At 41.4% G+C, this 72,089-nt stretch overlaps 1 protein-coding gene across 3 annotated transcripts; it reads right to left on the bottom strand.

Moving 5' to 3' along the window:
* Window positions 1-19,077: 19,077 nt before the first annotated feature.
* pcgf5b (polycomb group ring finger 5b) lies at window positions 19,078-68,217 on the bottom strand. 3 transcript variants are annotated; one of them, XM_063003840.1, is made up of 9 exons: window positions 68,172-68,217; window positions 60,988-61,314; window positions 45,682-45,778; window positions 42,959-43,014; window positions 38,787-38,846; window positions 33,212-33,366; window positions 32,921-33,019; window positions 29,873-29,962; window positions 19,078-19,475 (listed from the first exon to the last, which is right to left on the bottom strand). In XM_063003840.1, the coding sequence occupies exons 2-9, from the start codon at window positions 61,094-61,096 to the stop codon at window positions 19,428-19,430; spliced, it is 714 nt and encodes a 237-aa protein (XP_062859910.1). In that variant the 5' UTR covers window positions 61,097-61,314; window positions 68,172-68,217; the 3' UTR covers window positions 19,078-19,427. The 3 variants fall into 3 exon arrangements, with proteins under 3 accessions (XP_062859910.1, XP_062859909.1, XP_062859911.1); XM_063003839.1 differs by lacking the exon at window positions 68,172-68,217 and adding an exon at window positions 67,928-68,018; XM_063003841.1 differs by lacking the exon at window positions 68,172-68,217 and adding an exon at window positions 67,928-68,018 and having other exon boundaries at window positions 33,221-33,366.
* Window positions 68,218-72,089: the final 3,872 nt, after the last annotated feature.

The following is a 72,089-nucleotide window of genomic DNA, read 5'->3' as shown; positions in this document are numbered from 1 at the left end:
GTCAGAAATATTGTAAAACTTGTTTGTGTGCCGATGTATTCTGATATAAACTATATTACGATTACGCCCCTGTCCCACCTTTTTACAACTCCTCCCCTGTGTTTCCCCCTCACACCGTATCTTGCGTTCTCATTGGCTGTTCCACATAGCACTCATTGCCAGTTGAGCAACTCAGATCCAGATATTTGACATGCTAGACATCTCTCTTCAGTCGCCCAGCGCTCGGCGAGTGCTCGAAAAGCTGCTCGGATCGAGTTGTTGAGTAGTTCCCACATGGCGATTGAGAGCAGAGTTTTGATCGCCGAGCGAACGCCAAGTTGCTCCCGAGCCAGCAAATCTAACATTTTCGACATTTAGCAGACGCCTTTATCCAAAGCGACTTACATTACAGTTACAGTATACAGTCTGAGCAAAGGGGTAGGGCCTTGCTTAAGGGCCCAACAGCAGCTACCTGGCAGTGGTGGGGCTTGAACCAGCGACCTTCTGGTTACTAGTCCAGTACCTTAACCACTAGGCTACGGATTGCTTAGCTATATTGATTTATTTACCCTGTGTTACCTGTCTGCCTTTGATCTGCCTATGATCCTTTCTATGGACCTGAACTGTAAATATAAAAACAGTACTGCTGCTTTAAAAATCAAAACATTTTACTGCAACTTCTTTGTCTGAGCATTTGCTCTTTTACTCCATCAAGAACGTTGTGTACTGCCCCCTGTGTTCAGGTCCATAAATTATCATGTGTCCAGCTGAAGCTCGAGCTGTTTTTCACTCTTAACATTTTAGGCAAAAGGTCACTTAACATCATACAGCAAGTACAAGATAACATAAAGCTGCTGTCGGGGGGGGGGGGGGGGGGCAATTGAACCTCATCTTCAATTTAAAGGTTCCTAGAAAAAACACAGCTTGAGAGCAAGTATAGGCTTCTACAACCAAAAAAGTTGGGACAGTATGGAAAATGCAAATAAAATAAAAATGCAGTGTTCCTTACATTTACTTTGACTTTTATTTGATTGCAGACAGGATGAACCTGAGATATTTCATGTTTTATCTGCTCAACTTCATTTCATTTATTAATAAACATCCATTCCTGCATTTCAGGCCTGCAACACATTTCAAAAAAAGTTGGGACGGGGGCAATTTAGTGCTAGTAATGAGGTGAAAAAACTAAGTAATGATGCGATTTTAAACCGGTGATGTCAACAGGTGATTGTAATCATGGTTTGGTACAAAAGCAGCATCCAGTCTTTGAGTCTTTGATGAGCAAAGATGATCAGAGGATCTCCAGTTTGTCCACAAATGTGTGAGAAAATGGTTGAAATGTTTAAAATCAAAGAAAGACTGGAAGGGATTTGCATATTTCTCCCTCTACAGTGCATAATATCATTAAACCATTCAAGGAATCGAGAGGAATCCGTGTGTAAAGGCCAAGGGCGCAAGCTTAAGCTGAACACCTGTGATCTTCGATCCCTCAGACGGTGCTGCATCAAGAACCATTACTCAACAATAGCTGATATAACCACATGGGTGAGGGATTACTTTGGCAAACCTTTATCAAGCACTACAATACAGAGTTACATGCACAAATGCCACTTAAAACTTGACTGTGCAAAAAAGAGGCCTTATGTTAATCATGTCCTGAAGTGGCGTCGACTTCTCTGGGCTCTGAGGCATCTAGGATGGACCATCACACAGTGGAAACGTGTATTGTGGTCAGATGAATCAGCATTCCAGGTTTTTTTTTGGAAAAAATGGACAGTGTGTGCTCCGGACCAAAGATGAAAAGGACCATCCAGACCAGGGGTCATCAAACTACGGCCCGATGCTTTTATCTGACCGGCCCCTTTAACCACTGTAGCAATACATGTTGTCTGGCCCCTGTTCATCTTTAAACTCACAGTATTATAGCGGAAAAAAAATAACAGAAAAAACAAAAATTGGCCACCTGGAGTCTCCGTAGATTATACGGCAGCGATCCAATGGGTGGCACTCCAAGCATGGTGGGTTCGGCGAGAGGAGTGATTGTGCGTTAAATGCAGTTAAATGGAATTTCATTATGAAAATCGTTGTGTCCTACAGTGGTGTATTAATATGGGATGATGTGAGGTGGACACAGGTGCGCTTATATCGGGGATTTTACAGCGGCTTCGAACGCGGCTCAGCCAATAAAATTTTAGGGCAGGAACTATCCATTTTACACATTATTTTATACAACCCCATCAACGTATAATATGCCAATAACAATACGATTTTTTTCATGGGAACGGATTAATCATTTTCCCTTTATTTCTAATGGGAAGAATTTGTTTGGTATACGTCCTGTTTGGTATGAATCCAAGGATCTGGAACGTTTAAACACCTTAAATCTCCAACTAGATTCAGACTCATTCATCAACACTTATTACCTATTATGACTGGCAGTAACAAATATGGAACCTGATGCTTACTGTCTCGTCAGGCAAAAGCAGACTCACAGTTCACACTGATTTTTGGGGAAACACTGTATGAGTTGGGATAATGGAAATGATTAAAATAAATAAAATGTCTGCATTATCATTATGAAGTAAAATTATACTACAGTTATACACAGCAGACAATACATCCAGTATACATAGTAAATAGCTTTTTTGGGGTGTGTTTACTATTTCATCTGCGGTCCGGCCCCCCCGAAACACTGAAGAACAGTAATCCGGCCCTTAAGTTAAAAAGTTTGAGGACCCCTGATCCAGACTGTTATCAGGAACAAGTCCAAAAGCCAGGGTCTGTCATGGTATGGGGTCGTGTCAGTGCCCTTGGCAAAGGTCATTTACACTTCTGTGATGGCAGCATTAATGCATAAAAGTACATTGAGATCTTAGAGCAACATGTGCTGCCTTCAAGACGTCGTCTTTTCCAGGGACGTCCAGCATTTTTCAACAAGACAATGCAAAACCACATGCTGCACACATTACAAAGGCATGGCTGAGGAAGAAGAGGGTACCTGCTTGCAGTCCTGACCTGTCCCCAATAGAGAATGTGTGAAGAATTTTGAAAGGAAAAATGTGACAAGAAGAATGGGACAAAATAAAAGCTGAAACACTAAATCACTTGGTCTCCTCGGTGTTAAAACTTCTTTTAAGTGTGGTGAAAAGGAATGGCAACATTACAAAGTGGTAAATGCTTTACTGTCCCAACTTATTTTGGAATGTGTTGCAGGTCTGAAATGCAGGAATGGATGTTTATTAATAAATGAAATGAAGTTGAGCAGATAAAACATGAAATATCTCAGGTTCATCCTGTCTGACATCAAATACAATTTAAAGTAAATGTAAGAAACTCTGTGGTTTTTTTATTATTTGCATTTTCCATACTGTCCCAACTTTTTCTGATTTGGGGTTGTAGAATTCAACACGAATAACGTGCATCAATATTTACAAAGGGAACGAGAACTGGAATGTGTTGTATCTGAGCATAGCTACACAGCTGAAGAAAGTGTTTTCTGCTTTTATAAATTTAATTTAATGTAATTTTTATAGCCTGCACAGACACGTTGTTTCTCACGTATCAGATGAGCATTTTCATGCTCTTTATTTGAACTCTCAGTCCCTCTATAAATAACCTGCTGGCTCTTAACGTCACATCAGCTGACACACGGTCTCATAGCAACTAAAAGCTGTTATGAAGCTTTTCCTATCGCTGAGCAACCCTATTTAATATTAAATCTGATAAAAGTAAAAGTACGACCTCTGGTATTAAACCTTGGATGAGTTTTTCCTCCACAAAGCTCACAGCCCTGATCAGTCACAACTTGTTCTGCCAAAGGATCAAGTTAATCCTGATTCCCTCAGCTCAGCGTTTTGTGTGTGATTATACTATTATAATTCTACATTCACACAAATAATTGTGATTCATATTTAAGAGATAAGGCCTAACAAAGGATTAGTCCACACAGATAAAGTTTAAAATGAGGATTTTTTTGGGGGGCAGTGGTAGCTCAGCAGTTAAAGTACAGGACTAGTAACTAGAAGGTCACTGGTTCAAGCCCCACATCTGCCAGGCTGCCACCGTTGGGCCCTCAAGCAAGACCCTTAACCCTGAATTGCTTGCAATATACACTGATCAGCCATAACATTAAAACCACCTCCTTGTTTCTACACTCACTGTCCATTTTATCAGCTCCACTTACCATATAGAAGCACTTTGTAGTTCTACAATTACTGACTGTAGTCCATCTCTTTCTCTGCATGCTTTGTTAGCCCCCTTTCATGCTGTTCTTCAATGGTCAGGACCCCCACAGGACCACCACAGAGCAGGTATTATTTAGATGGTAGATCATTCTCAGCACTGCAGTGACACTGACATGGTGGTGGTGTGTTAGTGTGTGTTGTGCTGGTATGAGTGGATCAGACACAGCAACGCTGCTGGAGTTTTTAAATACCGTGTCCACTCACTGTCCACTCTATTAGACACTCCTAGCTAGTTGGTCCACCTTGTAGATGTAGAGTCAGAGACGATCCCTTATCTATTGCTGCTGTTTGAGTTGGTCATCTTCTAGAACTTCATCAGTGGTCACAGGACGCTGCCCACGGGGCGCTGTTGGCTGGATATATTTTTGGTTGGTGGACTATTCTCAGTCCAGCAGTGACAGTGAGGTGTTTAAAAACTCCAGCAGCATTGCTGAGTGCTGAGAATGATCCACCACCCAAATAATACCTGCTCTTTGGTGGTCCTGTGGAGAGTCCTGACCATTGAAGAACAGCATGAAAGGGGGCTAACAAAGCATGCAGAGAAACAGATGGACTACAGTCAGTAATTGTAAAATTATTAAGTGCTTCTATATGGAAAGTGGAGCTGATAAAATGAACAGTGAGTGTAGAAACAAGGAGGTGGTTTTAATGTTATGGCTGATCGGTGTATACAGTCTCAGTTGTAAGTCGCTTTGGGTAAAGGCGTCTGCTAAATGCTGAAAATGTAAATGTAACCTGAATGTACGAGGGTTCTTTAAAATGTTTCTTTCTATTTATTAAGAATTTCAAAAACAAATTAAATTACTTTTCTACATCGTCACCTTCCGATGTATTTTACCCAGCGTTGAAATGAAAATCTTCTTCCCCTTAAAGCTTCTTTAAGTGTCCAAAAAGGTGGAAATCAGATGGAGCTAAATCCGGACTATAAGCGCCTCTCTCAGTATCTCAGACACGACCAGTTACTACTCCTCCCACCCTCACCACTTCCAACCAAAATATAAAAGTGTGGAAACTTTTTTAGTCCTTACTGCTACATAAAAATTTCATTTATTTATTGCCTGTTTTACCACCACTTTATCCTGTTCAGGGTTGCGGTGGGTCTGATTCATTAGGAAAATAGCAGGAAACACACACACAGGATCACATTTTTTAGCTCCAATTGGCCTCTTTGCAATTGGTATGAGTACAAATAAATTTCAACTGATTTGGCTTATATCAAGCTGACATATTGACACTACAACTTTAACATTTTTATTTAGTATAATTGCACTTACTTAGCTACCCTGTTAGTACTGCATGGAGGAGGATGTTGGGACATTTTCAAATTGCATAGTTAAGAATATTATTTATTTAAATACACCTACAAGGTAATGATGTAGAGCACATGGGTCAAACTCGAGGCCCGCGTGCCAAATTCGGCCCACCACGTCATTTTATGTGGCCCGCGAGAGATTAAAAGACGTATGATTGTCTTAAAATACACATAAAATACTTAAAATACTTACATAAACTGCATCTCCCACAATGCATGCCGATTTTGTGATTCACAAGGTGCCAGCATTTAACTGAAACGGTTTTCCAACAAGTGATGTTGAGAAATATTTACAAATAATCCCAAAATGTACAAGAAGAGGTAATTTAGTGAAAGATGGGAAAGTGAAAACAAGTTTGTGCTTCAAGGAGAACCGGTACGTTCGTGTCTGTGGTAAAGAAGTACAATAATATACAGTAAATATATGAATATATAAATATACAGAATAAATTTGGCATTTTGACACCAAACACAGAATTTAGCCACCAAGAAAAACAACAAATTGTCCAGGACTTAAAAGACAATCACACGCAGCAGGATACGTTACAATCGGCCCTTTGAGGGTCACCATAATGCAGATGTGGCCCTCAGTGAAAATGAGTTTGACACCCCTGATGTAGAGAAATCTGTAGGCCATTAATGGCTCTTATGGGCCCACTGTTTTGGTTATGTGTTTTGGATACCTGTTAGAATTGTTGTCCTGTTGTGCTTGCCGGCTTGGTCCCTCACAACAGGTACATTAAAAAAAAAAAAAACACTTAATGTACCCTGAAATCAAAATCTAAGAAGAGAAGGTGAACATCACCCGTCAACATAAAAAAAAAAAGTACTCAGAAGGAATGAAAGCATGGCAGGTCAAAATAATTCAATGCATTCTTCAGGTTCCAGTGATGGGCATAAACATAAACCATCTGTTTCATATCATTTGTTCATACATTTCCTCACTTAAAACAGACGCCGTGAGTGTGAGGTGTCACCAATCACCCTTGAGGTTAATCAGATCATGTGCAAAATTTCACACCTTCTCTAACCGAGTGAAATACTGACTTATGTCTGGGCTGCTGTTGGTTTGAAGATGTTGCTGGCATGAACTTTGCTGTTTGTTGGGAAATACACAGATCAGGCATTATATTATGAGCACTGACAGGTGAAGTGAATAACACTGATTATCTCTTCATCACGGCACCTGTTAGTGGGGGGGATATATTAGGCAGCAGGTGAACATTTTATCCTCAAAGTTGATGTTAGAAGCAGGAAAAATGGGTGAGCAAAAGGGGGACCAACACAATATTAGGTTGCAGGAGTAGTGCTGTAATTGACCTTTTACTGTTCACAAGTTATTCCATTTACTAACCTTTAAAAAAAATCACCACAGAAACAAATTTTTAGCAGATTTGTGTTCTTTGACTGTTGTTTTCCTAAACTTGAGAAATGAAATGTTCACTATAGAAGCACTTCTGTAAGTCGCTCTGGATAAGAGCGTCTGCTAAATGCTGAAAATGTAAATGTAAATGTAAAATCAGAGGCCATAAACTCTGACTAGAAACAGAATAATTTGATCAAAAAAGGATATTATAGGACAGAAAGTAGGAAAGTGAGCTTTGCAATTCAGGGCAGACAAATTTAATGCTATATATCTTAGCCCTTTGTGGTCTGTTGCTTTGTCAGTGAGCTGTTGTTGCTTCTAGACATTTTCACTCATTAATAACAACACAAATTACTGGAGTAGTTTTGGAGGGTCAGAAATCAGACATACGGACTTGCTGAGAAGTTGGTCTTCAGTAATGATGATATGTTAGACATCACTGAGCTCTTCAGTAATTGATTAGTACCATTAGCTTTTGTCTGTAAAGACTGCATGGCTTGATGTGATGTTTAAGTTAGGTACTTTATTTTAGCTTAGGATTTTGTACAGTTCACACTACACAACTGGAACTCTTGTAATTGGGAGTCTTTCAAGTCGGTGTGGCTTTCACACTACACGACTGATCGGCGATAGGGGGTTTCACACTACACCATCTATCACCAACTGGAATCACAGGCGAGCTTTTCTGGTCTCACAAACGACTTTTTGTCAGGAAAACAAATGTGAGAAGTGATGAGGGGATCTAAATGGATTTGGCTACGTGAACAGCAGGGATTGTTCTAAAGTGAGTTGGAGGTTAATAAATATTTTTTGCAATGCAGCATTGGTGTTATGTTTTGTAGAGAACGATAAGGTCAGAAATACTGTAAAACTTGTGTGTGTCGATGTATTCTGATATAAAGTATATTACGCTCCTGTCCCACTTTTTAACAACTCCTCCCCTGCGTTTCTCCTCACACCGTATCTTGCGTTGTCATTGGCTGTTCGACACAGCACTCATTGGCAGTCGGCCGACTCATATCCAGATATTTGACAAGCTAGATATCTCTCCTCAGTCACCAAGCTCGGATCGAGTTGTTGAACAGTTCACACATAGCGATTGAGAGCAGAGTTGCGATCGCCGAGCAAACGCCGAGTTGCTCCCCAGCCGGCAAATCTAGTGCCGACCAGTCAGCGAGCGAAAATCAGGGCAAAAATCGTGTAGTGTGAACTAGGCATTACACAGCGTTTTAAAGACCCCACTCACATAGTCCGGTCATCCCGTCCTAGCAGAAAAGTGTCTGCTGCAGGCACTGCCAATTATGCCCACTAGATGGTGCCCAGCCAACACTTGAGTTTTGGAATTTAGAATCTCGGCGCTGGTGTGCTAGCAGAAAATCCCGCTGCGCCACCTGAGCGCCTGGTCTGGGTCCTTTCTGTGTGAGGTTTGCATGTTCTCCTTCATGTCTGTTTATGCCCAGTTTCTTCTAGGAGCTTCAGTTTCCTTCCACAGTACAAATACGTGATGTTGAACTTGAACTGATGGATCTTGGGTAACCTGTCCTGTCATGAATGGAACCAAAGTGTAAAATATGACCCTAAAATCCTAATAAATAACTAACTTGGGATTTTTTTTCTCGATTTTATCCATTCAGAAATACAAAATGGTGAAATCACTGCAGGAATCTGCTAACTGTCCCTTCAGGCACCATGCCTGCTTATTCTTTTTACAATATAAAGAGTTCTTTGATAAACTGCTCCCCAGCCTGCTCAGTTTTGGCTGGTGTGTGTGTGTGTGTGTGTGTGTGTACTTTTCTTTTCTTTTTTTTGGACAGTCAGTCCTCCCAGTCTGAGAGGCTGAAAGCACTGTAACCTCTTTAACTGTGAGCAATACCACTGACTTTTGCAATGTATAATGCTTCACAGACTCACTTGTTTTTAAGTTTTTGTCCTTTATTTAATCTGTGGTTTTACTTATTGTCCATTTTCTTGTGGATTTTGAATGTTATGCTTTTGAAAATTAGCTTTCAAACAATCCTCTGTGTGAACTCACATTTACAGACGATTTTCTGCATCCAGTGTAGTCCCTCATTCCTTGGACAGCACTAACAGCCTTATTAAGTGTTGATTCATTCATGTGTACTGGAAAGCAAGTACAAAATTGCATTGTGGGTTTGATTTTCAGTCAAAGTGTCAGAGGAAAAAAAAAAATGTAGAAATGATAAAAATTCCAAAACTACTATATTATACATTTACGTTACATTCACATTTTACTTGATATGTCCTTTAACAAGGTGGCACGGTGGGTAGCACTGTCGCCTCACAGTGAGAAGGTCCTGGGTTCTGGGTTTCTGTGTGGAGTTTGCATGTTCTCCCAGTGTCTGCGTGTGTTTCTTCCAGGAGCTCCGGTTTCCTCCCACAGTTCAAAAACATGCAGTCAGGTTAATTGGAGACACTGAATTGCCTTATAGGTGAATGGGTGTGTGTATGTATGTGTATGTTTGTCTGCCCTGCGATGGACTCCAGCACCCCCGCGACCCTAATTGGATAAGAAAGTGAATGAATAAATGAACTTTAGTAACAGCACTGATTGCTACAGCATGTATGTACTATGGTTAAAAAATGCTGTTATTTTGCCTCTTCATGGTTCTGCACGATTGAAGAAGCCGAGTTGAAAATTTGACACAGTTCGAACAGTTCGATCAAACATCCAAATGAAAGCAGCTGAGAAAATAAAGAGTGTAATTAGAGCAATTTGAGTCAAAGTCCTGTGGTAGCTGACCTTTCTGAGCCCCATCGGAATACTGATGTTCTACTAATGTTCATTAAATAGAAAAAAGTAGCTAAAAGACTTTTGAAGAAAACCTGCAGGATAGTTTTAGTCTTTATTTGTCCAGACGGAAAATAAATTTGGCAGGTCAAGAGACGATTTGCAGCAGTGAAAGTTAGAGTGTCTTTGGAAAAAGTGACTGTGCCGTGGAAATGTGGAAATCCGGAGATGTAGAGATTGGCTCAGCGATTCTGAGGGTGGAGAGTCCAGAGTTTCTGAGTATCTTACAGAGCAGCGTTCTAGTGCAGGATTAACTTTTAGACAAAGTAAGGCTGGGCCCAGATTGTGAGAGCATTATTTTTGTGTGCTGTGTGACCTTCCCAAGAATGGAAGCAGACGCAGAGCTATAGCCCTCCTCATTCCCACTCTCATCACTGTGTGTGTGTGTGTGTGTCTGTGTGTCTGTGTGAACTGGCTTTGCAAAAGAACATTTTTTGGCAGCCGTCCCTGCCACACTTAAAGTCGAGGCAGCAGAAGGACTTGAAGTTCAGCCTGAGCAGAGAAGAAATTCAACCCTTGGCAAAAAAAGTCCAGATGAAATCACAGAGAAAGTATGAGTTCTGAACCGAGCCTAAAGATTTAGATTCTGAATGTGGATTATGTAGCTATGGCTGTCTGATAATATTGCTTAATACATTTATACTAGTCAGGTCAAGTCAAATGTATTTATATAGCACTTTTTACAATGAACATTGTCTCGAAGCAACTTTACAGAATCCAGGACCAACAGACCAAAAACCCCTATTGAGCAAACCAAGGGCGACAGAGGCAAGAAAAAACTCCCTTAAAATTACAGGAAGAAACCTTGAGAGGAACCAGACTCAGCAGGGACCTCCGTCTTCCTTGAGTGGCCTGGAGGAAATAAACAGGATTTAAACTAATCATACAAACACAAAATTAAATTGAACTGAAAGTTATAACTAGCAAAAAATCAATCAATAAATAAATAACTGGACTAATTAGTAATAATACTAGCACAGGGTACCAAAGTCTCAATTTACCTAACAAACCCCATTTTTAATGGTTTACAGCTCTTAAATGTTTACATATAGTAAGTAATTTGTTGAAGTTCACTTTTAGCTCATCCAATTACCTGAATGCATTAAGCTTCCTCTCTACTGATGCCGATCCCGCCCTGATTGAGGAGAACGAGACTGACACATGCCCCCTCCGACACTTGTGCAGTAGCCGACTGCATCTTTTCACCTGCACCAGGCGCGTTCATATGTAGATCAGCTTTGTGTACGGAGAGTCACACCCTGATCAATGCATTATTCCTCGACTCTGTGCAGCACCATCAATGAGCCAGCAAAGGTCGTAATTGCCTCAGTTATGAGGTCCCTATCCGGCTCCTACCCTGTATGAACAACAGCCAAACGGTGTTAATGTATCGTTGCCCAGGCCAGCCGGATGGCAGAGCTGAGTTTTGAACTGACAACTTCAAAATGTCAGCTCTGGTATGCTAGTGTGTTTTACCGCTGTGCCACCTGAGCGCCTAGAACAGGCATGTCCAAAGTCCGGCCCGTGGGCCGATCACGGCCCGAGGTCGGATTTTATATGGCCTGCGTCTTCTGTCTTGAATTGCATTACTTGTGGCCCGCCAGCACAGTCAAACAGAAAAAAAAAAAATTATACTAATTCAAGATGCTATTCCCCTTTTTACCAGATGGTAGCAGCAACACTGTGTAAGTACGCATTCATGAGAAGCAGCAAAACTGTGAATGAGATGTACTCATATATGATGTGATAAAAGCAACACAGGCTGTACGAACGATTAACTTGGACAAAATTTAACGTGACGTATTGTACTAAAACAACGAGCTAACAGTTTGAGTGGTGGAGAGAACTTATGCCCAGTAAAAATTTGGAGAAACTCAAGAGTTCCTGTGTTTTACTTTTAGTACATAAAGCCACGTTAAGCTTTATTTTTGTGAATGCGCCCCGTCTTTTATTTTACAGAGTTTCTGAAAGTTTTAAAGAGCTTGTTCCGTATGTTCTGATGTATTTATCTGAATGCTTACATGTGGTTGTTAAATAACAGCGTATTATATATTTTATTGTTTAAAATAATGTCATCAGGAACTGCTGGCCCCCAGGCACTTTCACATTATCAAATCTGGCCCTACTAGGAAAATGTTTGGACACCACTGGCCTAGAAGTTCACATTTTTAAACCAAGATAAACAAAATGTGTGCTGCAGTCTGTCGATTCTCCCTTAAAATAGTTTATGGGAATAATGAACATTGTGTCTCACATAAAAAAAAAAAAATATTTTCTTTATGCATTTTCTCCCCTTTTTCTCGCATTCAATTGCCTGATTGCGTCATGCTTCCTCTCCACCAATGCCGATCCCCGCTCTGATTGAGGAGAATGAAGCTAACCCACGCCCCCTCCGACACGTGGGCAGCAGCCGTATGCATTTTGTCACCTACACTTTGACGAGTGCAGTGCGGATCAGCACTGTGTATGGAGAGACACACCCTTGCAGCACTCTTTTCTCATCTCTGTGCAGGCGCCATCAATCAGCCAGCAGAGGTCGTAATTGCATTAGTTATGAGAGAGACCCCATCCGGCTTTAATATCCCATCCCATCTGAACAACAGGCCAATCGTTGTTCATGTGGCTACTTAGCCCAGCTGGATGGCAGAGCTGAGACTCGATACGATGTCGAGATCCCAGCTCTGGCGTTCAGCGTGTGTTTTTACCGCTGCGCCACCTGAGCGGCACATTTAGTGTACTTTCAGCTGTAACTTAATGTGTTAAGACTTTATATTATTATAAAGATCAGACCGCAAAAAAAGAAAGAAGATAATAAGAAACGTTCAGGCTTTTTCATTAATTCATGTATTTTTTAATGTTTCTACTCAAAGAGTTTAAAATTCAAATCACGTCACAGAAGAAAAATTCTTCATCTACTCGTGTGTACGTATTTAACAATGATTCACAGTTAAGAGTAAATTTGCATACAATATGTACATTTTCCTACAGGAATGATCTCAGGCACATTTACATTGAAAAATAGAATCAATTATTCTAAGCAGCATTTTAAGTTTGCTTAACATACAACAATATCTTCAAAAATATCTACAAGTGCTTCCTGTTACAAAAATACAAGAGTTCATCCCAGAACAAGGACATTTCAAGGATTAGGACAATTACTCAGGTACCACTTCAAACCATGAACAGAATTTGTAAAAGGTTTTTTTGCTTGCAAGCATCATCATAAACATGATAAAAACACGTCAAAAACACGATTCCTGGTTCGTTATACAGTGTATCACAAAAGTGAGTACACCCCTCACATTTCTGCAAATATTTTATTATATCTTTTCATGGGACAACACTATAGAAATAAAACTTGGATATAACTTAGAGTAGTCAGTGTACAACTTGTATAGCAGTGTAGATTTACTGTCTTCTGAAAATAACTCAACACACAGCCATTAATGTCTAAATAGCTGGCAACATAAGTGAGTACACCCCACAGTGAACATGTCCAAATTGTGCCCAAAGTGTCAATATTTTGTGTGACCACCATTATTATCCAGCACTGCCTTAACCCTCCTGGGCATGGAATTCACCAGAGCTGCACAGGTTGCTACTGGAATCCTCTTCCACTCCTCCATGATGACATCACGGAGCTGGTGGATGTTAGACACCTTGAACTCCTCCACCTTCCACTTGAGGATGCGCCACAGGTGCTCAATTGGGTTTAGTCCATCACCTTTACCTTCAGCTTCCTCAGCAAGGCAGTTGTCATCTTGGAGGTTGTGTTTGGGGTCGTTATCCTGTTGGAAAACTGCCATGAGGCCCAGTTTTCGAAGGGAGGGGATCATGCTCTGTTTCAGAATGTCACAGTACATGTTGGAATTCATGTTTCCCTCAATGAACCGCAGCTCCCCAGTGCCAGCAACACTCATGCAGCCCAAGACCATGATGCTACCACCACCATGCTTGACTGTAGGCAAGATACAGTTGTCTTGGTACTTCTCACCAGGGCGCCGCCACACATGCTGGACACCATCTGAGCCAAACAAGTTTATCTTGGTCTCGTCAGACCACAGGGCATTCCAGTAATCCATGTTCTTGGACTGCTTGTCTTCAGCAAACTGTTTGCGGGCTTTCTTGTGCTTCAGCTTCCTTCTGGGATGACGACCATGCAGACCGAGTTGATGCAGTGTGCGGCGTATGGTCTGAGCACTGACAGGCTGACCTCCCACGTCTTCAACCTCTGCAGCAATGCTGGCAGCACTCATGTGTCTATTTTTTAAAGCCAACCTCTGGATATGACGCCGAACACGTGGACTCAACTTCTTTGGTCGACCCTGGCGAAGCCTGTTCCGAGTGGAACCTGTCCTGGAAAACCGCTGTATGACCTTGGCCACCATGCTGTAGCTCAGTTTCAGGGTGTTAGCAATCTTCTTATAGCCCAGGCCATCTTTGTGGAGAGCAACAATTCTATTTCTCACATCCTCAGAGAGTTATTTGCCATGAGGTGCCATGTTGAATATCCAGTGGCCAGTATGAGAGAATTGTACCCAAAACACCAAATTTAACAGCCCTGCTCCCCATTTACACCTGGGACCTTGACACATGACACCAGGGAGGGACAACGACACATTTGGGCACAATTTGGACATGTTCACTGTGGGGTGTACTCACTTATGTTACCAGCTATTTAGACATTAATGGCTGTTTGTTGAGTTATTTTCAGAAGACAGTAAATCTACACTGCTATACAAGCTGTACACTGACTACTCTAAGTTATATCCAAGTTTCATGTCTATAGTGTTGTCCCATGAAAAGATATAATGAAATATTTGCAGAAATGTGAGGGGTGTACTCACTTTTGTGATACACTGTAGCTTCAGAACCACATTTCTATTTAAATAAACCAATTAAAACTGGTTTAAAGGAAATGTGGCAAAGTATAACATCCTAAACTAATCTATTAAAAACTGACCAGTGACTTTGAGTCTGAATATTAAAAACAAAATAATTGGCAAAATTGTACTCCTGTTCCGGGAGGTTTAGTATAAAAACAAACAAACAAACAAACACACTGGTGTCAGGCCAGTACCAGGAAATATATACACTCATCAGCCATAACATTAAAACCACCTCCTTGTTTCTACACTCACTGTCCATTTTATCAGCTCCACTTACCATATAGAAGCACTTTGTAGTTCTACAATTACTGACTGTAGTCCATCTGTTTCTCTACGTACATGCTTTGTTAGCCCCCTTTCACCCTCTTCTTCAATGGTCAGGACCCCCACAGGACCACCACAGAGCAGGTATTATTTGGGTGGTGGATCATTCTCAGCACTGCGGTGACACTGACATGGTGGTGGTGTGTTAGTGTGTGTTGTGCTGGTATGAGTGGATCAGACACAGCTCACTGTCACTGATGGACTGAGAATAGTCCACCAACCAAAAATATCCAGCCAACAGCGCCCCGTGGACAGCGTCCTGTGACCACTGATGAAGGTCTAGAAGATGACCAACTCAAACAGCAGAAATAGATGAGCGATCGTCTCTGACTTTACATCTACAAGGTGGACCAACTAGGTAGGAGTGTCTAATAGAGTGGACAGTGAGTGGACACGGTATTTAAACTCCAGCAGCGCTGCTGTGTCTGATCCCCTCATACCAGCACAACACACACTAACACACCACCACCATGTCAGTGTCACTGCAGTGCTGGGAATGATCCACCACCTAAATAATACCTGCTCTGTGGTGGTCCTGACCGTTGAAGAACAGGGTGAAAGCAGGCTAAAAAAGTATGTAGAGAAACAGATGGACTACAGTCAGTAATTGTAGAACTACAAAGAGCTCCTATATGATAAGTGGAGCTGATAAAATAGACAGTAAGTGTAGAAACAAGAAGGTGGTTTTAATGTTATGGCTGATCAGTGTAAATATATAACTTGGCTGTGAAGTCTGGCTTTTATTGGAACACTAAATTAAGGGTATACATTTGTTTGCTAACAGTTAGCTCATTAAAAAATCACTGCTGTTACTTTCAACCCAAGCTGGCACAACATGGCCAAAATAAAGTCATAATGCCTGCTTTGCTTCGAGCATTTCAAACAGAAACCATTATTTCCCCTTTAATAATTTAGTCATCTATGATTTTTTGCTATTAGCGTGTTACTTGCTGTTTTATTATTTTTTTTTTTTGCTGATTTGTGGAAGCTTGGTGTCTTTGGTGTAACGTAAAAGGTCCGATAACACAACAGGATCATCTAAACAGCTACACACTATCAATCCCTGTACACAACAGATAGAAAACTGTGAAATAAACTGGTGAGCCAACATAAAGTCCTTCATTTAATACTTTGGCCGATGTGAGATGCTGTATGTCAGTTAGATAGAACGCCTTCCTTATAAAGACTTCAGTAACAACACTTTTAATCTGTAAAGTTTCACTGATTGATTACTCATTTCAGAATCTCCATCGTGATCTGACATACAGCACGAGTAAAAGATGCTTAAAGAAAACTTTCCAGAAGGTACGTTTAGTACACGTACATCCACGTAAACTCTCCCATGTAGACAGTGAGTGAGACGAGCAGAAGAGTGAAATCTGACTTCCTCTTCTGGTATCTTTTTTCATTCAGAATTAAATGCAGTAGTTGCACGGCGCTGATACTCACATACAAAAAGCAGCTCTCCAAGTAATTCTACCAAACATACACTGTGAGACAAACAAGAAACCTCTGTATGTGTGTCCTTAACTTTGGCAAATGTTGATCAGTTTTTAAAATTCTTGCACTGTTGCATTCGGGGTGGCAAAGTGGCTCGGTGGGTAGAACTGTCACCTCACAGAAAAAAGGTTCTGGGTTCAATCCCCAGGTGGGGTGGTCTGGGTCCTTTCTGTGTGGAGTTTGCATGTTCTCCCTGTGTCTGCGTGCGTTTCCTCTGGAAGCGGTTAAGTGAGTGAGTGTTCATTATTGTGATCATTATTAAGCTTGTAGCTACAATACCTTGTAAAATGATCATTTTCGCAATTATGTTTTCATATTAAACTTAAACTGCGAACAATAAAATTTCCGTTTATGACCAAATTCAACATCAATGAACTGTTTTTTGCAATGGCAAGTTACAATGTTTGTATGAAAGAATTTAGATCGTTGATAAACATTTGCCAAAGTTGTAGTCAAAGGTACAACGTCCTCCTTTTGACTATTAAGTGCTAGCTGGCATGGTAAATTGCAAGTAAATTTTAGACTGTTAACTACAGTGCTGTTATTTAAAATAGCACATGGTGGTTACACCGATTAGGCATAACATTATGACCACCTTCCTAATATTGTGTTGGTCCCCCATTTGCTGCCAAAACAGCCCGGCAACTGTGACGCACTGTGTATTCTGACACCTGTCCATCAGAACCAGCATTAACTTCTTTAGCAATTTGAGCTACAGTAGCTCATCTGTTGGATCGGACCACACGGTCCAGCCTTCGCTCCACACGTGCAACGATGAGCCTTGGTCGCCCATGACCCTGTCACCGGTTTACCACTGTTCCTTCCTTGGACCACTTTTGATAGATACTGACCACTGCAGCTCTTATCCCCACAAGAGCTGCAGTTTTGGAGACCCAGTCGTCTAGCCATCAATTTGGCCCTTGACAAACTCACTCAAATCCTCACGCCTGTCCATTTTTTCTGCTTCTAACACATTAACTTTTAGGAGCAGCAATGTTCACTAACAGGTGCCGTGATGAAGAGATAATCAGTGTTATTCACTTCACCTGTCAGTGATTATAATGTTATGCCTGGTTGGTGTATATGCAACTCAGGATGCAGCTAAAATGCTGGATGTGGATATTTTTAAGCAATTCTAACTTTCATTCTGGAAAAGAAAGTCAGTCAAGCACCTTAAATGTTTATTTTTCTATACATTTTACTACTATTGAAAAAGTCACTAAGAATATGATGATGTAAGTTAAGACACTAATCATACTCATTTGTCTGTAACAAAACCGAATTAAAACTAAATAAAATTTTAGTTTATGATCAACATCGATTGACTGGTACAAACAAATGTTTGTGTGAGAGAATTTTGAAAATTGATTTAGTTTTAGTCAGAGGTACAGACGTCCTGTTTTGACTCACAGCGCACATCACAAACAGACTAAACTCACTCAGACTGTATTCATCAGCAAAAATTAAGCATGACGTGTGTTATTCTAGCACTTCAGTATTATTTTTATTAAGTAATATTAATTTAAAAAATGATTTTATTTTTATAGCATTTAATTTATGTAAATCCTTGTGCATTTTGTATATGTTGCATAAATGGGAAGAGAACTCACTGATCCTTCAGACAAAAAATGTGTTTTAACTTTGTACTTATAATATAAAGAATATTAATAATCATAAACATGTTTAAAAAAGAAACTACACTAGGTATTTGACATCTCCAGCTCACAAGTTTGATTCTCAGCTCTGCTACCGGCAGGCTGGGCGCCTATACGGACAATTATTGGTTCGTCCGAGGGTGAAAATGCCGGAGGAGGTTCCTCATAACTGCTGTATTATGACTCATATCTGCTGGCCGATTGATGCCGCCTGCACAGAGATGAGGGATAATGAAGATCAGTGTGTGACTCTACGTGTGCAAAATGGATCTTCATATGAACCCGCCTGCAGGTGAAAAGAAGAGGCTGGATACTGCACACGTGTCAGAGGGGGCGTGTGGTAGTCACGGCTCTGAGCTGTGACTATCAACTAAAGTTGGAGATGTCATATACCTAGCATAGTTTTTTATGCTTATTTATGCATGTTTATGCTTATTTATATTTTACAGTACATTTATATTTTAAGTACAAAGTTAAAACACAATTTTTATCTAAATGTGATTGGGTAATTGGCTATGTCTGGGGGGAGAGCTGGCTAAAGCCCTATGATAGATTGCCACCCTGTTTAGGATGTTCCTAACTTGTGCCCACTGTTTCCTGGTGGACTTGCCGCGACCCTGACCAGGATAAAGCAGCTAATAAAAAGGAAATAAAATAAAAAAATAATTTTTGTACTACAATTTTGTTTTAATAAAAATGTAATTTTTTGTTGTTGTAATGGAATTCAAGTCACATGCAGCACCTTCACCTTCATTTAATTATTTTGGCTGCATCTTTGGGGTAATTGTCATGTTATTAAACATCCACCTTCATTCAAGTTTGGTTTCCAGGTTGGTGTATTCAGATTTGTCACAATGCTTAGCTGGATTATGACGTAGGTAGCTTATTTTCATGATAATGGATTAAGTTTGGTACTAATAAGGTGCCATTGTGTATTTTTTACTGGTCATGAGTCCAAGCTGCTGGGCTCAGAAAAGTCATCATCTCTAAAAACAAAGGTGTGTAGAAGGCACTACTATATTTACTGATCGAAGAAAAGAACTAAACACACTTGTGAAATAATTATCTTATGGCCTGTGAGTTCGCTCGAGTCCGTAATGACACTGCTGCCTCTGTCCACACACGACACACGTTCTGCAGGCGTCCAGCTAGCAAACTCGAGTGAAATTAAAAAAGCATTCACATGTTACAGTCCCCGCTGTGATGAAAAAAAGATTAAATAAAGAAGTCAGTAAAAACAAGAACCCGAAAAAGACGGCGTGGTTAAAGAAGTCCCGTGCAGCATGTCCGTTTATTCCTCTGTCTTGTTACAGGCTGGAAAAGTGCAGGAGCTTTGAGCCTCGACCTGTTTATCCAAAGTCGATACGGGGTCGATATTCCAGGACCATTGGGTAGGCCTGACGGGAGGGACAGAACACAGTTTAGTGATAATGACATCACTCTACAATTAAATCAGTCACACATGCTGTTCTGTTTTCTTTAAAACTATAAGAGATTTCAAGAACTTTATGCTGCAGAAACATTTTTATTTACATTTTCGGCATTTAGCAGACGCTCTGATCCAGAGTGACTTACAGAAGAGCTTCTATAGTGAACATTACCTTACTCTAGTTTAAATAAACAACAGTCCAAGAACACAAATCTGCTGAAACCCTGTTAAAACCAAAGTTTTTTTTGTTGCAAGAAATAAATAAGAGAGTTAGAAAGTAAGTACATGTCAGCTTAAGTGTTTAGTAAAGAGGTGATGAAGGTTTTTAATCGTCTTTTGAAGACAGCGAGAGACTCAGATGTTCAGACAGACAAGGGAAGCTCGTTTCACCACTTGGGTGCCAGTACAGAGAAGAGCCTTGATGCTCGTCTTCCTGGTGTTCTGGGCAGAGGATCAAGTCGAGTAAGACTAGTGGCTCGAGGTTGCGTGGTACAGAGCGGAGTTTTATAAGTTCTCTGAGGCTGGCCCATTTTTGGTTTTGTAGGTGAGCATCAGTGTTTTAAACTGAGGAGGACGCAGCAGTGGGGTAATGTGGCAGCATTTAGGTTGGTTAAAAACCAGGCAAGCAGCTGCATTTGGAATCGGTTGCAGGGGTTAAATAGTGGACATGGGAGCACCTGCCAGGAGGGAGTTGCAGTAGTCCAATCGTAAGATTACAAGTGACTGGACACTTTATGAGTGGCTTCCATAAAGATAAATAGACCAATCTTCCTGATGTTGTAGAGGAGGAACCGGCACGATCTTGTCATGTTGGCTACATGAGGAGAGAAGGTCGACTGGTTATCCAGGACAACACCAAGGTTTCGTACATAAGATGGTCTGATCTGGGAGTCATCAAGAGAGAAAACCCCACCCTATTGTGAGCAACATACCTGCAGCTCTGACCTGCGCTAACTTTACCTACATAAAATGGCTATTCAGAAATACTCACTCACTTACTCACTGTCTTAACTGCTTATCCAAATTAGTGTCACGCTGGAGGTTTGCTGGAGCCTTTCCCAGCTTTTCAATGGGTGTAACACCCTGGACGGGGCGCCAGTCTATCGCAGGGCAGACACACACACATACACACACCCATTCACCTACAGGGCAATTCAGTGTCTTCAGTTAACCTGACTGCATGTTTTTGGACTGTGGGAGGAAACCGGAGCTCCCAGAGGAAACCGGAGCTCCCAGAGGAAACCCTCGCAGACACAGGGAGAACATGCAAACTCCGCACAGAAAGGACCCGGACCACCCCGCCTGGGAATCGAACCCAGGACCTTCTTGCTGGATACTTTACTGAATAAATTATTGAGAACTTAATACTGTAATGTGATGCATCAGTGTTGAAATCCCACATGTGAACAATGCAGGCAGGTTTATTACCCCACTGGCCCTCAGTGATTTGCCTCCCAGTTTCAGGCCGCTACATGCAGGTACTCAGAATTCCTGTAGCTAGTTAGTCTGCCTGTTAGCTGTGTGCTAATTTTACCTTGTATGTAAATGAGTATGTAAATACCTGGAATGCAAAACTAAGTAAAAAATTCAAACCTTAAGCAAACGTCTTTGTAAAACGTGAAAACTTCAGCTGATTGGCTTATTTCATATTTCTTTTATGGTTCTTTTAACAGAAATATTAGAACCCTCCATTAAACATTTAACAATCCTGAACCTATCAAAGGTACTTAATAAGATTCACACAGCTTATGGTGCCTGTGAAGCTGTCGCACACACACACACACACACACACACACACACACACACACACACTAATATAATAGGTTCAGACCTGGCAGAGAACTATTTTTAGAAAGAGCAGAAGTTTTCAGAATGTGTTACCACAAAAGGGGGAAATGAGGAATGAGTCCACACTGACCCACTTCTGTTCTTTCTAGCCTAATGAGAATTCTAGTTGAATTTCAGGTAGCTGCGCTCAGCTCGGCTCCCTCGACACAGCTCTGTACGTTCAGATGACAGCTTTGTGATCCGAGTGCTTATTATGCAAAACAATTGTACCACATTTTATATAATAAGGATAATCTAGGGCAGATGGAAGACCTTACGCTGATGTAATGTATACAGATACACATGTACAGTAACACTTCGGGTGTGTTCGAGAACCTAGTGAGCTGCCTTGCTGTCTTACACACACGTCACACATCTTCATAGGCAGCTGCCTAAGTAAAGAGGATTCTAATAAATCATTGGCTTATAAGGCAGCTTTTTCAAATGCAGTACTTAGACAGCGGTAACAACAGGTTTCGCTTACTAAGCTAACACAGTTAGCATCATGTCATTCAAACCAATGGGATGGGGTGGCACAACAAGCTAGCATGTCAACTAACATATCCCTTTGTGTACCGAAAACGGTTAAATTCGCTGACAAACCCGAACTTATAAATACACTTGTACACATTTATACAAATTAAAAATCAATAGAATTTATTTACGTTTGAAAATAACCCTGTTCATTTCTCTGCACCGTCCACCATGTTTTTTTTTTTCTGTGAGAAAAGTTGCCTTCAGTGCTAAGGCAGCATCGGATGCTCCCTCGTTCTTGACTCAAAATACAGTTGAGATTTTAAGGTACCTTACTAGTGAGGATTTTAAGGCATCTAGGATTTTGAACAGCCTCCATCTGAGGAGTGAGTGTAGGATGACGTAAAATGCTGTCTATGTAGAGAGCTCCCTCCCTAGTGAATCCTAGCTTGTCTGGAAGCTAAAGTCAGAGCACAGGGGTACAGCACCCCTGGAGATAAGAGGGTTAAAGCTTTTGCTCAGCGTCCAGGTGGCGCAGTGGGATATTCCGCTTGCACACCAGCACCAAGTTTCTGAACTCCTCGGTTCAAAACTTGGTGTTGCCTCCGGTCGGCTGGGCGCCATTTAGTGCCTGCAGCAGATACTAATTGGCCACCGTATCTCCAGGGTGGGGGCCGGACTATGTGTGGGTGGGTGGGTCTTCATACGCTGTGTAAGGACCCTAATTGGCAGAAGAGACACCTGTGCAGAGGCAAGAAGAGGAGGGCTGTGCACGTGTCGGAAGAGGCGTGTACAGTGACGTGCTCTCCTCGGATACAATCTGGTATCTCTGGTAGAAGCGGAAGACAAAATTGAGTGTGCTAAATCGGGAGGAAAATGGGGAGAAAATGCATTAAACAAAAAAGCCTTTGCTCAAGGGTCCAACAGTAGCTGCGTGGCAGGATTTTAACCCATAACTTTCTTTTTGGTAACCCAGTAGGCTACATCTGTCCCATCTAAACTGTGTTCAATAGAGATTAATAAAAATGCACTGTATAAACCTGCTGTATATTTGGAGTAACAAAACAACCAGATCAGTGTAAATCTACTCTACAGGTCTCATTTTAACGCTGATGAAATGTGTAGACTGCAGATTCTAATTTGACCAGTTTTATGTACAATACCAAGTACATTAGAGCAATGAATAGAGCAATAAATTATTTTAGTGTTTAACAAGAAGAACGTGAGAATGTATTTTAGCTAAATATTCCCTTAAACCTGCTTATTTAACATAAAGCATAAAGAACATAAAGAACATAACATAAGCCATTATGTCCCACATTACTGTGCAATAAAATATTTAGGGGTTTATCCAGCCCCTCTTTCATGTACAACAAAAAATGGGGTGGCACAATGGCTAAGTGGGTAGCACTGTTGCCTCACAGCAAGAAGGTCCTGGGTTCGATCCCCAGGTGGGGCGGTCCGGAACCTTTCTGTGTGGAGTTTGAATGTTCTCCTCGTGTCTGTGTGGGTTTCCTCCGGGTGTTCCGGTTTCCTCCCACAGTCCAAAGACATGCAAGTGAGGTGAATTGGAGATACTAAATTGTCTATGACTGTGTTCGATATAACCTTGTGAACTGATGAATCTTGTGTAATGAGTAACTACCGTTCCTGTCATGAATGTAACCAAAGTATAAAACATGACATTAAGATCCTAATAAAACTGTACAGGCACTCAGGTGGTGCAGCGGCAAAACATCAGTTTCATATAAGATATAATTTCACAGACCGGCGGGGGTGGGAGGATTTAATAATGTTGCTTACAAATTATGTAAACAATTTTTTGCTGCAACAAGGCGCTGCTCCCACCTAGGGGTGACAGTAAGACAATAACACCCGAAATAGAAGCAGTGAAAACTACTTTACTAGCGATCTTTAATTATTCATTCTTTCTGTGCGGCCCGGTAATAAGGGACCACTGCGCTAGCACACCAGAGCTGGGTTTTTAAACCTGTCGTTTCAAATCTCAGCTCTGCCATCCGGCTGGGCTGGGCGCCTACATGAACAACGATTGGCTGTTGTTCATACAGGGTGGGAAGCCGGACCAGGGACTCCTCATAACTGATGCAATTACGACCTCTGCTGGCTGACCGATGGAGCCTGCGCAGAGTTTGGGAATAATGCCGATCAGGGTGTGGCTCTCTGTACACAAAGCTGATCTGCATATGAACTCGCCTCGTGCAGGTGAAAAGATGTAGTTGGTACTGCACACGTGTCGGAGGGGGCGTGTGTCAGTTGCGGCGCTCCTCAGTCAGCAGCGGAGGGCTGTATCGGTAGAGGAGAAGCGTAACGCAATCAGGGTGATTAGATACGACTAGATTGGGAAGAAAATTGGGGGGGGGGGATTGCACAAAAAAAAAAATCCTAATAAAACAAACAACACAAATGTTATTTTTTTGTTTTTTAATATATATTTTTGTTTATGCATTTTCTCCCCGTTTTCTCCCCTTTAGCGTGTCCAATTGCCCGATTGCGTCATGCTTCCTCTCCACCAATGCCAATCCCTGCTTTGATTGAGGAGAACAAAGCTAACCCACGCGCCCTCCGACACGTGGGCAGCATGCCATATGCATCTTATCACCTACACTTTGACGAGTGCAGTGCAGCTCAGCACTGTGTACAAAGAGACACACCCTGACAGCACTCTTTTCCCGTCTCTGTGCAGGCGCCATCAATCAGCCAGCAGAGGTCGTAATTGCATTAGTTATGAGAGAGTCCCTATCCGGCTTAGTCCCGCCCATATCTGAACAGGCCAATCGTTGTTCATGTGGCTGCTCAGCCTAGCCGGCAGGCAGAGCTGAGACTCGATACAATGTATTCGAGATCCAGGGGTTCGAATTCCACACTGGATACCAACGGGAGCAGCCAAAAGGAATCGTTTATTCAAAATTCATATTTTTTCTTTATGCTAATTAATTCCAGGCAACACGGTGGCTTAGTGGGTAGCACTGTCGCCTCACCGCAAGAAGGTCCTGGGTTCGATCCCCAGGCGGGGTGGTCCGGATCCTTTCTGTGCGGAGTTTGCATGTACTCCCCGTGTCTGTGTGGGTTTCCTCCGGGAGCTCCGGTTTCCTCCCACAGTCCAAAAACATGCAGTCAGGTTAATTAGAGACACTGAAATGCCCTATAGGTGAATGTGTGTGTGTGTCTGCCCTGCAATGGACTGGCGCCCCGTCCAGGGTGTTACTGTGTGCCTTGCGCCCATTGAAAAGCTGTGATAGGCTCCAGCACCCCCCTCCCCCCCGCAACCCTAACTGGATAATCGGTTAAGACAGTAAGTAATTAATTCCAAATATTCAAGACCAAAGATTCTGGAGCTGAGCAAATTCAATCAATGTTTGTTTATAAGCATGCTGGGTTACTCGCTGTTATTCATCTGTTTAATAGGGTATTTAAATCATTAATCAACTGGCTGCAATATTTATTTAGAGAGTTAAGCTGTAATTAGAATCTACCGTCTGTCCATCTGCACATTCGTCCAATTATATAATGTTTTCTATTTCATAAATACATTCTAGTTCTCTGGTCAATATTATTATTTATTACTTTTCCAAATGTTTAAGATTAATACAACGAGTTAATTAGCCTGGGGAGATCAATAAAGTCTTTATCTTATTTACAGCAGTAAACATAAGGTCAATTGAATTAAGCAAACAATTGTACTATGGGCACAACTTATGCCAAGTTCACACTACACGACTGATCGGTGATAGGGGGCTTCACACTACACAATCTATCACCAACTGGAATAGCAGGCGAGCTTCTCTGGTCTCCCAAACTACGTTTTGTCATGAAAACAAACGCAAGAAGTGACGAGGGGCTTAATGATAATACGTCCAAAAATGCACATCAACAAATAGCGAGCAATCAAAGTTGTTAATGCGCTGATGTGCAGCGTAAAATCAAGTAGGAAAAATAAATGAATCTGAGTTGGATTTGGTTTGGATTGTTCTATAGTGAGTTCTAGGTTAATAAATATGTTTTGCAATGCAGCGTTGGTGTTATGTCAGAAATACTGTAAAACTTGTGTGTGTGCCGATGTATTCTGATATAAACTATATTATGCCCCTGTCCCACCTTTTCACAACGCCTCCCCTGCGTTTCCCCTCACACCGTATCTTGCGTTTTCATTGGCTGTTCGACATAGCACTCACTGCCAGTCGGGCAACTCAGGTCCAGATATCTGACATGCTAGAAATCTCGCTTCGGTTGCCGAGCGCTCGGCAAGCCGCTCAGATCGAGTTGTTGGGTAGTTCACACATTTGAGTTTCGATCGTCGAGCGAATGCCGAGTTGTTCCCGAGCCGACAAATCTAGCGCCGACCAGACGGTGAGCGAAAATCAGGGCAAAAATCGTGTAGTGTGAACTAGGCATTAGATTCCCTAAAATGCAAGCAGTTTTGACCCTAAAAAAAATACGTCGAGCTACTCAGTCCTGCCTTCTGTACCTAAAACCAAATCCTTATTTCAGTGTACTGCAAAAATAAATAAATAAATAAATAAATGTGTGTCACATTTAACTGGACCAAAATAGATCCTGACTAGGGAATGTATGGCATGATGGGAAAACAGGACGAGCATCAGAAGCTCAGACCAGCTTCTGTACCATCATTAAGACATCATGTGTGAGATATATGAGCTCAGCTGCTGTCAAGAGACTAAAGTCCACTCCTGGGTGCTTGTCTATAGCCATGTGTGATCTGACCTTCGACCCAGGAGCTGCACGAGTTTATTCCTATGTAGATCACACCATGAGGGAATGCCATGATGCAACAGAAGCTTTATTGCCCTCACAGCAAGAGGGGCCTGGGCTTTCCTCCCTCAAGTCCCAATACATGTAGTCATGTTAACTGGAGATACTAAAAACAGTCCAGGGAGTTTCCTGTTTTTCACCCAATAAATCAGACTGCGACCCTGACCAGGATAAAGTGGTGGTAAAACAGACAATGCATGTTTTTAACAGTTTAGGATTACGCTTGCTAATGTTGAAACTGTAAACTCAAATCTCTGCAGCCACACATAATATACTCCTTGTTCCTCAGCCTTTGTCCCATTTTTTGGTTACGGGGTTGGCATTTCCGGCTTCTTCCCGTCAGGGGTCGCCGGTGGGTTTTACGCCTGATGCCCTTCCTGACACAACCCTCCCTATTTAACCGGGCTTGGGATATCCCAGTGGCTAGGTAACTATGGGACAATTCAGTGTCTCCCATTAGCCTAGCGGCATGTCTTTGGACTGTGGGAGGAAACCGGAGTACCCGGAGGAAACCCACGCAGACACGGGCAGAACATGCAAACTCTGCACAGAAAAGACCCGGACCGCCCCACCCGGGGATCGAACCCAGGACCTTCTCGCTGTGAGGCGACAGTGCTACCCACTTAGTCACCGTGTGCCACACATTATATACAATCATAAAAAATCAAGACCCCTGTTATATAAAATCCAATTGGATGATCCAATCATTGTCCGTATACAGTGGGGCCAAAAAGTATTTAGTCAGCCACTGATTGTGCAGGTTCTCCTACTTAGAAAGATGAGAGAGGTCTGTAATTTTCCTCATAGGTACACTTCAACTATGAGAGACAAAATGAGAAAAAAAAATCCAGGAAATCACATTGTAGGATTGTTAAAGAATTTATTTGTAAATTATGGTGGAAAATAAGTATTTGGTCAATAACAAAAGTTCAACTCAATACTTTGTAACATAACCTTTGTTGGCAATGACAGAGGTGAAACATTTCCTGTAAGTCTTCGCCAGGTTTGCACACACTGTAGCTGCTATTTTGGCCCATTCCTCCATGCAGATCTCCTCTAGAGCAGTGATGTTTTGGGGCTGTCGCTGGGCAACACAGACTTTCAACTCCCTCCACAAATTTTCTATGGGGTTGAGGTCTGGAGACTGGCTAGGCCACTCCAGGACCTTGAAATGCTTTTTACGGAGCCACTCCTTCGTTGCCCGAGCGGTGTGTTTGGGATCATTGTCATGCTGGAAGACTGAGCCACGTTCCATCTTCAATGCTCTCACTGATGGAAGGAGGTTTTGGCTTAAAATCTCACGATACATGGCTCCGTTCATTCTTCCCTTAACACGGATCAGTCGTCCTGTCCCCTTTGCAGAAAAACAGCCATGATGTTTCCACCCCCATGCTTCACAGTAGGTACGGTGTTCTTGGGATGCAACTCAGCATTCTTCTTCCTCCAAACACCACGAGTTGAGTTTTTACCAAAAAGTTCCATTTTGGTTTCATCTGACCACATGATATTCTCCCAATCCTCTTCTGGATCATCCATATGCTCTCTGGCAAACTTCAGACGGGTCTGGACATGTACTGGCTTAAGCAGGGGGACACGCCTGGCACTGCAGGATTTGAGTCCCTCTCGGCGTAGTGTGTTACTGATGGTAGCCTTTGTTACTTTGGTCCCAGCTCTCTGCAGGTCATTCATCAGGTCCCTCCGTGTAGTTCTGGGATTTTTGCTCACCATTCTCATGATCATTTTGACCCCACGGGATGAGATCCTGCGTGGGGCCCCAGATCGAGGGAGATTATCAATGGTCTTGTATGTCTTCCATTTTCTTACAATTGCTCCCACAGTTGATTTATTCACACCAACCTGCTTGCCTATTGTAGATTCACTCTTCCCAGCCTGGTGCAGGTCTACAATTTTCTTCCTGGTGTCCTTCGACAGCTCTTTGGTCTTGGCCATGGTTGAGTTTGGAGTCTGACTGTTTGAGGCTGTGGACAGGTGTCTTTTATACAGATAACGAGGTCAAACAGGTGCCATTAATACAGGTAACAAGTGGAGGACAGAAGAGCTTCTTAAAGAAGAAGTTACAGGTCTGTGAGAGCCAGAAATCTTGATTGTTTGTGGGTGACCAATTACTTATTTTCCACCATAATTTACAAATAAATTCTTTAAAAATCCTACAATGTGATTTCCTGGATTTTTTTCTCCTCATTTTGTCTCTCATAGTTGAAGTGTACCTATGATGAAAATTACAGACCTCTCTCATCTTTCTAAGTAGGAGAACTTGCACAATCAGTGGCTGACTAAATACTTTTTGGCCCCACTGTAGGTGCCCAGCCTGCCGGTAGCAGAGCTGAGAGTTGAATTTGTGAGATGTTAGCTCTGGTGTGCTAGCGTGTTTTATCACTGCATCACCTGAGCGCCTGGACAGCTCTAAACAATGACTCAAATATTATAGATAAGCTCTACCTAATTCACTGCAGTGAAAATCACTCCACAGGCCGTGAAATGAGCTGTTTCACGTGAAATATGCAATTTGCCGTGAAATTCAACATTTTAGGTTTGTGTTTACCGATTTAACATTTTCATACGCTACGCGAACCAAATCAAATATGAGGCGCAATATGCAATATGAAGCGATCCTAGCAATCATACGGCAATAACCACTTTTCTGTGCTGTAGTGTGCGGACAGTGCTTGATGTATCTGTTTATGTATTGAGAGCATTTTGTCCCTTTGAGGATTCAATCAATTCAGTCAATAGAAAAGTGTGCTTCTCTACAAATGTGATCATCTCTGTGTAGCCTGTGCTAAAAAGAACAAGCCAGTAAAGTATTCTGCTCCTGAAAATGTGTCTATGTACAGTTTATTTCTGTCTATATAAACTCAGCAAACTCTAAAGATGCTCGTTACATTAGCAATCAGTTAGACAAAATGTCCAAGACGTCGAAGTCTACAGCAGCTAAAAACACGACTCGGGTAACTGAGTGTGAGAAACTCCCAACCAATTATGTGGACCCGGGGATGTATTGTAGTTTCCATTTATTCTATCACTCTTTTTATGAGTGTAATTTAATGACTGCTGTGAAATGTGGCTCTTTTCCTTAAAAATCAGAGAAATCTGTGATTTTTGAAAAACAAGGTCAGTGAAATGAAGCACATTTTCCCTGTGAATTTAGTAGGGCCCTAAATATAAAAAGTTCTTTAATAAATTTCACCCTGGAAATTAAATGTTGTAGATTTAGACTATAAGAAGAGATTTAGAGACACTAACACAACTTACGTTTTCACCACGTAACCTCCACCGTGTCATGTAGATGAACTCCATGGTGTGATCTTTGCCCATGATTTCTCCGTTGCATAGAACATCTAGCTGTGGACAGAACACACCCGACGTAAGTAATCACAGCAGGGTCAGATGAGCAGATACAGTGGGGCCAAAAAGTATTTAGTCAGCCACTGATTGTGCAAGTTCTCCTACTTAGAAAGATGAGAGAGGTCTGTAATTTTCATCATAGGTACACTTCAACTATGAGAGACAAAATGAGAAAAAAAAATCCAGGAAATCACATTGTAGGATTTTTAAAGAATTTATTTGTAAATTATGGTGGAAAATAAGTATTTGGTCACCCACAAACAAGCAAGATTTCTGGCTCTCACAGACCTGTAACTTCTTCTTTAAGAAGCTCTTCTGTCCTCCACTCGTTACCTGTATTAATGGCACCTGTTTGACCTCGTTATCTGTATAAAAGACACCTGTCCACAGCCTCAAACAGTCAGACTCCAAACTCAACCATGGCCAAGACCAAAGAGCTGTCGAAGGACACCAGGAAGAAAATTGTAGACCTGCACCAGGCTGGGAAGAGTGAATCTACAATAGGCAAGCAGGTTGGTGTGAATAAATCAACTGTGGGAGCAATTGTAAGAAAATGGAAGACATACAAGACCACTGATAATCTCCCTCGATCTGGGGCCCCACGCAGGATCTCATCCCGTGGGGTCAAAATGATCATGAGAACGGTGAGCAAAAATCCCAGAACTACACGGAGGGACCTGATGAATGACCTGCAGAGAGCTGGGACCAAAGTAACAAAGGCTACCATCAGTAACACACTACGTCGAGAGGGACTCAAATCCTGCAGTGCCAGGCGTGTCCCCCTGCTTAAGCCAGTACATGTCCAGGCCCGTCTGAAGTTTGCCAGAGAGCATATGGATGATCCAGAAGAGGATTGGGAGAATATCATGTGGTCAGATGAGACCAAAATGGAACTTTTTGGTAAAAACTCAACTCGTGGTGTTTGGAGGAAGAAGAATGCTGAGTTGCATCCCAAGAACACCATACCTACTGTGAAGCATGGGGGTGGAAACATCATGCTTTGGGGCTGTTTTTCTGCAAAGGGGACAGGACGACTGATCCGTGTTAAGGGAAGAATGAACGGAGCCATGTATCGTGAGATTTTAAGCCAAAACCTCCTTCCATCAGTGAGAGCATTGAAGATGGAACGTGGCTGGGTCTTCCAGCATGACAATGATCCCAAACACACCGCTCGGGCAATGAAGGAGTGGCTCCGTAAAAAGCATTTCAAGGTCCTGGAGTGGCCTAGCCAGTCTCCAGACCTCAACCCCATAGAAAATTTGTGGAGGGAGTTGAAAGTCCGTGTTGCCCAGCGACAGCCCCAAAACATCACTGCTCTAGAGGAGATCTGCATGGAGGAATGGGCCAAAATACCAGCTACAGTGTGTGCAAACCTGGTGAAGACTTACAGGAAACGTTTGACCTCTGTCATTGCCAACAAAGGTTATGTTACAAAGTATTGAGTTGAACTTTTGTTATTGACCAAATACTTATTTTCCACCATAATTTACAAATAAATTCTTTAACAATCCTACAATGTGATTTCCTGGATTTTTTTTTCTCATTTTGTCTCTCATAGTTGAAGTGTACCTATGAGGAAAATTACAGACCTCTCTCATCTTTCTAAGTAGGAGAACTTGCACAATCAGTGGCTGACTAAATACTTTTTGGCCCCACTGTACATCTGATCGAGTCCTGGTTTACTTCATAAGCATGATTTAATTCTGCCTTGCTAGAGTGTGTTTAAATAGATTCTGACTTATTATACTTAATTCACCTTTAACTTAACACTTAAATACAAACCATCCATACAGAGTGGTAAAAAGTATTGTCCCCCACCTGATTTCTTCTATTTTTGCTTCTCACATTTAAATGTTTTTCAGGTTTCAACTAATTTTAATATAAGATAAAGACAACATGAGAGAACACAAAATGCAGCTTTTAAATGATCATTACATTTATTCAAGATACACATTTATTCAAAGCCTATTTCACCCATGTGAATAAGTACTGGTTGTGCCACACTTGGCAGTAACGACTGCAATCAAACGTTGTGATATTTCTGATGAGTCTTTTACATTACTAAAGAGGACGTCTGCCCCCCTTCGCTTTGCAGAATTGTTTTTGAAGGTTTTGAGCATTAACTGCTCATTTAAGGTCTTGCCCGAGTATCGCAATGGGATTCAAGTCAGGACTTTGACTCGGCAGCTCCAAAACGCTTATTGTCCTTCTGCATAACCCAACTGTGCTTGAGCTTTAGGTCACAAACTGACAGGCGTCATTAAAAAAGCATTTTGTGTTTACTTGGGTTTACTTGATGATTTGAAACATAAGTGTGACAAAAATGCAAATTAAAGAACTTTTTTACAGCACTATATATACTGAATGGTTTAGAGTTCGAATCCCGGCTCTGCCATGCAGCCACTGTTGGGCCCTTGAGCAAGGCCCTTAACTCTCTCTGCTCCAGGGGCACTGTACAATAGCTGACCCTGCACTCTTACCCCAGTTTCCAAACAAGCTGGGATATGCGAAGAAAGAGTTTTGGTGTACCGTACATGTGTATATGTATGTATGACAAATAACGGCATTCTATTCTATAATTCACTTGCACTTTTGTTTTAGGTATTTTTTAGGTGTTAGGACCACAATAGTATTGTGTGCTTATTAAAGACTATTGTTTCAGCTATAAGATACATTTATTCATTTATATTTTTGTTTTATTTTTGTTATTTAGGATATTTCTTAAGCAATTTCTTTTTGTAGCCTGAGAGCTCCTATTTTTGGGGGGTTTTTTTCCAGATTTTTTCCAAATGAACTTACGCTCTCACACACTGCAGGTCTGAATACAAATAACATTTCCAGTGAGTCTACTGGTGAATTATTTGAACTAAACATACAAATTTGAGTCAGCAGTTCTAACTATGGTCAAAAAAACACCTAGAATGAACGTTTATTATTCATGCACACTGTAGTTACCTCATAAGAACTTGGAAGCTTTAACTTCAGACTTAAGAATTTCTTGATTGTTCCAACAGTGACACGAGTCGAGCAGCGAATAAATTTCTTCATTAAGCCCTGAGGAGGATACAACATACACAAGACATTCTCAAAACCGCGAGTCTCATTAAGCATTAGCACACTTTGAAATGAGAGACATTCGCTTGGGATAAAAAGGCTATCTCATTAAACTAAACATCTTAGTTTTTAACATTCATTTGAAGATGAACAAAGGGTAAAAACAGAGGAAAAAAGGTCCAGCAGTCTTACATGGCTAACCTTAACTACATTCTCTCCCATCTGGCCGTTGTTGCGCAGACAGTCCAGGCAGATGGCTATCTGTGGGTCATTCCTGTGGTAGTCTCCATCTCCTGTATCATCAATCTCCTCATCCATCCTCGCCCTCTTACACTCTGGACCATCAACTGAAACAACACATACTTCTGTGTATTATTATATTATATTACTATTATGTTATTATTATGACCACTGACAGGTGAAGTAAATAACACTGATTATCACGGCACCTGTTAGTAGGTGGGATATATTAGGCAGCAAGTGCATTTTATCCTTAAAGTTGATGTTAGAAGCAGGAAAAATGGACAAGCATGAGGATTTGAGCGAGTTTGACAAGGGCCAAATTGTGATGGCTAGACAACTGGGTTAGAGCATCTCCAAAACTGCAGCTCTTGTGGGGTGTTCCCAGTCTGCAGTGGTCAGTATCTATCAAAAGTGGTCCAAGAAAGAAACAGTGGTAAACCAGCGACAGGGTCATGGGTGGCCAAGGCTCATTGATGCACGTGGGGAGTAAAGTATGGCCCGTGTGGTCCGATCCAACAGACGAGCTACTGTAGCTCAAATTGCTAAAGAACTTAATGCTGGTTCTGATAGAAAGGTGCCAGACTTCATGCCTCGAAGGGTCAGGGCTGTTTTGGCAGCAAAAGAGGGACCAACACAATATTAGGAAGGTGGTCATAATGATATGCCTGATCTTTGTATGTGGACGAACAAACCTAATGAGGATTCTAGGTCTATAAATATGTTTAACTTGAGTGAATGTACGCCATACAGTTTGTATGAGATGCATCATTTTCCAGCATTTTACTCTGAGTAAATATATCCAGATCAGAAGTGCAAACATGAAGCAGAATCTTAATCTGAACTGAACAGACACGCTCTTCCAAATCAGCAGTCACTTTTTTTTCCCTCTTTGCATAATAGAGTGATATACAAGAAGATGCACTCTGGGCTTTTGGAGAGGAGAGTAATTACACCATCGTCAGAAAGTGCCTGCATCTGCACACTATTTATGAGCTGTTGTGGAAGCCTTCAGGAAAATCTGTGTGGCTGCGTGTGTGATTATTTCTGAGTAAATGGACGGCGGAGGCTGATGCAGTGATGCTTATTTAGGATTTATTAAAGATAAACCATGTTTTACTGTAGAAAATATTTGCATTTCAAACCTTCAAGACATGAAATTGAATCACATGATTATGTTATTACTAAAAGATGATAAGATTACATTGATGTGTTATTCGTTCTTCTAACAGCCTGAATGAAGTAGAGAGAAAGTTAATTTATTGATGCACAGCTTAAAATTTTATTGTTCTTCCCTACACCAGACCTAATACGACCCTTAGCAAAACTAAGCTGTTGATTAAAATAAAAAATAAATAATATAATATTGTATTAATATATTGCTGTATTTTGGCTCTAACCATATAGAAGCACTTTGTAGTTTTACAATTACTGACTGTAGTCCATCTGTTTCTCCACATGCTTTGTTAGCCCCCTTTCACGCTGTTCTTCAATGGTCAGGACCCCCACAGGACCACCACAGAGCAGGTATTATTTGGGTATATTATTAGTGTGTGTTGTGCTGGTATGAGTGGATCAGACACAGCAGTACTGCTGGAGTTTTTAAACACCTCACTGTCACTGCTGAACTGAGAATAGTCCACCAACCAAAAATATATCCAGCCAACAGCACCCCGTGGGTGCTCATCTATTGCTCAAACAGCAGCAATAGATGAGCAATTGTCTCTGACTTTACATCTACAAGGTGGACCAACTAGGTAGGAGTGTCTAATAGAGTGGACAGTGAGTGGACACGGTATTTAAAAACTCCAGCAGCGCTGCTGTGTCTCCACTCATACCAGCACAACACACACTAACACACCACCACCATGTCATTGTCACTGCAGTGCTGAGAATGATCCACCACCCAAATAATACCTGCTCTGTGGTGGTCCTGTGGGGGCCCATTGAAGAACAGGGTTTTATTGTTATGGCTGATCAGTGTATATGTTAAAGGCTTTATTTGTAATATATAACGCACACCCTGTAATTTGAACACCTGACCAAAAGCTTGTTGGATGTTCCATTTAAAAAACAAATGGTATTAAAATGTGTGACCTTGATATGATCTTTTCAGCTAGAACAACAGCCACTCTTCTGAGAAGCTTCTCAGAGCCTTTGAAGAATTTTGAGCAATTGAGGGTTGCTCAGGGGCCCAACAGTTGCAACTTGGCGGTGGTGGGGCTTGAACCGGCAACCTTCTGATTACTAGCCCAGTACCTTAACCGCTGAGCTACCACTGTTCACCAGCTTTATGTGGCCAGAATGTGTAGACAATTCCTGGATGACGAAGGCATTGATGTCATTGACTGGCCCTCATGTTCTCCAGACCTGAATCCAATTGAGAACCTCTGGGGCGTTCTAAATCAGTGCATCCGACGCCACGAAATAACACCACAAACTGTCCAGAAGCTCACTGATGTCCTGATCCAGGTCTGGGAGGAGACCGTCTCATCAGGAGCATGCTCAGACGTTGTCGGGAGTGCATACAGACATGTGGGTGCCAAACACACAACTCAGACACATTCTGAGTTGCCGTGATGAAATTCCAGCAAACTGGATCAGCCTGTGATTTACATTTATGACTTTAATTTTCAGTGTGATTTTGAATCCAGGTCTCAGGTGGTTGATTGATTTTGGTTTCCATTTATTATTTACATTTTCGGCATTTAGCAGACGCTCTTATCCAGAGCGACTTACAGAAGTGCTTCCATAGTAAACATTTCATTACTCTCGTTTAGGTAGACAACAGTCCAAGAACACAAATCTGCTGAAACCCTGTTAGAACCAAAGGTTTTTGTTTTTTTATATATATATAGAAATGAAAAAGAAATGAATAAGAGCATTTTAAAGAGGTGATGACGGTTTTTAATCGTTTTTTAAAGACAGCGAGAGACTGTTCAGACAGACAGAGGAAGCTCGTTTCACCACTTGGGTGCCAGAACAGAGAAGAGCCTTGATGCTCGTCTTCCTCGAGTCCTGGGTGGAGGATCAAGTCGAGCGAGACTAGTGGCTCGGAGGTTGCGTGGTACAGAGCGGGGTTTGATTAGACCACGAAGGTAACTTGGGGCTGGTCCATTTTTGGCCTTGTAGGCGAGCATCAGTGTTTTAAACTGAATGCGTGCAGCTACAGGAAGCCAGTGAAGAGAACGCAGCAGTGGGGTGATGTGGCAGTGTTTAGGTTGGTTAAAAACTGGGTGAGCAGCTGCATTTTGAATGAGCTGCAAGGGTTTAATAGTGGAAAACCACAAATGAGTTGTTACATCCTTTTGTTCTCAACAAATTACACAATTTATATCAGTACAGATTTTCAACTTTAATCTTTTGTGTAATTTAAGTGTTACCTTCATTTTTTGAGAAGTATAAAAGCATAAAGGTTTATATTGCAGTATCAACAGTGGAGCCAAACCTCTATCAGTATACACTGCTATATCCAACTACGGCGCCCCTGAAGAAGACAGGGTTGAGGGCCCAAAAGTGTCTGCATAGCAGAGCCTGGTTACCCCAAAGCTCTACCCACTATGCTACCACTGTCCCGGTATATATTATTATATCAGCCAGCCATGCTTTCTGTCAAGCCAATCTGAATAAACTCTGCTGGCTGAGAGGAGAGGAGTTATGCACTTGAGCAGAGACGGGAGTTAATAATATTGTGGTTTGTAGTTTTTCCTTGTGAATGTTACAGACTTTAGAATCCACAGTCTACCCAATTCACATTTAACCTCGACTGACCTGAGCAAAACTATCATACCTGCTTCACTTCATTTCCACTGTGGACACAGAACAGTATAATAAAGACATCAAGTCTAATTGTCCTTAAGAGAACCTAAAAGAAATTAAACAGCCTGCTCCTCGTGAATGCGCTTGGTGGGACTCGGGAGGACATTAGCTTTAGGTTTTGTGACTGACGAATTACTGCCTCTGCACAGCTCTATGTGTTGGAGTGGAGAGAGATATAATCAGAGTTCTTCAGAATGGGCTGTCAAATCCCAGCTGTCTGCTGTCACCTTTTCAATCGAAATTTAACACTCCCATGGGCACCTCCACAGCTGTCTGTATCAGGCTCTAAGTCACAGTCTTTTGTCTGTGTGTACACGCAATCGTCACGAACCTTCAGCCAAGAACCACATATGCATCTGTCTGAATGCTTGTCATATTATTATTAATAATAATTTAATAATAAAACTTTATATGGTGCCTTTCACAGGATTTCTGTGCTTCTTTTTTAGCAGAAGTGTTCTTTTTTTAATGCATTTTCACCCCATTTTCCTCCCGATTTAGCGCACTCAATTTTGTCTTCCGCTGCTGAGAGATACCAGATTGCATCCAAGGAGAGTACGTCGCTGTACACGCCTCATTTGACATGTGCACAGCCTTCCTCTAGGTAACTCCTACCAACTAGGTAGGAGTGACTAATAGAGTGGACAGTGAGTGGACACGGTATTTAAAAACTCCAGCAGCGCTGCTGTGTCTGATGCACTCATACCAGCACAACACACACTAACACACCACCACCATGTCAGTGTCACTGCAGTGCTGAGAATAATCCACCACCTAAATAATACCTGCTCTGTGGTGGTCCTGTGGGGGTCCTGACCATTGAAGAACAGGGTAAAAGCAGGCTAAAAAAGTATGTAGAGAAACAGATGGACTACTACTCCTCTTCTTGCCCCTGCATTCTGCACAGGCGTCTCGTCCGCCAATCAGGGTCCTTACACAGCGTATGAAGACCCACCCACCCACACATAGTCCGGCCCCCAACCTGCAGATACGGTGGCCAATTAGTATCTGCTGCAGGCACTGCCAATTATGCCCGCCAGATGGCGCCCAGACGACCGGTGGCAACACCGAGTTTCGGACTCAGTTATACCCAATTATATTTTGCTTCCTCTCTACTGATGCCGATTCCCACCCCGATTGAGGAGAGCGAGACTGTCACACGCCCCCTCCGACACATGTGCAGTAGCCAACTGCATCTTTTCACCTGCACGAGGCGAGTTCATATGCGGATCAGCTTTGTGTACAGACAGCCACAGTCAAAATCAATGCACTATTCCTCAATCAGCCAGCAGACGTCGTAATTACATAGGTTATGAGGTCCCTATCTGGCTCCCACCCTGTATGAACAACAGCCAATCGTTGTTCATGTAGACGCCCAGCCCAGCCGGACGGCAGAGCTGAGTCTCTGGTGTGCTAGTGTGTTTTACCGCTGCGCCACCTGAGCGCCGTGCAACACTTTTTAAATGACCGCTTGCTTCTCCCCTAGCTTATGTATAGTCTGAGAGCATGCTGTAAAATCATATCTGTCCCTAAGAAAATTATTAAAGGTTCCATAAACGTTCTTGTGGATTGAACCAGTTGTACTAACAGAGAAAGTCTCCGTTTGAAATAGTAAAAGGTAAATAATTGGTATCAGTCACACCAGAAGGGATAATGAATTGTAAATAAGATTCTTAAGGCATTTTAAAAATAAAGAAAAAATGCTCACCATCACCATTTTCTTTTGACTTGTTCTTTCTCCAAAATTCTATTTCCTGTTGTTGTTCTTCTGAAAGTGAAGAAAAATGAAGGATGAAAGTCAGTGATGACGAACTGAACAAAAGTAGTCTAACAACTACAAGCCCCATCAGTGCCACCCCCAAATTCACCTGATCTTCCTCTACCTGACTCCACTGACTCCTGACTTCACCATTCAACAAGCCTCCTTTAATTACCCTTTATTTCTAACACTCAGTGCTCAGCATTACACCTGTTCCATGTGTTCCCGCTCTGCTGATGCTCTTTGCGCCATTATTTCAGTGATTCCCTTGTGCTTTCCTAGACATATATATACACCGATAAGCCATAACACTTGTTTCTACACTCACTGTCCATTTTATCGGCTCCACTTACCATATATAAGCACTTTGTAGTTCTATAATTACTGACTGTAGTCCATCTGTTTCTCTACATGCTTTGTTAGCCCCCTTTCATGCTGTTCTTCAATGGTCAGGACTCTCCCAGGACCACTACAGAGCAGGTATTATTTGGGTGGTGGATTATTCTCAGCACTGCAGTGACACTGACATGGTGGTGGTGTGATAGTGTGTGTTCTGCTGGTATGAGCGGATCAGACACAGCAGTGCTGCTGAAGTTTTTAAACACCTCACTGTCACTGCTGGACTGAAAATAGTCCACCAACCAAAAACATCCAGCCAATGGTGGATTGCCCCATGGGCAGCGTCCTTTGACCACTGATGAAGTTCTAGAAGATGACCAACTCAAACAGCAGCAATAGATGAGTGATCATCTCTGACTTTACATCTACAAGGTGGACCAACTAGGTAGGAGTGTCTAATAGAGTGGACAGTGAGTGGACACGGTATTTAAAAACTCCAGCAGCGCTGCTGTGTATTATCCACTCATACCAGCACAACACACACGAACCCACCACCACCATGTCAGTGTCACTGCAGTGCTGAGAATGATCCACCACCCAAATAATACCTGCTCTGTGGTGGTCCTGTGGTGGTCCTGACCATTAAAGAACAGAGTGAAAGCAGGTTAAAACGTATGTAGAGAAACAGATGGACTACAGTCAGTAATTGTAGAACTACAAAGTGCTTCTATATGGTAAGTGGAGCTGATAAAATGGACAGTAAGTGTAGAAACAAGGAGGTGGTTTTAATGTTATGGCTGATCAGTATATATTCTGTTTTGTTGTTTAATAATTAGTTTAGACTGTATGTAGAGTTCTTGTCAGCAGTTACCGTAGTGTTTAGTTTAGCCCTTAGCTTAAGTAGTTAGCATTTGTTTTAGCATTAGCATTTAACTCAGCTACATAATAATAATAATTAAATGTAGATAGCTCCCAGAATGCCTTGTGCAACAATTAATGTGTAAATATTAGTTGTATACAGTTTGATTTTAATGTAAAGATGTATGAAAAAATGTTTTGGTAATTGTGTGCAATGTTCTGCACCAGTGTACCAGTGGTGTGGGTATTGTACACATCTACCTTACATAGTAACTACTCTGTGGCTTTCAGATGATCAAGCTGTCTTAACAGCCAGTGTACCAGGAAAACATTTTCCACACCATTACACCACAAACACCAGCTTGAACTTTGACATGACAGGTTAATAACCCCATGAATTGTTGCAGTTTGTGCCAAATCTTGACCCTCTCATTAGCATCTGAGCAGCAGTGAGTCTGCGACCACTGTTACCTCAGGGTTTTTTTTTCTGGATAAAAGGAGCGGAGACCCAATATGGTGCAACTCTAATCCAAATGATTCAAGTTTTGATGTAAAAAATACATCATTTGAATTCCTTTAGCCTTCATGTTGGCTAGAAACAGTCGCTCTCATCTGAGCACTAAATTGAAAGTAATTTAGTGATAAATCAATAAAGAGCTTCCAAGCATCCATAAATTAATATGAATGAGTGATGAATCTAATTCAGTGCTGATGAAATGTACACCTGAAGATGCTGCAACAGTGAGAGTGAGGGAACCAAATCATTTTATTTAAAACTAATTGTGTTATTCTGTTTTGAAGAGTTAAACTAATGAACACATGCAGAACATTATATAGAAACTTCCTCTCTGTGCATCTGTTGTTTGCTAGGTGGACACTCTTACACTTCCTAAAAGATGCCTAAAGCTTTAATGTAACCTTTCATGTGCACACTGACTAAAATATAATTTTGCTTAAGAAAATCACATCAAAACAATCATTTAAGCATATACCGATCAGCCAAAACTTTAAAACCACCTCCTTGTTTCTACAGTCACTGTCCATTTTATCAGCTCCACTTACCATATAGAAGCACTTTGTAGCTCTACAATTACTGACTGTAGTCCATCTGTTTCACTGCATGCTTTGTTAGCCCCATTTCGAGCTGTTCTTCAATGGTCAGGACTCTCCCAGGACCACCACAGGACCACTACAGAGTAGGTATTATTGGGGTGGTGGATCGTTGTCAGCACTGCAGTGTGAAGTGTGTTGTGCTGGTATGAGTGGATCAGACACAGCAATGCTGATGGAGTTTTTAAACACCTCACTGTCACTGCTGGACTGAAAATAGTCCACCAACCAAAAACATCTAGCCAACAGAACCCTGCGGGCAGCGTCATGTGACCACTGATGAAGGTCTAGAAGATGACCAACTCAAACAGCAGCAATAGATGAGCGATCGTCTTTGACTTTACATCTACAAGGTGGACTAACTAGGTAGGAGTGTCTAATAGAGTGGACAGTGAGTGGACACGGTATTTAAAAACTCCAGCAGCGCTGCTGTGTCTGATCCACTCATCCCAGCACAACACACACTAACACATCACCACCTTGTCAGTGTCACTGCAGTGCTGAGAATGATCCACCACCCAAATAATACCGACCATTAAAGAACAGGGTGAAAGCAGGCTAAAAAGGTATGTAAAGAAAGAGATAGACTACAGTCAGTAATTGTAGAGGTGGTTTTAATGTTGTGGCTGATCAGTGTACAGTGCTATGTATTAAATTAGTTTTACTTGTTTCCCACCAGGGCAGAAGGTGGCACAGATACTAGAATGGAGGAAGCACATTTCCTCCAGCCACTGCACTCTGGTAAATGAGTAAATGTGTGGGTGTACTTCTGACTTTCTGACTGCTGCAAACTTGTTTAGGATAAAGTCGTTAGCAGTGACAAATAAATACATTTTTCCACCATAATTTTTAAACCACAGGCTAAATCACAAACAAATCTTCACAACACATATTACATAATATCATTCCTACTCCAAATTTCTTGGGTCAAGTAACTATAGTGCTAAAAAAAAGTAAGTTAAAGTACATATCACTACCCACCTCTCCTAACCAAAACGTAACCCAAAAAAGTGAACCACTGTAGGGCTGCCACTCTGCACTACTACTTGCATGACCACAGTTGGATTTGGTCCAGTCACTGGTTGGCGCAGTCTTGAAAAATGCCGTCTGCAGCAGTCAGAGGCCGATTGTAAAGATCTTTCAAAGAAAAGCTCAAAGTTCTCCAAAACCCAAATCATCAAAAGTTTGGGAATAATTAAAACTGGCACAAAACAAAAAGGTGGTTTGTACACTGTGCAAAGCTTTGATTTCATTACACTTCTTAATCGCGGAGATCTTGGAATACTGGATTCCTTAGCGAGGTCAGTTAGACCGCTGGGCTCATGATTTTTGCGTTCAAAGCACAAAAAGCTTCACATGTGAATGTGCAGTAACACTTACCACTTTGATTAAATCGTTTAGAATGTGAAGTAAGTTTTGAGTGAATGTGTAGGTTAGAATCTGGGCTCATTCTGTCGTTACTGTACGTTGGACTTAATGAGACGTGGCTACCTCTAACTATTTTATTTCTGCTATAAGTTTAAGCACATTGCTTGTGTACGGAACACCATAAACACATGTTGCACTTTGTTTACTATAGAGAACTTAAACCCTGACATAAAGACATAAACCCTGTTTTCATTTAGTTTTGTGCCACATTATTATGCCATACAGTTTGTTGTTAAAATAAAAGAAGCGTAAATGAGATTCTAAATAAAAAATTTTGAGGGGAAAATAATCGTTAGATTAATCGACTAATCGATAAAATAGTCTATAGATTAATCGATAGAAAAATAGTCGTTAGTGGCAGCCCTAAACCAGTGTAGTGCACTTACTTTCTCGAAGTCCAGGCACAAGCTTAAATATGATTTCTTCTAATGTGTTGTCCAACCTTTGTTAGAGAGAAAACAGAAAAAAAGCAGCAGTTAAATCTAGCATCATTTAGCAAATCGTCCCAAAAGTAAACATTGATGTATGTTGATATCGCTAATACACAGTACCATTAAATGTGTGATACTACTGTCTGTGCTCATACTGTAACAGACTCGACTTGGCTTGGCTGGAGGGGCTCGGTTATGGAATCATGCCGGCAGAGGGGGCACAGAGGCGCAGACGATTGACATGTCTGTTCTCTTTAACTGTGCCTTGTTGAGCGTTAATTTGCTCCATGTGGGAGAGTTTCTATATATTACTGATTCTTCATCACAGATTTGCCAGCTCCTCGGTTGGGAAACCTGCTTGCTCTTGAAAGCGTGATGATGGGCTCGGCCCGGTCCGGTTTTCTGCTGGCGTAAGAAGCCAACACACTTTCTTTCTTTTTAGGAACTCCAGTCTAACAGTACTATTCAGGCATCATGAGGGAACCCACCCTGGATGGGTGAGCTGCCCCAAAGGCATGACGGTCCCCAATTTGAACCCATGCTGGGGTGGGTGTCGCTTATATGCTTGTTCTGGGTTTCCTTTCTTTCCTCTTACTCTGAGAACTGGGTTGTGTAGCATCTAGCCATATTGTGACAACCAGTTTTAATTTGTGCTCTATCCCTGTTCTATCCACTTTGTCCTTTGTATGTATTTGTTATTTTGTTCCCATTGTTTTGACCAGTGCAAAGGGTGTCAGGGTTGCCATTTACAGCGGAAGCATTAGCTTTATAAAGCATTTAAATTAGCTGTAATGTATCACTGCCAATTATTAACTGCATGACCTGTCTAAAAGAAAACACATTATTATTTGTCCCATTCATCTGATTCTGACATCTAAAAAGCTAAATGGGCAAATTATTAGTTACGTATGACATTTCTTCCCAAATATCTATAATGTTTGATATAATATCTGACACACAAAGACTCTCAGGTAAGGATTCCACCTTGTCACCTGGAGTTACTGTCAAATTAAGAACCTCTTAAGAAACTCTTCCTCTAACTGGGTGAACAATTCAGTTTGTGTCGGTGAGTGTTTATTTCAGTGTTTCAGCTCCTGTTCCACACGATCCCACAAGGTTTTAATGGAACTGAGGTAGAGTGATTATTTAGGTTGTTTAAAGCCACCCAGTGTTTCATCAGTGTTATTAATGTTCCAGCTTAGTTCCTGTCCTGGACCATAGTGGTATCAGTGTTCTGCTTTCCTCTGACAGGAAGCACAAATGGATTATGTGGACATGTAGAACTTTTTACAGATGAAACAAACCCTGAATACAGTTCAAGTTTTTTGGATATCTGCTCACAACTTCACAACAGCAGTCCCACCACTGCAGAATGTCAGTGTCCTCAAACTTAAATCTCAGCGGTGCTACTGACCTGACTAGGCTTCAAGCAAACACAGTGTGGCCGTGTCTAAGAACGGGAAGGTCAGACGGGGCTCTCCTTGTTGCCCCTGTGCTATGCAATTCATGGGACTGGTCAAGGCACTGGCACGAGTAGTGGAGGATTCACTTATTGCATAACATGACCATCCACATGTGATGCAGCTCTGTGTGGTAACCTGCCTCTTACTGGTGACACAAAGCAGCCAGCGACTACACACATTTCAAAGGGAGAGCGTGCAAGTCTGCATTTCTCTCTAGCCAAAACAGGGTCGTGCATGCAGCAGTGGTAGCTCTGTGATTATGTTAATAGACTAGTAATCAGAATGTAGCTGATTTGAGCCCCACCATCATCAAGTTGCCACTGTTGAGTCCCTGTGCAAGGCCCTTAACCCTCAATTGCTCAAATTATATTTGGTTACAATTGTAAGTAGAGATGGAAAAATCGGTCGGCTATGTATCGGTATCGGCCGATTTTTAATCAAAATATGCGATCAGCGATCAGCCGATATTTCTTACATTTAGCCGATCCCGAGAGCCGATCACGAGCGGCTAAAGAAACAGTTTATGGTGTTTAATTATTGCTGTATTGACTGTTTAATTTACTGTTTAAAAACGATTCGAGTTCGTTTTAAAACAATTCAAGATCTACATTTAATGGTTGCAGTTTTTCGTTTAAAATAACCCAGAGTCTGCGTTTAATGACTGCAGTTTTTACTGCATTTATTTAATTTACTTTTTTCGTTTTAAATTAATTAATGGTCTAAATATAATCATTGCACTATTGGCTGTATTTGTTTGATTTACTTTGTTTATTTACTGCTAATTTTGTTAAAGACATTATGCTGTTTCACATAAGTTCGTTAAAAATGGTAATAAACCAGTTTAGACCATGTTTCATGTGCTAAAAATTGCATGTTGCCCTGCCATGGCATATAGCCCCGCCCTCGATCGGTATCGGCCATCGGCCGATAGCGCTGAAAGGGGATCGGAATCAGCCTCAAAAACACTGATCGGTCCATCTCTAATTGTAAGTAGCTTTGGATAAAATCACTTGCTGAATGCTGTAAATGTAAAGTGGACATAAGTAAATTGGAAGATAAAAATGTGGAACATGCAAATAAAAGTAATAGAGCTATGGGGCTTATGTGCAGTAGCGAACAATACAGAAATCCGATACAGACGTCACCATTTTTTATCATGCACTAGTATAAGATTTAAGGCTTAGAGACACACAAACACTAAGCGAAAACTCTTACCTCAACATTTCCAGTGGATTTGTTTCATGGACTTGGATTCCACATTTGGGACACTCGTTGCTGTCTTCAAAATGCTGGACGATGCAACTTTTACAAACTAAGATAAAGTGTAAAGAGAAATGACATATAATTACAAACTTGGTTGATCTATATTCCAAACATTGACACATTAAATTAATGTAAATTAATCAAATATTTCCACTAATCAACTTCATTGTTTAGTGTATATATACTGATCAGCCATAACATTAAAACCACCTCCTTGTTTCTACACTCACTGTCCATTTTATCAGCTCCACTTACCATATAGAAGCACTTTGTAGTCCTACAATTACTGACTGTAGTCCATCTATTTCTCTACATACCTTTTTAGCCTGCTTTCACCCTGTTCTATAATGGTCAGGACCCCCACAGGACCACCACAGAGCAGGTATTATTTGGGTGGTGGATCATTCTCAGCACTGCAGTGACATGGTTGGTGGTGTGTTTGTGTGTGTTGTGCTGGTATGAGTGGATAAGACACAGCAGTGCTGCTGGAGTTTTTAAACACCTCACTGTCACTGCTGGACTGAGAATAGTCCACCAACCAAAAACATCTAGCCAACAGCGCCCCATGGGCAGCGTCCTGAGACCACTGATGAAGGTCTAGAAGATGACCAACTCCAACAGCAGCACTAGATGAGCAATCATCTCTGACTTTACATCTACAAGGTGGACCAACTAGGTAGGAGTGTCTAATAGAGTGGACAGTGAGTGGACACGGTATTTAAAAACTCCAGCAGCACTGCTGTGTCTGATCCACTCATACCAGCACAACACACACTAACACACCACCACCATGTCAGTGTCACTGCAGTGCTGAGAATCATCCACCACCTAAATAATACCTGCTCTGTGGTGGTCCTGTGGGGGTCCTGACCATTAAAGAACAGGGTGAAAGCAGGCTAAAAAAGTACGTAGAGAAACAGATGGACTACAGTCAGTAATTGTAGAACTACTAAGTGCTTCTATATGGTAAGTGGAGCTGATAAAATTGACAGCGAGTGAACCAAGGAGGTGGTTTTAATGTTATGGATGATCAGTGCATATCAGTGCATACAGTATATATACAATCCAAAAAAGTTGGAACAGGGGCATGTTCACTGTGTTACATAACCTCTACTTTTAACAACACTTTGTAATTACTTGGGAATTGAAGACACCCTTTGTTGTAACTGTAAAAGTGGATTTTTTTCTATTCTCACTTGATATAAAACACAACACAACAGTCCCAAGTCCTCATTGTCATATACTGTGTTTCGTAATGTGCCACCCATTTTCAATAAAAGACAGGTCTTAAAGACAGGTCAGTTTTCCACCTGCACCCTTTTACTACAAAGCCACACTGTATTGCTGATACAAGCAGGAAATTCCCGAAAAAACAGCGTTGCTTCAAAATGTAGATGCACCCCTAAGCATTAATAGAGAATTTACAGATGTGTCATTGGCACAAAGACACCCAGTACCTAACAGATGCTGTGTTTTGAATGCATTGGTAGCACTCAGGATAAGCCTTTTACTCCTGGGACTTGAGAAAACAAAATTCATTACAGTGGACCCTTGACTTACGAATTTAATTGGTTCCGAAGGGCTGTTCTTAAGTTAAAATGTTCGTTAGTTAAACCTATTTATCCTATAAGAAATGTAAATAGAATTAATCCATGCCAGACCTCCCAAACCCCCCCCCCCCCCTTATCTAACCTTTCTAATGTCTTAAAAGGTATTTTTTTTTATAAATACAAGTTTATTTTTCCTTAAATCTTAAATTATAGAATAGACATTCCTGTAGTAAATAATAATAAACAATACACAGTAATACTGTAAAACACACACCACATTTCAGTACAGTACGTGTGCTGTACCATACACCATAATACATTTCCTTCTTTATTTATAAAATGTATCTACCAGAAACAACAATAACTCTCATAGTTCTCTATTATTTCCTTCTTTATTTTAATAGTATTGTACTTTACTCAGCGGACTTCCTTCTTCTCTCTCACTCACTGTCCCTGCTGTCTGATACACAGTGACATCTACTGGCAGGAGTAATTATACAACAACAAATAGTGATTTTCTCACCACTGCGTTTTCTCTGCACCGTATTTGGGGCCATTTGAATTTTGAATTTTACAAAATATAAAGATAACACGGAAAAACACCGTCCACTGTCCAAATGTTCACTCACTGTATATATATAGAGAGAGAGACACTCTGAGTCAACTTGTTCGTGACATCATGTGTTTTGCAAATTTCGGTTCGTTTTGTGGTGAACCTGTAAAAAGGTTTACAAATCATTGTCTTCTTATTGTTTTATTAAACTATTACCTCCTGTCCAAATTTTTATGGAATTGGGTTTGTTCCAATTGATTCATTCTGGAAAGTAATTTATTTATCATTAGTAAATGCCGGGGCGGCACGGTGGGTAGCACTGTCGCCTCACAGCAGGAAGGTGCTGGGTTCGATCCCCGGGCAGGGCGGTCCGGATCCTATCTGTGCGGAGTTTGCATGTTCTCCCCGTGTCTGTGTGGGTTTCCTACGGGAGCTCCGGTTTCCTCCCACAGTCCAAAAACATGCAGTCAGGTTAATTGGAGACACTGAATTGCCCTATAGGAGAATGGGTGTGTGTTTGTGTGTATGTGTGTCTGCCCTGCGATGGACTGGCGCCCTGTCCAGTGTGTTACTGTGTGTCTTGCGCCCATTGAAAAGCTGGGATAGGCTCCAGCACCCCCCGCAACCCTAATTGGATAAGCGGTTAAGAAAGTGAGTGAGTGCCGCTCAGGTGGAGCAGCGGTAAAGTACGCTAGCGCACCAGAGTTGGGGTCTCGAATACAATGTATCGAATCTCAGCTCTGCCTTCCGACTGGGCTGGGCGGCTGCATGAACAACGATTGGTTGTTGTTCAGGGTTAGGGGTAAAAAGTCGGATCATAGGTCCTCATAACTGGTGCAACTGCGGCCCCTGCTGGCTGACTGATGGCGCCTGCACAGGGCTGAGGAATAATGCTGATGGGGGTGTGGCCCTCCGTACACAGTGCCCGTCGATGTATAAACTCGACTCGTGCAGGTGAAAAATGCAGTCTGTACTGACTGTACGTGCCGAAGGGGGCCTATGTCAGTTGAGAGGCGTCCTCAGTCAGTGGTGAAAGGTCAAATCAGTATAGAGGACGCATTCAGGGTAATTGGACACGACTAGATTAGGGGAGAAAATTGGAAAAAAAAAAAAAAGAAAAAGAAAGTGAGTGAGTGAGAGTGAATAAAAGCCTTCCCAGAAACACCAGGCAGAGTGCAGGAATGCATGAGAGCAGGGCTACAATCCACTGCAGGGCATCACACACTCACTCATTTTTCTACTTGCTTATATCGTAGGACAGTTCAAATGTCATTTCCTTACAGACAGTGAATGTAGGCAAGAGCTAAACTCAGACCCCTGAGCACCAGTACTACCCGCTCCAATTGTGCAAACCATGCAAGATTTCTTTTGCAACATTTACTTGGCTTTCTGAAGAAACTTGACCACGAATTCTTCTGCCAATTTTGTTTTGTCATCGTCTGAATGTCTGCCAAAACAGCGTTTGGCTGTCTGTGCCAGTGCTGTAATCTCTTATGCTGACCTTTAGTTTTACAATTCTGGGAAATAGAATACGTGCAGTTGGAGGACTGAAATCTGCATATCTGTGTGAGTATGTAAGCAGAAGTGAGCATGTAGTCTGGCACTGAGATAAAGAGCTGAGCTGAACCTATCACATACACCCAACCAACTGCAGAAACTCAATGCAATGGTTTATTACTGATGGAATAAAGCTGCTTTCAGAGCCAGATGAGGAATCACCTCATTGCTCCTGTGACATTTACATTTATGGCATTTAGTGAACGCTTCTATCCAAAGCAACTTACAACTGTGGCTGAATACAATTCAAGCAATTAAAGGTTAAGGGCCTTGCTCAGAGGCCCAACAGTGGCAACTTGTCCTTCTAATTACTAGTGCCTTAACTACTAGGCCATCATTGCCCTACAATGGTCTTATAATAAGTCCTAGTGTTAAGTGATGGAAGAATACGGAGTGAGATGAGTAGTATAGAAGGAGGCCTTTTACTAGCCTGCAACCTTCTTTGGTCAGAAATTAACTGAATACAGTAGACCCTTGAGTTACGAACGGTTTACCATACGAACATTTTGTGTTATGAAAGATCTTTTTCAACTTAAGGTACAAACAAATTTCAGATTACAAACCAAAATTCATGAAACACGTGACGTCACGAACAAGTCGACTCCGAGCGTCTCTCTTTCTATATATATATATATACACAGTGAGCAAACATCCGGCCAGCGAACGGTGTTTTTCCAGTGTTTTCTTTATATTTTGTCAAATTCAAAATTAAAATGTCCCCAAAGAATGTGCAGAGAAAGCGCAGTGCGGAGAAAATGAACAAATCTATTACTATATGTTGTGTTGTATAATTACTCCTGCCAGTAGCTGTCACTGTGTATCCGACAGAGGGGACAGTGAGTAAGAGAGAAGAAGGAAGTTATTCTTTCCTGCAATTACACCTACAAAATACAACATTATTGAAATAAAGAAGGAAATAATAGAGAGTTATTGAGAGTAATATGAGAGTTATTGTTGTTTCTGGTAGATACATTTTATTAAAAAAAAGAAGGAAATGTATTATAGTGTATGATTCAGCACACGTACTGATCTGAGTGTTTTATGTACAGTACTACTGTGTATGTTGTTTATTATTGTTTACTACAGGAATGTATATTCTATTATTTAAGATTTAAGGGAATATTTAGTTGTATTTATAACAAAAAAGACCATTTAAGACATTAGAGAGGTTAGGTGAGGGGGGTTTGGGAGGTCTGGCACGGATTAATTCTATTTACATTATTTCTTACGGGAAAAATAGGTTTAACTAACGAACATTTTGATTTAAGAACAGCCCCTCGGAACCAATTAAATTCGTAAGTCAAGGGTCTACTGTATATCCAGATAGTATCAATGCAAAAAGGGGAAGTTTTATAGACAAACATAGGAAGTTAAATAAGTCATTGTGAAAAACAAAAAGTGGCTTTTAATAGGGAATTGTCACCTTTTCAACAAGTCAGATTTTCAAACTTCTGCTAATGCCAAGTTCACACTACGACTATCGGAGCTGACAGATCGCTGTACAGTTCACACTACACAAGTGGATCTCTAGTAATCAGGAGTCTTTTCAGTCGTTGTGTATTTCACATTACACGACTGATCGGTGATAGGAGATTACACACTACACCATCTACCATCAGGAGGAATCGCAGATGAGTCTGTCCAGTCTCCCAAAATACGTTTTGTCACAAAAGTGACAAGGGGTTTAATCATACCACGTCCAAAAACGCACGTCAACAAGAAGCGAGTGATCAGTTGCTTGTGCGCTGATGTGCCGCGTGAAAGTAAAGAGGAAAAATAAATGAATCAGAGTGGATTTGGCTACGTGACCAGCAGGAATAGTCTGTTCTGTAGTGAGTTGGAGGTAAATAAATACTTTTGCAATGCAGTGTTGGTATTGTGGTTTGGCGTGGACGATAAGGTCACAAATACTGTAAAGCTTGTGTGTGTGCTGATGTATTCTGATAGAAACTACATAATGCCCCTGTCCCATGTTTTTACAACTCCTCCTTCTCCCCTGGGTTTTCCATCACCTCGTATCTTGCTTTCTTATTGGATGCAGTTCGACATAGCACTCGCTGCCACTCGCCACCTGCTCGCAATGCTTTTCACACTACAGGTCTCTTCTGCCAATCAGGGTCCTTACACAGCATATAAAGACCCACCCACCCACATATAGTCCGGTCCCCACCCTGCAGATACGGTGGCCAATTAGTATCTGCTGCAGGCACTGCCAATTATGCCTGCCAGATGGCGCCCAGCCGACCGGTGGCAACGCCGAGCCTTGAACCCGCACACTACAGGATTTTGACTCGCCGTCAGGTCCAGATATTTTACATGCTAGAGCCACTCGGATCGAGTCGATAAACAGTTAGTGATCAGTAGCCGAGTTTCAATCCCAGAGCGAACGTCGAGTTGCCTCCGAGCTGCCACATCTATACACTGTTTAGGCGACCTGTCGGCGAGTGAAAATCAGGGCATAAATCGTGTAGTGTGAACTAGGCATAAAGCTGCCCCAGCCGAGTGGTTAAGGTACTGGACTATTAGGTCGCTGGTTCAAACCCCACCACTGCTGGGTTGCTGCTAAACCCTCAATTGCTCAGACTGTATGCTGTCACAGTACTGTAAGTCGCTTTGGATTAAGGCGTCTGCTAAATGCCATAAATGTAAATATAATTGATGTGTCACCTCTGCTGTTATTGTAAGGTGCAAATGTCTAGATGCAACAACTCAGGCGATTTTTATGCACTTTGCACTTCCACACTTGTCGGCCTTTTATTTAAATTGAAGTAGTTTGAAAGCCACAACACAAAAAAAGGTTCGTTCAGGGCTCGATTGTACACTGGATTTCCAAAACTAAAATCACCATGCTTAGTGCCAGTTATTGACTGGAAAAGCGAAAAGCACTTGACTCTGGAGCAGTGGAAATGTATTCTCTGGAGTAAATGCATCACACCCAACCATCTGGAAGTTTGGCAACAAAACAAATCTGGGTTTGGCAGATACCAGAAGACGCTTCTTGCCTGAATGCATGGTGCATACTTTACAGTTTGTTGAAGGTAAAATACTAGTACGGTCATGTATGGGTTACTGTTGTTCACTTTACTACCAGATTTGTAAAATAGCAATGACTGCAGTGTATTATCACATTGTAAGAAATGATGTTCTTACCACTTTGTGGCAGCAGTTTTTGCAAAGAATCGTTCCTGCTTTGGCATGACAGTGCCCTTGTGTACAAAGTGAGTGGCATGAAGAGATGGTTACATGGCCAGCCTTCAAAGTCTTTTAACATTTCATGCTTTAATAGACTGTGGGAGCATTGACAGGAGGTATAAATGTACTTACCCATTGACTAGACAATGAGTGTACCTAGATTATATAAGCTTAGGATGCTAACAACCACCTTAGAGTAATTATTATTAGTATCGTTTTTCTTTATTGCAGGTTTAAATGATTCCAATCCCAGCAAGACTAAGCTCACTAATACACAGACAGCACTGCTTCAATTTTCTCTTCTTGTACATTTTGGGATTATTTGTAAATATTTCTCAACATCACTTATTGGAAAACCGCCTCAGTTAAACACTGATGTGGAAACACTGCCATCTAGTGGCGGGATCTGATCACTTTGCGGGTCACAACATCAGCATGCATTGTGGGAGATGCAGTTTATGTACGATTTTACAGTGTATTTTAAGACAATCATACATCTTTTAATCCCTCGCGGGCCACATAAAATGACGTAGTGTGCTGGATTTGGCCCGCGGGCCTTGAGTTTGACACATGTGCTCTACATGATTATAATCTTTTTAATAAAAATGTAGCCATATGGTACCCAGTCCGTCGAATAGAAAAGACATTTGTGTATTTCACTATTTGTGGGTTCCAAGTTAGCTTAGGCTGCTAACAACCACCTTAGAGTAATTATTATTAGTATTGTTTTTCTTTATTGCAGGTTTAAATGATTCCAATCCCAGCAAGACTAAGCTCACTAATACACAGACAGCACTGAGACTTAGTGATAGTGATGAAAGTCTGAAGAAAGGGGTTGAATAGCCTCCCATTAGGCCACTGAACAAATTATAAGTGAGTGTATATCCACCTGACTGTACACTAGAGACAAACTTAAACATACAGCTTACACCTTCACAGAGGAATACATAATACGTATCATCACTCACCACATTTCAGCAGTGTGCCGTGTTCAAGCAACACATTCACACCTACATGTATGGCATTTAGCAGATGCTTTTATCCAAAGCGACTTACAGTGTACAGTCTAAGCAATTGAGGGTTAAGGGCACAAGGGCCCAACAGTGGCAACCTGGCAGTGGTGGGTTCTGAACCAGCAACCTTTTGATTGCTAGTCCAGTTTCTTAACCACTAGACTACAACTGCCCTTATTTTTGAATAAGATCAACTTAATTTCATTTGCTAATATACAACCCCAAATCAGTTGGAACAGTATGGAAATTGCAAATAATAAAAAAAAAAAACAGAGTTTCTTACATTTACTTTGACTTTTATTTGATTTCAGACAGGATGAACCTGAGATATTTTATGTTTTATCTGCTCAACTTCATTTCATTTATTAATTCCATTTAATTCCGTCAATTAACGTCCATTCCTGCATTTCAGTCCTGCAACACATTCCAAAAAAAGTTGGGACGGGGGCAATTTAGGGCTTGTAATGAGGTGAAAAAACGAAATAATGATGCGATTCGAAACAGGTGATTGTAATCATGGTTTGGTACAAAAGCAGCATCCAGTCTTTGAGTCTTTGATGAGCAATGATGATCAGAGGATCTCCAGTTTATCAACAAATGTGTGAATTTCAGTGAGTAAAGGCCAAGTGCACAAGCTTAAGCTGAACACCCATGATCTTTGATCCCTCAGACGGCATCAAGAACCGCCACGCAACAATAGCTGATATAACCACATGGGTGAGGGATTAGTTTATCAAACTTTCATCAAGCACTACAATACAGAGTTACATTCACAAATGCCACTTAAAACTTTACTGTGCAAAAAAGAAGCCTTATGTTAACCATGTCCAGAAGTGGCGTCGACTTCTCTGGGCTCGAAGGCATCTAGGATGGACCATCACACAGTGGAAACGTGTATTGTGGTCTGATGAATCAGCATTCCAGGACTTTTTTGGAAGAAATGGACACTGTGTGCTCTGGACAAAAGATGAAAAGGACCATCCAGACTGTTATCAGGAACAAGTCCAAAAGCCAGGGTCTGTCATGGTATGGGGTCGTGTCAGTGCCCCTGGCAAAGGTCATTTACACTTCTGTGATGGCAGCATTAATGCAGAAAAGTACACTGAGATCTTAGAGCAAAATGCGTTTAAGACGTCCTTTTTTAGGGACGTCCAGCATTTTTCAACAAGAAAATGCAAAACCACATACTGCACACATTACAAAGGCATGGCTGCGGAAGAAGAGGGTACGGGTGCTGGACTGGCCTGCCTGCAGTCCTGACCTGTCCCCAAAAGAGAATTTTGAAAGGAAAAATGCGACAATGACGACCCCGTACTGTTGCACCTCTTAAGACGTGTTTGCAGGAGGAATGGGACAAAATAAAAGCTGAAACACTAAATCACTTGGTATCCTTGGTGCCAAAACGTCCTTTTAAGTGGTGAAAAGGAATGGTAACATTACAAAGTGGTAAATGCTTTACTGTCCCAACTTTTTTTGGAATGTGTTGCAGGTCTGAAATGCAGGAATGGATGTTTATTAATAAATGAAATGAAGTTGAGCAGATAAAACATGAAATATCTCAGGTTCATCCTGTCTGCAAATAAATCAGTAAGTCAAACTAATTGTCAATATCAAATGCAGCACCCCCATACAGGCCCGATTAAAGCAGCCTGTAGGCACATTAGAAGAGTGTCTTGTTTCTTTTGGATTACAGTTGGTGGAAAGATAAGACACAGACTCCTACAAACAAACAATCACAACACAAAAAGCTCATTGTGGGAGAGATATTTGTTGTCATGGTGACTGAGGCTCCAGATATCAGCATTCACCCTGAGGACTACAGATGTGTTTATCTGTTAGGACGCCTTCGACTTTACCATTTCATTAAATCAAACACGCGAGACGATTAAAATATACACAGTTCTCGCCTACTGACACACACGAACCACATTAGCTTCACGATCAAATATTTACTGTTAGCCAACATCTTTCTGTAGAAGATTGGGGGAGATCACAATGCTAACCGCTTCCAGGTAATTCAGTTTTTTAATAACATTATATTTAAAATTTATAAATAACTTGGCGCTCCGGTGGCTTAGGGGTAAAACGCTCTAGAACAGTGGTCCCCAACCACCGGGCCGTGGACTGGTACCGGTTCATGGGTCATTTATTACCGGGCCGCACAGAAAGAATAAATAATTAGAGATCGCTACAAGAGCAATGAAAACACTACTTTTGTATGGGTGTTATTGTCTCCAATCACCTCTAGGTGGGAGTGTCTCATTGCAGCGAAAAAAGCTCATTTGTGAGTAGTACAGTTACTCTATTTTAAATCCCCCCACCCTTGCTGGTCCACGAAATTATATCTTATATGAAACCGGTCCGTGGTGCAAAAAATGGTTGGGGAGCGCTGCTCTAGAACACCAGAGCTGACATCTCAAGACTGCAAGTTTGAATCTCAGCTGTAGGGCAGTTGTAACCTAGCAGGTAAGGTACTGGACTAGTAATCGAAAGGTCGCTGGTTCAAGCCACTGCAAGCTTGACACTATTTGGCCCTTAAGCAAGGCCCTTAACCATCAATCACATTTAAAGCTCTACATGGTCTAGCACCCTCTTACATCACCGATTTACTCCAAGTCTACAATCCCACCCGCACTCTTAGGTCTTCCTCAGCCTTCCAGCTTTCTATTCCTTTTGTCCGCCTGTCGACTATGGGTGCGAGGGCTTTTAGCCACTCTGCCCCTTCTCTCTGGAACACCCTCCCAATCCATATCCATATTATCAATTGTTTCTCTACTTTTAAATCCCAACTTAAAACTCACCTCTTCAAGCTAGCCTACTACTAAACTTGATTGGTACTACTACCCCCAATATTTGTCTAACAGTGATTACATTTGACTGTTTAGAGATTGTATTGATTTTATGGGTCAGTTTTTACTGTTTTTTATTTTTATTTTATTGTATTTATCTTTATTGATTTCTATTAGATTTTACGGGGGTATTGATGTCTGTTACTTTCTAGCTTTTGTAATGGATTATTATTATTATTATTTAATTTGCTTAGACAGTATACTGTCACAGTACTGTAAGTCGCTTTGGATAAAAGCGTCTGCTAAATGCCAAAAATGTAAATGTAAATGTATGCTCTGCTACCGGCAGGTCAGGCACTTATACTTAATTGACTGTTTAGAGCACTTCTGTAAGTCGCTCTGGATAAGAGCGTCTGCTAAATGCTGAAAATGTAAATGTAAATGTAATTGGCTCGTCCGAGGATGGGAATGCTGGTGGACATTTAACCTAACTGCTGCAGTTACGACCTCTGCTGGCTGATTAATGGTGCCCGCACAGAGACGGGGGATAATGGAGATAATGGGTGGTTGACTCTCTATGCGCAATACGCATCTCCATATGAACCTGCCTCATGCAGGTGGAAATAAAAGCGTGTCAGAGAGGGCGTGTGATAGTCAGGGCTCTTCATGGTCAGGAGTGGAAGACCGCAGCAATAAAGATGCAGTATGATTGGGTAATTGGATACAACTAGATTGGAAGAAAAATTAGAAATACCTGAATATCACTGAATACTGAATATCTGATGGGAATGAACATTTTCCCCACAATAAATCAAATTATTGGGATTTCGAATACATCGTATCGAATCTTAGCTCTGCCATCCAGCTGGGCTGAGCGGCCACATGAACAACGATTGGCCTGTTGTTCATATAGGGCTGGGGTATTAAGCCAGATAGGGTCTCCTCGTAACTGATGCACTACGACCTCTGCTGGCTGATTGATGGCGCCTGCACAGAGGCGGGGAAAGAGTGAGGATCAGGGTGTGTCTCTCCGTACACAAGGCTGATTCACATACATGCACTCGCCTAGTGGGTGATAAAATGCATACGAATACTGCCCATGCACGTGTCAGAGTGGGTTAGCTTCGTTCTCCTCAAATCAGAGCGTGGGTCGGCATTAGTGGAGAGGAAGCATGATGCAATTGGGCAATTGGACGCGCTAAAAAGTCGGGAAAAAAAGGGGAGAAAATGCATAAACAATATATACAGTGTATCACAAAAGTGAGTACACCCCTCACATTTCTGCAAATATTTCATTATATCTTTTCATGGGACAACACTATAGACATGAAACTTGGATATAACTTAGAGTAGTCAGTGTACAGCTTGTATAGCAGTGTAGATTTACTGTCTTCTGAAAATAACTCCACACACAGCCATAAATGTCTAAATAGCTGGCAACATAAGTGAGTACACCCCACAGTGAACATGTCCAAATTGTGCCCAAATGTGTCGTTGTCCCTCCCTGGTGTCATGTGTTAAGGTCCCAGGTGTAAATGGGGAGCAGGGCTCTTAAATTTGGTGTTTTGGGTACAATTCTCTCATACTGGCCACTGGATATTCAACATGGCACCTCATGGCAAAGAACTCTCTGAGGATGTGAGAAATAGAATTGTTGCTCTCCACAAAGATGGCCTGGGCTATAAGAAGATTGCTAACACCCTGAAACTGAGCTACAGCATGGTGGCCAAGGTCATACAGCGGTTTTCCAGGACAGGTTCCACTCGGAACAGGCTTCGCCAGGGTCGACCAAAGAAGTTGAGTCCACGTATTCGGCGTCATATCCAGAGGTTGGCTTTAAAAAATAGACACATGAGTGCTGCCAGCATTGCTGCAGAGGTTGAAGACGTGGGAGGTCAGCCTGTCAGTGCTCAGACCATACGCCGCACACTGCATCAACTCGGTCTGCATGGTCGTCATCCCAGAAGGAAGCTGATGCACAAGAAAGCCCGCTAACAGTTTGCTGAAGACAAGCAGTCCAAGAACATGGATTACTGGAATGCCCTGTGGTCTGACGAGACCAAGATAAACTTGTTTGGCTCAGATGGTGTCCAGCATGTGTGGCGGCGCCCTGGTGAGAAGTACCAAGACAACTGTATCTTGCCTACAGTCAAGCATGGTGGTGGTAGCATCATGGTCTTGGGCTGCATGAGTGTTGCTGGCACTGGGGAGCTGCAGTTCATTGAGGGAAGCATGAATTCCAACATGTACTGTGACATTCTGAAACAGAGCATGATCCCCTCCCTTCGAAAACTGGGCCTCATGGCAGTTTTCCAACAGGATAACGACCCCAAACACAACCTCCAAGATGACAACTGCCTTGCTGAGGAAGCTGAAGGTAAAGGTGATGGACTAAACCCAATTGAGCACCTGTGGCGCATCCTCAAGTGGAAGGTGGAGGAGTTCAAGGTGTCTAACATCCACCAGCTCCGTGATGTCATCATGGAGGAGTGGAAGAGGATTCCAGTAGCAACCTGTGCAGCTCTGGTGAATTCCATGCCCAGGAGGGTTAAGGCAGTGCTGGATAATAATGGTGGTCACACAAAATATTGACACTTTGGGCACAATTTGGACATGTTCACTGTGGGGTGTACTCACTTATGTTGCAGCTATTTAGACATTAATGGCTGTGTGTTGAGTTATTTTCAGAAGACAGTAAATCTACACTGCTATACAAGTTGTACACTGACTACTCTAAGTTATATCCAAGTTTCATGTCTATAGTGTTGTCCCATGAAAAGATATAATAAAATAGTTGCAGAAATGTGAGGGGTGTACTCACTTTTGTGATACACTGTATATATATATATATATATTTACAAAAAAGGTACTTTGTGTTTTCTTAGGTTGTCTTTATCTTTTTTGTTTGAAGGTCTGAAACAATTGAGAGTGAGCTGCATGAATAATAGAAGGCTGAAAGGGGGCAAGAAGGTTTTACAGCACAGTAGTCCTCTTATAATAAAGCCTGCACAGACACCAGCCCTATAAATAGCAGTTGTAATAATGAAATGATGAAAGCAATCGGTTTGCTGTGTAGGATTACAGTATGGCTTGTGAATGTGATGCCAGAAGTTCTCATTTCTCTCCACTAGTTGCAGTAAGTTGTCTGAGCAGCGAAATGTATTAAACACTTTAGTTCAGTGGGATGACATTCATACAGTATGTGTATTCTAGAGATGGACCGATCGGGGTTTTTGGCACCGATTCCGATCTCCGATGTCCTTTCAGGGACATTCCGATCGGGGGGGGGGGGGGGGGGTGATTAGCAGTAAATAAACTTAAAAAGAGCCTCACAGTGAAGATAAACCGGAGCAGCGTGCGCGCGCGCGCGCGTGTGTGTTTGTGCCTTTAGAAGAGACGCTTTGTTCACAGTATCGCTATAAGTGATTCATTGATTCATGAGTTGATTCGTTTTTATGTGAAGCGTAAGTTTCTCTTCTCAGTTATCTCTCCGTGTTTACTGTTATTAATTAAATGTCGTGGTTTTAAATAAACACCAGCTACTACAGAACATTTTGTGTGACTCTCTTACATTAAAAAGCTTCATTAAAAAGCTTAATTAAACTGCTATTACCACAGATCTGTAACCAAGTCAGACTCGTTCCGTCTAAGGAGCTAAAAGTTTTCTAAAAGTTCAGCAGATGATCCTGAACTAACGAATTTGGTAATGAATAAACTTTTGCCTCGGATTGGCTCTGTAACGTTTTCTGTTTTCATCTACATCACAAGTAAGAACCGCTTACGATTTACCAAAGTGAACCAGGAGTTTATATAACGTGCTGATAGAATCGACTCAGATGTGACCGGGTTGAATTATCTTTTTAAAGTAAATATTACAATCAGCAAAATTACATCGTAAGAGCTTTCACGATGGTTTCTGTACGATTGTTGATGAATGGTGATGTGATGGTTGGTGCTTCGTAGCTCAAAGTCTGGATCAATCCACTGAGCTGTTAACTTAACATGGTCTTTATATATCACACGATCGGATCGGCTACTTTTAGGAAATATCGCCGATCGCATATTTTGATTAAAAATCGGCCGATACCGATTCGTAGCCGATCGATCGTCCCATCTCTAGTATATTCCTTAACAAAATATATCTGTCCCATTCCAGCAGACTTGTTTTTTTTAACTCATGGATGTAGTTACTGAAGCCAGGCATTTTAGCACAAAAAGTGTCTTACAGGTCTTTATGAGGGATCTTCCGCACTTTTATATTTTATTTGGAAGCAGTGAGGGTGGGAGGAGTAGTAATCGGTCGTGTCTGAGAGACTGAGAGATGCTTATAGTCCGGATTTAGCTCCATCTGATTTCCACCCTTTTCGACGCTTAAGGAAGCTTTAAGGGGAAGAAGATTTTTATGTGATGATGTGAAAGCAGCGGTGCATCAGTGGCTACTCGCTCAACCAAAAACATTTTTTGCTGATGACATTAAAGATTCCCCACAGGTAATTACAAGAGTTAGTTAATGAAGGAAAAACAGTAAAACAACACGGCCCTGTGACAAAGTGACAGACGTTTAGTCCTGGCAACCCCTGTTTTAGTTTAGGTGGATCACTTACATGTGTGGAGACACTCCGTTACAGTGGTGGGCTTGATCAGATACCCTTTACACACGTAACATGTGATGAAGTGGTTGAACTCCTTGACTAGGTGCTTCCTTTGGGCCATTTTCAGCTGTTCCTGCCAGGCTGGTGAGAAGGTAGTGAAGAATGTGTGGGGAGTTGAAGATATATGGAGTGAACAGCTGAGGGTAGAGCTCAAAGCACGGCTCTGCCACAAGGCGCCTTGCCCCTACGTCCTGGCATGGTCAGTATTTGATGATATCACGTGTGCTGAAGGTTTGTCATCATGCTGCTGTTTGAAAGACTTTGATTAATGTCCGATGCCTGTCAGAAAACACAATAAAAAACTTTAATGAAATTGATGTTAGTTTCCAAAGTGCCTCTTTAAATTTTAATTAACTACCTTCATAGACATGCAAAGTTTTACTGTTTTATTGTTCTCACTAAATACTATTAAGGTAAAAACTGTTAAATCAATGTGAGGAAAACATGAGTATCTGTAAAACTCAGAGCTGGGCTGGTTTGTTTACATTAGTTCATATACAGTAGCTGCATGGTTTACATGCCTTTAAGAGCCTTTTATCCAAGACATAGCGAGTTGCTAAATGGCTAGCACCTCAAGAGCTGTTGTAGTTCACAGTGTAACCACTAGAGGCAGAGTTCTACAACATTCATCCTTTAGGTGCCATTGAATAAATAGACAGCCTTTATTTGTCATATATAAATATACGCAGGTACAGTACAACGAAATTCTTTCTTCGCATAACCCAGCCACTGTACGGCGCCCCTGAAGCAGAGAGGGTTAAGAGCCTTGCTCAAGGGCCCAACAGTGGCCGCATGGCAGAGCTGGGATTCAAACTCTCAACCTTTCAATTGATAGCCCAAAGCACGACCCAATAGGCTACCACTGTCCCAAATATTGACCTTATGACATTTTCTGTACAAAAAAAAAGAAAAGAAAACAAAATGTAAGATTACAATGAAAGAGTAAGCACTGCAACTTTGCTACCTAGTTATCAAACTATCAATCGAGCAAGCAACCCTGCTGAGTCAAAAGTATTGATCTGACACAAAAGGCTGATAAATTACGCAACAATTTACTTTCACTAAAGTATCAGTAGTACTGAGTCAGATCTATGCCACAATCCCATCAATCTGACATCGTTTTAAAAGAATCACCAATAATTTCAACTTTACAGAAGCTTTAAATATGTGAGTAGTAACTGACCCTAAAACTGCAGTTTTTTTAATTGAAATGTAATGCTATGCTATTATTTCCTAATAAACATTGTAGCTCCTCTTGGTTCACACTACTCAGTTGACCATGATGACCAGTGGCCCCTTTTTACATTTACGGCATTAAGCAGACACTTTTATCCAAAGCGACTTACAATGAGGCTCAAGGGCCTTGCTCAGGGGCCCAACAGTGGCAAATTGGCAGTGGTGGGGCTTGAACCAGCAACCTTCTGATTACTAGTCCAGTACCTTAACCACCGAGCCATCATTGCTTCTTTATAGAAGAAACAACCCAGACTGGCATTCAACAGAACAAGAATAAGGAACCAAAAAAGATCAGATGTAACAATTTGTCTTTCCAAACACAGATCAGACTTGTCCAGACTATGGTGCTCTCTGTGGTACTTTATTAATGTGAAAGCTGGACAATAAAACCTGGGACAGGAAGAGTATTGATGCTTTTGAACTTTAGTGCTGACAAAGACTTTTAAAAGTAACTTGGATAGCAAAAAGGACAAAGAAATGGATCACTGACCAATTCAAACTTTAACATCTTACTCTAAACCAGGGGTTTTCAACCTGGCGCGACATTACGAGATTTTTTTACTTCTAAAACTAAAGCAATTTACTTTTCACCCACAGGAGACACATTTGATTAGTCTCACTGATCACGCACACATGCATGTTTAATGTTATCCAGTTCAGTCTGAAAAAAGGAACGTTTAGGAACAAAACTTTAAAATAGGGCTAACAGTGAAGATAAATCGTTGACAAAAACAATGACTGTTGTTATAGGATGTGTGTGTGTGTGTGTGTGTGTGTGTGTGTGTGTGTGTGTGTTTGTGTCTTTAAGAGAGTTGCTCTGTTCACAATATCGTTATAAGTGATTCAGGAGTCGATTCATATGAAGCAAAGCATAAGTTTCTCTGCTCAGTCATCTCTCCGTTTTTAGTTATTATTAGTTATTAATGAATTCTGCGGTTTTAAATAAACACCAGCTACTACAGAACACTTTGGTTGACTCGCTTTCTTTACAGGTGGGAGGCTTAATTAAACTGGCTATTACCACAGAGCGAGCCGTAGCCAAGTCTGCCCGTGGAGCTAAAAGTTAGTTCCCCTTAGTTTTCTGTCAATCAAAGCAGAGAATCCTGAACTAGTGAATCTAGCATTGATGTACTTTTGCTGCCTCTGTGAAGTAATGTTTTCTGCACTCATCTACATCAAAAGCAAGTACCGCTTATGATTTACGACTAACTGATATTGAACCACGAATTTCTATAATGTGCTCGCAGAATAGGCTCAGCCGTCGCATTGAAAAAGATAAGGCTGTATTATCTTTTTGAAGTAAATATTTCAATCATCACAATTGCAGTGTATGTATGATGTGCACAATGTTATTCATCTTATTTTAGCTTGGTTTCGTAATGGTTTCTGTGAGAGGGTTGATGGGGCGGGGGGGGGGGGGGGGGTGCAAGTTCGAGATCGGCACATGGAGAGGGGGCACATGTCCAAAAAGGTTGAAAACCCCTGCTTTAAAGCCAGATATCCAAACCGAAGCTCTTTTAATTTGGACAAATTATGAGAAGAACAAATTCATTGTAAAACACAATTATGCTTGGAAACTCTGCGGGTACCAGAGATCCAAAATGAAGATAAGATGTTCGGAAGAAACACTATAAATCTGGTTGCTAGAAGCCAAGCTCGACTTGACGGCACTTAATAAGAATAGTTATAATAATAATAATAATAAGTTGACTGGCTACTATAAATATGCCCTAGGTGTGAGTAGTTAGTAAATGTTAGAGTGCAAAAAGTTGCCCTACTTGAAAATGGGGAAGAAATGGGGAAATGGGATCTATATAGTCCAATGGTTAACTGTAATAAATACATGCCTCTTTTAGGACTACAATGCAGCTTTACCATATATATACCATACATTAAAAAGACTTTAAAGTCACTTTAAAGTTGTATGTCATGTTAAAAGCCGAACTCTTGTCCCAGTCTGAGATTGCATGTACTCTGGAATAGGTTCGAGAATTTATTTGTATTCGGCTGCATTTATCTGTCTCCTGGTTCTTATCAGTCTCCCTGTCCCTGGCACTGAGAAGCTCCCCTATAAAATGATTCTGCCACCCCCATGTTACCATTTAGCACATTATTTAGCAATGTAGTATAGTACATAAAACTAATACTATAAATACTGAGTGTAGTAAAGTAGTAGCTGCACACTTGTTTTGTTATTTTTCTTGCAGTCGTTCCTTGCTGGGTTCGATCCCCAGGTGGGGCGGTCCAGGTCCTTTCTGTGTGGAGTTTGCATGTTCTCCACGTCTCTGTGTGGGTTTCCTCCAGGAGCTCCGGTTTCCTCCCACAGTCCAAAGACATGCAAGTGAGGTGAATTGGAGGTACAAAATTGTCCAAGACTGTGTTTGATATTAAACTTGTGAACTGATGAATCTTGTGTAATGAGTAACTACCGTTCCTGTCATGAATGTAACCAAAGTGTGTAAAACATGACGTTAAAATCCTAATAAATAAATAAATAAACAAACAGTAGTGTAGTACAGCATGCAGAAATAATACTATGATCAAAATTACATACATAGTTCGCCACACAAAAAATATTATTATAATTATATATATACACCGATCAGCCATAACATTAAAACCACCTCCTTGTTTCTACACACACTGTCCATTTCATCAGCTCCACTTACCATATAGAGGCACTTTGTAGTTCTACAATTACTGACTGTAGTCCATCTGTTTCTCTGCATGCTTTGTTAGCCCCCTTTCATGCTGTTCTTCAATGATCAGGACTCTCCCAGGACCACCACAGAGCAGGTATTATTTAGGTGGTGGATGATTCTCAGCACTGCAGTGACACTGACATGGTGGTGGTGTGTTAGTGTGTGTTGTGCTGGTATGAGTGGATCAGACACAGCAGCGCTGCTGGAGTTTTTAAATACCGTGTCCACTCACTGTCCAATCTATTAAACACTCCAACCTAGACGGTCCACCTTGTAGATGTAGAGTCAGAGACGGTCGCTCATCTATTGCTGCTGTTTGAGTCGATCATCTTCTAGACCTTCATCAGTGGTCACAGGACGCTGCCCGTGGGGTTCTGTTGGCTGTATATTTTTGGTTGATGGACTATTCTCAGTCCAGCAGTAACACAGTGAGGTGTTTAAAAACTCCAGCAGCGCTGCTGTGTCTGATCCACTCATACCAGCACAACACACACTAACACACCATAATACCTGCTCTGTGGGGGTCCTGTGGGGGTTCTTACCATTGAAGAACAGGGTGAAAGCAGGCTAAAAAAGTATATAGAGAAACAGATTCTATATGGTGAGTGGAGCTGATAAATAATATACAATTATATTAATATAAGTAGATATACCTTCAATCTACTCCATTTGTACATGTTTACTGAAACTTAAAGTAATTTTTACAGAAAATGTATGATTTTTGAAAAAATAACCCTTGAAACCCCCAAAATGTTATTCAGTGCAACGGTCCCCCTACCTCTTTAAGTAATAAAACATTAAGAAAAAACTAATTAATCTTAAGTAAAACTTAAAATTTACTGCTTTGGCATAATTGTACAAATGTCATGTGTGACATATTAAATAATATTCAATCAGATGTGTTTTTTAATATTAATAATATTCAGGACACTTTCAGTCCCCATTTTCCCAATCTTCAGTTGTCATTCAGTACAACGTTAATAAAAAGCCTTATTTTAATATTTGATCAAGTTACTGTAGTCATGTGACCAATTATAACAACAAAAGAAGACACCTGGGGACCCTTCAGCACACACACGAGGTCAATTCATTTTAACATTATTTGATAAAAATGTGACTTCAAATGGTTTTCACTGCTGAATGAATTTAGATTTACTGCAGCAACTTTTTCACGTGTTATGACACAAATTCCACACTGTTCTGGTGCCTTACAAGTTGTTATGATGGCTTCATTAGCTATGTTTTAATATTAAAATGCTTTATGAATATATTGAAATGCTTTAACAGCAACCATTTTTTCATGCTATGACAGAGGACTTCAAATGATCTTATGTTACATCACTTTTATGCAAGTTTCTTGTTTTATTTCAGAATAAAGTTGACGTTTTTGATTGCCTTACTTTTTTCATGATGTAGTTTGTTTGTTTGTTTATTAGGATTTTAACGTCATGTTTTACACTTTCGGTTACATTCATGACAGGAAACGGTAGTTTATCTTCACACAAGGTTCATTAGTTCACAAGGCTTTATCAAACACAGTCATGGACAATTTAGTGTGTCCAATTCACCTCACTTGCATGTTTTTGGACTGTGGGAGGAAACCGGAGCTCCCGGAGTAAACCCATGCAGACACGGGGAGAACATGCAAACTCATGATGTAGTAATATTATAACACATACTTGCCACTGGTGTGGCATAATTTCATTCTACTACTGCTACTTGAATCAATAAAGAACTTAAAAAACAAATTAAGTCATGAATATTCTGATGTAACAGGATAATTTGGAGTATGTCATAATTATTATATCTTTTTTTCACGTGAATGCAAGAGAATCCAGGCCTGCTTCATAGAAAACAGAGTTTGATTAGGTTTCAAAAAGAATACAGTAGAATGTGTAGAACATCTTGTATACAAATAAACAAAATCCCAAGACACATTAGAGTACAAACAATGCACAGAAAATTCAAAACAGAGTAAGTACAGTTTCTTCTGAGGTTTTAAATCTTTTGTAAGAGATATACTAAACTTATAAATTTGAAATGGCTAAGATTGTTCCTTGTGTGTGTATTTTGTCATAAATTAGTCGTTGCACTGAATGACATTTTTGTGCCCTTGTGTGTCAACAACACTAAAACTATCAAATAACCAACATGCTGAGAAAAAAAAACATATTTACATAGGTGACACATTTGTGCACAATATTAAATGAAAAAATTATACAATTTAACATTTCATTTTTTTGGTACTTGGAACACCCTATTCGTCTTTCACCCATATATATATATAATGTGTATTTCATAAACTGTGTTTATGAATTGCCGTACGCGCAGGTGCGTGTTCCTCTAAGCCCCGCCCCTTCTCTTTTAAAACGAAAGCGATATGGCTCCTGAGACAGCGGGTAAATACATACTAGCGTACTACGTAGTATGTAAAAATAGTGCGCACTACCGTATACACCTCAGGCAGCGTACTGTTTTGACGTACTACTTAGTACGCTAGTATGCCCTTTTGTACGTAGCATGGGACAGTTTACAAAACGACGACACATTTCACACAGTGTTGTAGAAATAAATAAATGAGCCGTGTCGCAGCTAATAGCTTAGCTTTGCTCTAAACTTGTAGGGCTGAGTGTGTAACGAAGTCGCGGTGTCATGGAGCTACAGAGTGACGTTTTTACTATTTCTCCATTTGACAGCTTAGCATGGCGCTTCAAAGTTGGGCTAGACGTGATCGCGATACGCGAAAGAAAGTTTATGCAGACTAAAAACGGGCTGCGGGTATTTCAGTCGGATCTATTTATGTCGGATTATCGGAATGACATAACGGGACACACAGAGACCTCGGCCACGCTAAGTTGCGAATGTCGTTGGCCACAAAATCAACACGCTTGTGAACGCAGCGTCATCCTGCATCTCCTCCGTAAAACTGGCTAGATTTTAGAATAACAACATACCGCGATTAACCTTGAGGTGTGAATTTACACAGCGAGACTGATTAAACAGCTCTGTTTCCAAACCCACTGCCGGCGAACTGTCAGCTCACGTACGGTCACACACGCCGAGAAACTCCGTACATATGTCAGCCGATCGCGTCGCCATCCCAGCCCAAACTTTACTACACAAGCACCTTGTTGCGAAGACAACACGCGAACGCTGCATGGCTCCCAGACTTTTCACCCCCCCCTCCTGATTTCTTACCTCCTAAAATCCTGAGTCCGGCTTCATGGTGCTGCGCAGTAATTTACAGAGTCAGTTTAGTGAATGTGACATGCGGAAAGTCGGCGGGCTGAAGGCGGAACTGCTGTGAGTGGAGCTGATGATGATGATGATGGTGATGATGATGATGGAGGGAGGAGATCAGCTCTGTGTTTACTCCGTGCTGCTGCTCATCTCTCGCATCACATCACACACGCTGTCTGATTGGAGCCAAACTGAGGCGCAACTGCTTCATCAGACCTTCAGTCTTGGGAAAAAGAAAGTGCACCCTCCTCCAATTCAGTTTTTATTTATCAGGGCCTAAATATCAACTGTGAGGTTCTAAACAAACTAATAACATCATGACCATTATGACCTATGTTTCCACTTACCATATAGAAGCACTTTGTATATCTACAATTACTGACTGTAGTCCATCTGTTTCTCTACATACCTTTTTAGCCTGCTTTCACCCTGTTCTTCAATGGTCAGGACCCCCACAGGACCACCACAGAGCAGGTATTATTTAGGTGGTGGATCATTCTCAGCACTGCAGTGACACTGACATGGTGGTGGTGTGTTAGTGTGTGTTGTGCTGGTATGAGTGGATCAGACACAGCACCGCTGCTGGAGTTTTTAAATACCGTGTCCATTCACCGTCCACTCTATTAGACACTCCTACCTAGTTGGTCCACCTTGTAGATGTAAAGTCAGAGACGATCGCTCATCTATTGCTGCTGTTTGAGTTCGTCAGTTGTCACAGGACGCTGCCCACGGGGCGCTGTTGGCTGGATATTTTTGTTTTGTGGACTATTCTCAGTCCAGCAGTGACAGTGAGGTGTTTAAAAACTCCAGCAGAGCTGCTGTGTCTGATCCACTCATACCAGCACAACACACACAAACACACCACCACCATGTCAGTGTCACTGCAGTGCTGAGAATCATCCACCACCTAAATAATACCTGCTCTGTGGTGGTCCTGTGGGGGTCCTGACCATTGAAGAACAGCATGAAAGGGGGCTAACAAAGCATGCAGAGAAACAGATGGACTACAGTCAGTAATTGTAGAACTACAAAGTGCTTCTATATGGTCAGTGGAGCTGATAAAATAGACAGTGAGTGTAGAAATAAGGAGGTGGTTTTAATGTTATGGTTGATCGGTGTATATTAAACAGTTTGGTGTTCTGGAGCACTTAGGGGTGTGTCTACATCATTCCAAAAAACATCAGCTATCACATCAGAGAAACAACTGTTGCTTCTCTGATAAAACTGGTGAGAGGTAAAAGTAAGTACACCCTCTCCAATTCTATCATATCAGGGAAACTCATCTCTCGCATCACATCACACACACTGTCTGATTGGAGCCAAACTGGGGCACAACTGCTTTATCAGACCTCCAGTCTTGGGGAAAAGAAAGTGCACCCTCCTCCAATTCTACATTTTATTTATCAGGGCCTTAATATTAACTGTGTGGTTCTAAACAAACTAATAATCTTCTATAATTACCTATATAATGGCAGTTTGGTGTTCTGGAGCATTTAGGGGTGTGTCTACATCATTCCAAAAAAACAACTTTAGCCATCATATCAGGGAAACTCATCTCTCATCACATCACACACACTGTCTGATTGGAGCCAAACTGGGGCACAACTGCTTCATCAGACCTACAGTCTTGGGGAAAAAGAAAGTACACCCTCTCCAATTCTAATTTTTATTTATCAGGGCCTAAATATCAACTGTGTGGTTCGAAACAAACCTATAATCTCCTAAAATTACCTATATAAAATAAGTTTGGTGTTCTGGAGCTCTTAGGGGTGTGTCTACATCCTTCCAAAAAACAACTTTAGCCATCAAATCACGAAAACTCATCTCTTGCATCACATAACACACACACACTGTCTTACTGGAGCCAAATTGAGGCGCAACTGCTTCAGACCTACCGTCTTGGGAAAAAGAAAGTCCTCCAATTTAGTTTTTATTTATCAGGCTCTAAATATCAACTGTGAGGTTCCAAACAAACCAATAATCTCATATAATTACCTATATAAAAGCAGTTTGGTGTTCTGGAGCACGAAGGGGTATGTCTACATCATTCCAAAAAAACAACTTTAGCCATCATATCGGGGAAACTCATTTCTCGCATCACATCACACACACTGTCTGATTGGAGTCAATTTGGGGCACAACTGCTTCATCAGGCCTACAGTCTTGGGAAAAAGAAAGTGCACCCTCCTCCAATTCTAATTTTTATTTATCAGTGCCTAATTATTAACTGTGTGGTTCTAAACAAACTAATAATCTCCAATAATTACCTATATAAAAAAGTTTGGTGTTCTGGAGCACGAAGGGGTGTGTCTACATCGTCTGTAAGTACACAAATTTACATTTTACATTTTTGGCATTTAGCAGATGCTTTCATCCAAAGCGACCTACTTAGTGTACACTCTAAGCGATTGAGGGTTTAGAGCCTTGCTCAAGGGCCCAACAGTGGCAACCTGGCAGTGGTAGGGCTTAAACCAGCAACCTTCTGATCACTAATCCAGTACCTTAACCGCCAGGCTACAACTGGCACTAAAGATTTTATTATTTACATTTTTCTGCATTTAGCAGACGCGTTTATCCAAGGCGACTTACTGTATTGTGACATTATATATCATCCAAACTACTGAAGATTAAGGGTCTTGCTCAAGGGCCCAACAGTGGCAACCTGGTAGTTGTGAGGCTTGAACCAGCAGCCTTTCGATTACTAGTCCATTTCTCTTAACCGCTACACAACTGATACAACTGCTCTGGGTACAACTGCTTGTTCAATATGCTTGATTGCTTTCTGAATTAAATTGTTTTGGTTTTACCTTCTCCTCCCTAGCACTATTAAACAAGTATATTGACAGACTGAACAAGTATGACTTTCATGACAGAGTTAGCCTCTTTTCTCCAACAAGAGTATGGCAACATGATATCGCATATGAACAAACCACAAACATTTCCTTTGGACTGATGAAACCAAGGTGGAGATATTCGCTCATCATGCCTTGCACTAACGTTGTTAAAAACTACACACCACTCAATATCACTGCAAACACCTGTTACCAACTGTCAACCATGGGGGTGGAGGGGAGATGATTTGGCCTTGTTTTGCAGTCACAGTACCATACACCAGAATATTCTTGAACCAAATATTAGGCCCTCTTTTTAGCAGCCTAATCTGAGCCATAATTGGGTAACATAACTAGACAGTGATCCCAGGCACACCAGCCAATTGACATCTAAGTTGGCAAAAATGTTCATGTTTCAAAAGTTATTGTTGTGGTTCTACATGGTACTGAATTGTAAGGTGTACTTAGTTGTTGTATATCTTATTGTCATCTGATGTTAATAGTTTGTTCCCAGTTGCTGGTGAGGACCAAACAATAACAACAACGCCTCTTAAGAATTTGAGCCCCCTAACAATTTCCGACACGGGGTTTAAGGCTCAGCAGTATTATTGGCAGGCCTTCATGTCTTTATGTCTTTATTTGTGCTAAGGCTCTTTTTTTCAAACTCTAGGCACTGCAATACAATCTGAATGGGTTCCGGGAGGGCTCGCACTTACGTGCTTGCGTCACACGTAACCTGGTGTCGTGATCTCGTCACCATGACTACCATTACCTCAGTTCGGAGCAACTCCATCGTAGTAATCAGGATAAATTAGCAACTAAAGAATTAGGGCCACCCAGACCAAATTTAAACATCAAGTATCTACAAAGGGTGGACAATCATATAAGTTACAAGTAAATTACATGTAATTTAATACAAAATATGTAATTTTTAAATAGTGAATTGTGATTGCACTTATTGTATCTCCCCAATTGTTTAATTGTACTTCTTTATTCATTGCACATCAGCCCCGATGCCAATCTTTATTCTGGATCTGCTGCACCT

This window comes from Trichomycterus rosablanca, chromosome 10, assembly GCF_030014385.1.
Source record: "Trichomycterus rosablanca isolate fTriRos1 chromosome 10, fTriRos1.hap1, whole genome shotgun sequence".
Lineage (NCBI taxonomy): Eukaryota > Metazoa > Chordata > Actinopteri > Siluriformes > Trichomycteridae > Trichomycterus > Trichomycterus rosablanca.
Note: the sequence above shows the minus strand (reverse complement) of the source record. Positions and strands in the feature narration are given on the sequence as shown.

Bases quoted from the DNA above. Each gene is read 5' to 3' on its own strand.
- pcgf5b (XM_063003840.1), bottom strand. From the start codon at position 61,096: ATGGCCCAAAGGAAGCACCTAGTCAAGGAGTTCAACCACTTCATCACA. The intron at 45,779-60,987 runs GTAAGTGATCCA...ACTTTATCTTAG, and splicing joins AACGGAGTGTCTCCACACAT to TTTGTAAAAGTTGCATCGTC. The intron at 38,847-42,958 runs GTAAGTGCACTA...CTTCACTTTCAG, and splicing joins TGTGCCTGGACTTCGAGAAA to AAGAACAACAACAGGAAATA.